The 70522-nt window shown below is 52.1% G+C and overlaps 2 protein-coding genes across 6 annotated transcripts; one reads left to right on the plus strand and one right to left on the minus strand.

Moving 5' to 3' along the window:
• Positions 1 to 8803: 8803 nt before the first annotated feature.
• Positions 8804 to 11948, plus strand: LOC144247997 (uncharacterized). Of its 4 annotated transcripts, none has more exons than XM_085564408.1 (3): positions 8804 to 9027; positions 10749 to 10822; positions 11009 to 11948. In XM_085564408.1, coding segments are annotated over exons 1-3 (747 nt in total). In that variant the 5' UTR covers positions 8804 to 9025; the 3' UTR covers positions 11680 to 11948. The 4 variants fall into 4 exon arrangements, with proteins under 4 accessions (XP_085420534.1, XP_085420533.1, XP_085420535.1 ...); XM_085564407.1 differs by having other exon boundaries at positions 8806 to 8959; positions 10750 to 10822; XM_085564409.1 differs by lacking the exon at positions 8804 to 9027 and adding an exon at positions 9665 to 9944 and having other exon boundaries at positions 10750 to 10822.
• A 3961-nt stretch (positions 11949 to 15909) lies between these two features.
• LOC144247987 (uncharacterized) lies at positions 15910 to 47779 on the minus strand. 2 transcript variants are annotated; one of them, XR_014950720.1, is made up of 2 exons: positions 40059 to 47779; positions 15910 to 16880 (listed from the first exon to the last, which is right to left on the minus strand). XR_014950720.1 is itself a non-coding variant. In XM_085564395.1 (2 exons), exon 2 carries the CDS (start codon positions 46680 to 46682, stop codon positions 43671 to 43673), a length of 3012 nt encoding a protein of 1003 aa, XP_085420521.1. In that variant the 5' UTR covers positions 46683 to 46704; positions 47160 to 47199; the 3' UTR covers positions 43512 to 43670. The 2 variants fall into 2 exon arrangements, 1 of the variants encoding a protein (XP_085420521.1); XM_085564395.1 differs by lacking the exon at positions 15910 to 16880 and having other exon boundaries at positions 43512 to 46704; positions 47160 to 47199.
• Positions 47780 to 70522: the final 22743 nt, after the last annotated feature.

The raw sequence follows: 70522 nt of genomic DNA on the forward strand, positions 1-70522 counted from the left end.
ATTCTCATCCAGAAGCGATTATTCAAATGTGGATACCACCTCCCATATTATATGTGCCCAGAGATGACTCTCATACAAAAGCTGCCAGATCAGAAAGCTTTCACTGATCTTGATAGTAAAAGGATTTTAAAATCAAGGGGATTTAGGGTTAAAAGGAAAATTAAGCTTTGTAGGCCCTGAAAAAAAAAATAAATGTCCTAGGTACATGAAGGATTTGTACCTTGCTAGAACTGCACCTGTGTAGCTAGTACATGATAAATGATATGACTGTTAGATGTGATGATTGTTTAGTAATTAAATATAATTACTGTTTAATCGTAAGAATAATCATGAGAAACTGTGGTAAGTGGCCTCAGAAAGATCATGAGAAACTCATGTCAATGTATACAATAGAACAATATAATTTTAATAATTAATATGTAGATTATATAACGATAGAATATAAAATACATTAAGCTCAAAAGCCATGTTGGAGTCAGATTTGGGTCTGTAGCCCTGATTGCCAGAGTTCTCAATAAAAGCACCTGCAGATGATCATATCCCGTGATTATGTGTGTTCCTGAATGCTAACACCCTGTCTGTCCACATTTTGTGTGGGAGCAATCCTTGGATGTTTTCAGTGCTGGAGGTGGTATCCAGGTTTCAGTGGATGAGCTCCTTAAAGATGATTGAAACACTTTTACAGGGGAAGGAAAGCCCCTAGGCCTAGGGTTCAATGTGCAGATTACATGCTGCCCAGGGAGGTAGAATTCAGTAATAATTTTCTGACCTGGCACATATTGTGTGAGAGCAATCCTTGGATATATGTCATGTTGGAAAGTTGTATCCAAAGTAAGATGGTGGACTCCTGAAGAGGAATAAAGTGATTTTCTACAGGAAGGAAAGGACATAACCCACTGTTTCTTGCGCAGATATGCTTCTCAGGGGAGGTAAAGGCCACAAAGACCTTTCTGCTCTGGATCGTCTTGTGTTAGACATCCACTGGAAGTATTTAGTATCGGCATGTGGCTCCAAATGCTGTAACTGTGCTCCTGGACATGAATGACAGTACCTTTCTTTGGGAAGGCAAACACATAGTCCTGCTGGTGGTGTTCACATGACTGCAAAGTGAAGGTAAAAGCCAGCAACAGCTTTCTGTTCTCACATGCTTTGTGTGGCAGCAATCCTTAGACATTCAATATTGGAGCTTGAATCCAAATGTCAGAACCCAGGCCCTCCAAGTGAATGACGGTACCTTTCCTAGAAAATGAAACTCCCAGTCCTAATGTTGGTGCCACAGATGATCATCTGCCTAGTAGAGAGACAAGTCAGCAAAACCTTTCTGTCCAGGAGCCTTGGTTTGACAGCAGTCCTTGGACATATTTGATATTGGAGGTGGTTTACAAAAGTTTTGACTCCTGAAATGGAATGACAGTGCTTTTACATGGGAAGGAAAGCAGCTAGCCTCAGATTATAAACTGGAGAGGGGAGGAAAATGCCAGCAAGAGTTTCCTGCCCTAGTCTGTTTGGTGTGAGAGCAATGTCTAGAGCCCTAGATGTATTCAATACTGGAACTCGGCTCCAAATGCTGCAGCTAGGTTCTTCAACGTTAATGACAGCACCTATTCTTGTGAAGGGAAACACCTTGTCCGACTGACGGTGCTGCAGATGATCATCTGCCAGGTGGAGGTGAAGGCCAGCAAAACGTTTTCATCCTAAAACACTGTGACTAGTGCTTTATTTTCCAAGGAAAAATATTGTCATTCCCTTTCAGGAGCACATATAAGGAATTTGGAAACCACCTCTACTAATGAATATGTCCAAGGATTTCTCCAACAGAATAGGTGTCTGGAGAGATAGGTCTTGTTTGCCTTTTCCTTTCCTGGGCCAACAATCATCTGCAGCACTAACAGTAAGACTAGGTGTTTCTCCTCCCAAGGAAATGTGCTTTCATTCACTTTCTGAGCCCAACCTCCTAAATTTGGTGCTAAGCTCAACATTTGGATCCATCCACGGATTGCTCCCACACAAAATGTTCCAGGACAGGAAGGTCTTTACTTCGCCCGGACAGCCTCTCATCTGCCCCTGAAACACTGGCTACCTGAGGCATCGTGGGCCCACTGAGCCAGAAATAACTCAGCCTTGTGTGGCCAGTCCAGACCCACCTGGGACACTTTAATCCTGGCAGCCCCATCCCTCTGTCCATTGCTGTGATGCTCTTCAGTGCCCGACTCCTGGGTACGTGAGCACCCACAGGAGGGACTTTTACAACCAGCTTGTCCCCTGGGCAGTGATGTCCTGCCCCAGCCCAGCAGCCCCAATGGGTTTCCCTTGTGCTGCCAATTGTCCTTTTTCCATTGTTCCAACCACCTCACAGCGCACTTGCCACCATCCATGAATCAGAGCTGAGGTAGAGTTGGCCATTTCTCTCATTCAGCCATGTCCAAAGCTAGCTAGACGGCTTTAGGCTTTAAGCTCTGTAACGTGCCTGGAGCCACCTTGTCCTTCAGTGGCTTCCATAAGTTGCCATGTAGCATGTAGCATCCCATGAACTCTCCCACCTCACTCCCAAGTCCTCAGCCTTGGCAACAGCAGTAACTGCTCACCACAGAGCCAGTCCTCCTGGGGGGAAAAGCAGTCTCGCATTTGGGCCTCTGTGTCAACTTCCCCTGTGCAACTTCCCCTGGTTTCTCCTTTCCCTGTCCCCTCACTGGATCGGTAGCCCTGGTGGCCACCCCCCTTTCCCTGGAGACCAAACCCCTCTGCCCAGCCCTTAGCTCCGTCCCCCACCCCTTCCCCTTCTCAAGCTGTCTCTTCCACGTGGTCCCCCTCTTTTATCTCGCTGAGCTCCCTTCAGCCACATGTGATATCCTCCACTGGAATAAAACCCTGCAAAAAGAGCCTTTCTTGCCTCTGTCACTGAGCCAGCTGTGGTGGGTGGTGAGTGAGGGTCTGACTGCATTGACTGAAGGTTATCTCAACTTGCTTTTCTGCAGGAGACAGATTATAGGCAGCAGCAACCACTACTCTAACACCCACATTTTCAATTGGTGCACAACTGGGCCCTGACCTTGAGGCTTCACTGAGCCTTTTGGAAGCATCTCCATTGGATCTCCTCTGGATTCCAAATCACAGTCACTGTTCCAGAGAGAAAAATCCCAATTTTCTGGGGGATTTCTCTGGGGGTGGCCGACAACCCTCGAAGCTTTGAGGACCAGTCTAATCAGCAAAACCTCCTCTGAGAGTTTTTTTCTGACACACCAAGGTGGCGAGTATAGCCTAGTGACAGTCACCTTTTTGTATTGTTTTCCCTTTCTTTTATCTCTTAGGAGGCAAAGGGGTTAATGGAGTAGGACTCCATACAGCAGCTTTCCATTTTTGATGCATCCCTACAATATGGCAGGAACCATCAGGAAAGAGAGAGTGACGCTTTTCATTTCCTGGTAGTCAGGGCCTCCCTAGCACGTGCCACCTTCACCTCTTCCCCTTCTGATGATAATCTGAAAATTTTGCCACAGGGTCAGTTTGTAATGACTTCCAAGATATCATTCCCTTTGAACATCCCGTCCCAGCACTGGCAGTCGGGTGCCAGTGGGAGCTGTGCTTCAGTGCCAGTCCCTTCTGAAACAGATGGAACCTCCTCATAAGCTGCAGAGTGCTGTATGGGTATAGCTGGCCTCAGATCCTTTGTATCCCAGATTCAAGAACCATAGGGTGGTCCTCCAACTTCCCCAGGTCCCTTCTGCTGGAGGCTCCAGGGTGGACCATTCTCCCTGGCTGCAGTGTGGAGCATTTTTTCCACACCTTGTCCTCTCCTGTCTGCTCCAACGGCTACTGTAAGGAAGAATCTCCTCTTTAATTTGTTCAAAAGCTTGTTGCTGTGAAGGACCCCACTTGAAATCAATCTTCTTCCTTGTCTGTCATATGATAGAGAGGGTTTACAATCTGACTGTAACCTGGAATATGCATTTTCCAAAATACCACAGTGCCAGGAAAGCCTGTGTTTCCTTCCTGTGGGTCAGTGGGGATATGGCTGCTATTCTGTTGACCACATCCGCTGGAATCTGACAATGTCCATCTTGCTATTTTACTTCTAAAAACTGAATTTCTTGGGCAGGTCACTTGACTTTACCCTGTTTTATGGCAAAACCAGCCTTCAGGAGGATCTGAATTATCTTATCCTCTTTCTCAAAAGCTTTCTCTGCTGTGGCACCACTTTGCTGCCTTGGACTCCAGCTCACGCTGAAGTTTCAACACGTCCAGCATGGCAGCACTCAGTGATGGTGGGACTTCATTCAGGCCATGACAGCCCGCTGTCAGTGTCCACTCTCCACGGGACTCAGGCAGGGGCCATGTGGGGCTATTGAGGGGTGAGCGAGTCTTGCTGAGCACGCCCAGCTCTCCAGCGCCCAGATCAGCTCATGGACAGCTTCCTGAAGTTCCACTTGGTGCCATGTTGCCGATGGGACACTGCTGGGCTGGCCATCAGTACCTGCTGTTCTTCAACCCTCAGCAGGCCCACAGCAGAAGGGTCCTCTGAAAGACCAAACAAGAGATTCAGCTGTCTAAAGTTCTTCTTTATCCACAGCAGCTATCCCAAAGCCCAGCGGTGTCCTTTTGGGTTTTTGAAATACCTCTCCTGAGGTGACGTATGCCAAGGATACACGGAGCCTCTAGGCCAGTAACAACTGCATTTTTCTGCCACTCATGCCCAGTCAGGAGCACTTCAGCCCCCAGTATAGTCCCTGTTGGGACCCCCCTGTCATCCCAGAAACAGAGATGGATTCTGCCCCTGCATGAGGGCATCAGGGTACATTATCCACCCATGTCAACTAAGGCCTGGTGCTCCTGTGGCTCTGCTGTGCCAGGCCATGGATCCACACAATCCAACAGACCCCATTGTCCTTTTCCCACACTTGGCTGGAACCAGGGCCCCTCCAGCTCTGATCATGGTACTTGTTGCTCGCCTCTTGTAAATATGACCTGGAGGTCCCTTCCAGAGGGTCTGAAGTAACATCAGCCCTTCAATTCTACCTGAGGACTTGCCCAGTGGAAACTGAGTGGCATTGTTCCTTAAAGAGTTTTCTGACTGCAAGAACACTTTGAGACTTCTATGAGACTGAACCTTGTGACACCCCTGTGAGACCCTCATGAGACCCCCTTGAGAGACCCTTGTGTGAGAGACCTCCAGTGTCCTCCAGGTACCCCAGGAGTCACCAGAGGGCATAAGACCCCAGGAAGGGCAGGTAGAAGTAGCGGTGCTCAAGGACAATGGTGACAGTGATGGAAATGGCACTGCACAACCAGCTGAAGGCCCTGAACTGCAGCACAATGAGCCTGTGCCCCACAGGTGACTTGTAGGGGTACATCACCTGACCAGGGTCAAAAAACTGCCTCTCCCCCCAAAGACAAACTCCACAAAGCAAACACCATCCAAATACCCCATATCCCTTCAAATGCCTCCCATATTCCCCAAATACAGCTGGGCACATGCGTCTCACCTGAACCTCAATTATAAAGCACCTCATGGTGGTCAAAGAACTGCCCCCCAAAATGTACCTCCTTGTGGGCAAAGAACTGCCCCTGCATCCCAAAATACCCCCCAAATACCCACAAACCCTCTATATACAGCAAAAATACAGGTGGGTGTAGGGGTCTCACCTGGGCCTTGTAGGCAAACAGGGTGATATGGGTGATACTGTACAGGGTGATGTTCGTGGAGAGCTGGATGGAGTTCCCCAGTCTGATGTGGTCTCTGAAAGCACCAACCCTCTGGGTGCCCCATAGAGACCCCCAAACTACCCCACAGACCCCCTGCAAATGTTCTATAGGGACCCCTGACTGCCCCATAGTGATCCACAGCTGCCCCCGTGCTCCCCAGTCACCTCCCCATACCCTCCGTGGTACCTGTGATGGAAAAGCACTTGCCCAGCAGGATGAGCACGAGGAGGAAGATGAGGAAGCTGATGGGGTGGAGGGAGCAGCCAGCATGGGGGTATGCGGAGGGCTGGGCACCCCCCTTCATCACATCCCCGACACGAGGGTCTCTGCACCCCTACACCTCCTGTACTCCCCCAAGCCCCTCATTAACTCCCATGACTTCAAAGTGCCCCTGTGCTCCCCCATACCCCCTATACTTTGCTGGGAAAGGCCCCCAAACCCACCCAGAACCCCCAGCCCCATCAAATCTCAATATGCCACTTGGACCTTGAACCTCCCAGTCTCTGAAGATCCCCCAAATCCCAATGTAACTTCCCCAGAGCCCGATGCTCTCCAGTCCCTGCAGCTGCTGCTGGACCCCACAAACCTGCCCATAGCCCCACAAGCTCCCCCTTCATGCTCCATGCTGGCAGCCACCATGAGCCTCTTCAGGTGGTGTGGAGCGGCTGCCACCCTAGACAGGTCTGGGGGGACTGGAGGGGTGAGCACAGGATCTCTCAGAGCACTGCCTCCCCCAGGCCCCCTTGAAGCTCAGATCTCCCCCAGCTGCTCGCTGATGAGTAACGTGAGGATGATGATGGGGACGAGGGTGATGTCTGTCTCCAGAACACCTGGGGAAGGTGGGGGGCAGGGTGAGAAGGGCTTCACTCCATGAAGCCCCCAATACCCACCAGGGTATCCACAGATGACCCCTGCATTGCAGCCCCACCACAATTCCCCATGTACCCCAACGTCGCAGAGGATAGATAGATATGATTGTTATCTTAGCTAGCCAAATGTCACCTCTGCCCTTAGATGAATCCTAGAGTGAAATGGACTGTTCCATCCTACCCCCCAAAAGATTGTGGCTCATCCCGCACCTCTGTACCTGCCCCTGAAGCATCAGAGTCTGTAACCCCACTGGCCCATGCCTTGTCCCAGCCCACCTAGGAGCCCCTGAAAAGGGGGCTCTGAGGGGCCATGAGGTCTCTTGGCCCTCTCCTCCTCTCTTGGCCCTCTCCTCCTCTCTTGGACTTCCTCCCCCCCTGGGGCTTTCCCTCTCCTAAACCCTCCGTTTCTCTCTGCCCTCCCCCATCCTCCTAAGCCCGGCCATGTGCTACGCCTGAGAGCACGAGGCTCGGGCATTCCTGAATCTTCCAATAAACCTCTCTCCCCAAGAGCAAGCTTCAGAGATCTCTGCCTCCCTACACCCCCACCATGCAGGAGAATAATCTTCACACACACTGGGCCTTCCACAGAAACTGGCACGGCCTCCTTGGGACACGTCCTGGCCCTTGGCCATCCCAAACCCGCGGGTGTGGCACACACAAGGAACTGTGGGCCAGGGCAGGAATGCTGCTCTGAGCCCTGGGGCCCGGGGAGCGCTGACACCAGCAGGTGAGGCAGAGTCCCTGCCCAAGCAGACCTGCCACTCCTGAGCCCTGGCAGGGTTGGTGCCGTGTCCTGCCCCAGAGACCTGTGCCCCTGGGGGCTTCTATGCCAGAGGGAGCCAAACCCATGTGCACTGGGGGCTGTGCTCCTGCCTGCAGGGGCTGTTGGCAGGAGCACCTGGAGCAACTGCTGGCAACAATTAGTAGATGGCAAAATGGTTAACCCTGCCCTGTTATAGAGATCTAAGTGGCCAATAAAGTACAGCTCTCCCCTCTTGTTCCCTGCAGCAGAATCAGGACCATGAACAGAAACAGTCACAGATATTCTTTCTGCACTCTATAAGCAAAACTATGCCAAACCACAGATGCTGCCTTCAAACTGACTCAAATTCCAGCCTAGACCTCTCACCTCCCAGACAGCTCCTTCCCCAACACACCTCCAACACCAACACCCTGCAAACACCACACAGAAGCCCTCAACATCCCGCCAGGACCCCCAGCTGTCCCCGTCTCTCTGCAGAGCTTTCCCACCCTCCAGCAGACGCCCTGTTTCCCTGCACATGCCGTGGGATGGCACTCAGGAGGATCTGCTCCAAGGCCTTCCCCGGCAGCAAGCTCAGGCTGCCAGGCCTATGGATCCTGGATCATCCTTCCCACCGAGCCTTCCCGTGCATGGCTCTTCCATTGGCACATCTGCTCTCAGCTGGGACTACTCCGCTCACCCAGGGATGCTGGGAAAGGAGAGAGAGCAGCCTGGCAAGGTCTATCTCCAGCTCCCTCTGTGCTCTTGGGGAAGGTAGAACCTTCCACAGGAAAGCAACTGGTGCCACAAGGAGTGGGTGGCATCAGGCAGCTCCGGGGAAGCCCCTCGGGAATTCAGAGGGAACACTGTTGGCCTTGACCTGTTGGCACCTGCAAAAGCTTGAAATCAGCTGCCTCAGCTTCCAGGGCCTCTCTTGGCCGGCATCCTGACATGGATGCAGGACGGCTGCCAGGCACTGCTGGGACCCAGCGGGACAGGACCGGCTGTCTCGTGTCCACACAGCAGCCCTGACACAGCCAGGGCCATCCCGAGAGCAGACAGACACTCACGGGCCAGCAGAGAGGAGCAAGGAGCCCTGGGCTCCTCTCAGGGTATCTCAGCTGGGCTCACTCCACAACACGCCCCCATTGGAAGGCCTGCTGATGCCCAGCTGCCAGAAATGCCCACCTTGTGCTGTCCAAGATGCACAGGGAGAGCCAGTGAGCAGGACACTTGGGAGGCTGTCATGGTTTGACACGGGCACAATGCCAGCGCCCCCATGAAAATGCAACCTCTCAATTGAATTCTGTGAAATGTGATCGAGAACAGAGCAAAGCAGGCCAAAGCTTAATAACAAGGGAAAAAAAAAAAAAAAACAAACAAACAAAAAACCAAACCTTTATTAAGCTACTACTATGAAAGGAAAAAGAAAGAAAATCACAGAAAATCCAAAATGAAAACCTTTCATTGAATGTTTTTATGCAGCAAAGGTGGCTTTGCTGGACATTTCCCAGCACATTCCCGGCTGCAGGCAGAGGGAGGAAAGGGAAGCGAGTCCCTGACAGAATCCCGGAAGGATCGCGGTGGGAACGGAGCCGGCCCGCGGGTTACGATCCCGGGAGGGAGAGACGCCTCTGCCCCAGCGAAGGTGCAAATGAAGCCATGGGAGCGCAGCCTGCGGATTTGACTGAACACGGACTGAACGGAACGAGAAATGGGAAGGAGAAAGGGAGAGAAAGAAATAGTAAAGGGATCTCATAGAGAGAGAAAGAAATGGGAAAAGGTCTCAGAGGGACAGAAAGAAATCGGAAAAGGCTCCGGCCCGGCCTCCGCAGCTCCCCGGGACACCCGCCGGGCGCAGCGGCCCTCACAATTCCAGCCAATCAGCGAAGGCGCTGGACAATTTCCAGCCAACCAGAGCCGTTCTCGCCGATGCGTCACCAGTTGCCGGGCGGCCCCGCAGCGCCCCGCGGCCCCGGAGCGGAGCTCGGGGCTCGGCCCGGGGGGACGGATCCGCCCCGGGGGGGTCCCCGAGCCCCCTGCCCGCCCCGGGGCCGGCCGGGGGCTCCCCCACCCAGCACCGGGGCTGCGGGGCGGCGGGCAGAGGGGGAAAGGGAGCTCCGGGCTGGAGCGGAGGGGCTGCGGCAGGAGGAGCAGGGACAGGAGGAGCGGCAGGAGCGGCAGGAGCGGGAGAATCCCGCCGCTCGCACCGCCCGCACACCGGGGCTGCAGCACCCCTGCCCCGCCAGCGTCGCCCCAGCCCCGAGCAGCAGGGGAGGGGGAGGCCGAGCTCGCCCCGGCTCTATCGAGGGGTCTCCGGGGGGATTTTTCTGGAGAGTGCTCGGAGCCGGCAGATGCCGAGCCCCGCGTCCCTCCGGGCTCCCTGAGAGGAGCTTTTCGGGGGGACAGGAGCTTTGATCGCCCCTCGGAGGGTCCCGGGGGACCACGCGGGGCTGGCCCGGTGCTGACAGGGCGGGACATTGGTTTTGGGGATCCCCTGAGAGCCGGGGCTGCGGAACGTGGGACCCCCGAGGCGGCAGAGGGGAAGGGGCGATCCCGGAGCTGGGGGACCCCCGGCAGCCCGGAGATGAGGCGGGGACGGGACCCCTGACCCTGGCAGGACCTGTCCTGGGGTGAGCTCACGATGCTCGTACCCCCATTGGTCCGTTTAGCCCCGAAATGAGTTCTGCACCTTCAGGGCTGGTTCTGAGAGCAAAGAGGGGGAGGAAGAAAAGCACAGTTTGTTTTCAGGAACTGCATCACCCCTCCACATTCCGGCTCCTGGGCTGCTGTGATGCCTTAAGGAGCTGGAACAGAGGCCAGAGGGAGCCAAGAGGAACAAAGAGGATATTTATTGAAGTGCCTTCAAAGGCCACACCCTGGCAGTACTGGAGCCACACTCGGGTCTCTGCCCGGATGGCTCCAAGATGGAAGCAAAAGAGGGCTTGGTCATGAGATCTGACATTTTTATAGGTGTTAGTCCATTTCCATACAGGATTTAACTGCCCAGTTAATAGGTTCAAATGATGAAGTTTCCTCCTCCTTCCTTGCTTGCTTGCCTGCCCTCCTCTTTTCACGTTGTTTGTGCTTTGGGCCTGAAGTTTGAAGAGATTGTCCTTGACTCTCCAGCTAGAGCAGGACTGTTTTGTCTTCACCACCCTGTGAAAAGATGCCAGTAACCCCTAATATAGAGCTAGAAGCTGCACACCAAAACAGAACAGAAAAACTTAAACCTGAGGTATCAGTTGTCTGCCAACAGACAGACAGCAGGACAGAGCTCTCCTTTGCTTTCAGTTAGTTTTTAGCTCACTGAGGCAGAGAAGTTCCCTGGGCTCTGGTTTTTCTTTTTCTTTGGAGCTGTTTACACCTGCTCTGGACTGAACACTCAGAAGAGCACCCCAGCCCAAGGCACTGACACCTTGTTTTTCCCCACATCAGGATTTCCCATTCTCAAACTTTGGCTGGATGGAGGAGGAGGCTGTGAGGAAGATGCCCTGGGACACCGAGGCAGGTGAGGAGGAAGTCAGTGCCCCTTTCCCCCTCTCTCCTGCTCCATCTCCCAGCCCAGCCTGGCCCCTGGCTGGAGGACAGCCCCGCTGCCGGTGCCCTCCTGCCAGGGACGCACTGGGGGGATCTCCTTGCCCTTCCCTGTGGCACGGAGGCAAATCCCATCCTCTCCTTGTCCTTCCTCCCCCAGAGCAGGAGCTGAGGATGGAGACAAGGGAGAACAAATCCCCACGGCAGAACCTCATGGAAGAGGCTGTTTTGAGCACCTCCATGGCACAGGAATCCAATGGGGAAGAAAATTCCTTGAGGTCCCACAGGAGGAGGGGCTGCAAACACAGATCACAGGGATCTGAGGAGGAAAGACCCACTCTGTGCCAGGAAGGTGGGCAGAGTTTCAGCCAGGGCTCAGAGCTGGTGGTCCTTGAGCAGCCTCATGACAGGGAGAGGCCCTACGAGTGCTTGGAGTGTGGGAAGAGCTTCAGGAAGAGTTTCAACCTGGTCTGCCACCAGAGGATCCACACTGGGGAACGGCCTTACGAGTGTGGGGAGTGTGGGAAGGGCTTCAGCCACAGGTCTGACCTGATTGTCCACCAGAGGTTCCACACTGGGGAGAGGCCCTATGAGTGTCCTGAGTGTGGGAAGAGGTTTCACACCAGTTCCCATCTCCTTGTGCATCAGCGGATCCACAGACAGGAGAGGCCCTTCCACTGCCCCGACTGCGGGATGGGCTTCAAGCACAACTCCACCCTCGTCACCCACCGGCGCATCCACACCGGGGAGAGGCCCTACGAGTGTCCCCGGTGTGGGAAGAGCTTCTCAGACCGCTCATTCTTTACCCGGCACCAGCGGAGGCACCGGTAAGGGAAGCCCTGTGACAACCCCGCCCGCAGGAAGAGCTTCGTGCGCTGCTCCAGCTCCATCCCCATCAGAGGACCCACCCTGGTCAGAGCCCTGGTGACCACATTCCCTGTGGCTATCACATTCCCTGTATCACATTTCCTGTGATACACAGAGGGAAGTGGCTGGTGTCTCTTTTATTTTGCCTCTTATTATATTTTATCTTCTTCCCTTCAAAACATGGAAAATTGGTGTAAAAATCAATAAATTCATCAAAGGCATCTAAAACCTCACATTTTACTTGTGTTTTTGGGGAATCTTGGATTCCAGGAGATATCTGGGAGTATATGGGGGGGGGGGTGGGTTGGGGGCTATTTGGTTAGTTGTCTTTATTTCCCAGTGTGGGAGGGGGTCCTGGGGACAGTCCACCTGGGATGCCCTGGGAGACCACTTCTGTGTAATTTCCCGCCTCCTCTGAGGCCAATAATTTGTTATCCCTGTTCATGTCCATCACTGTTTTAGCTATCCCTTTGTTCTAGAATGTTCCTTGTTCTTTGTGCCTTCATTGGTTCCCTCTTGTTAGCCACCCCTTCCCCTTGTCCCATCGGTTCTCACCCTGTCGGTCATCCCCTGCTCCTCCCCTGTACCTGTCCATTTTTGGCTGATTTGTACCCTGACCCTCCGATCCCATTGCTGTTATACACTTACCCCGCCTTGGGACGGGGCGCTCAGAGCTCGCTCCCTTCCTGAGTGGTTGTCTCCCTGCACCTCCGACTTCTCTTCCCCTCAATAAAACTCTCTGGAAGCTACAGCAGCCTGAGCGCCATCCCGCCTCGGCGGAAGCCTCGCTATCACTGTCCGGCTCCGGCAGAGCCCGCCCTCTGTGGCGTTCCCAGCAGGACCCAGGTCCTGGACACCACATCTTGGCACTCCAAATGATGAGAAGGATTGATCTGTCACCTCAAAACCACTCAATGCCACTGAAAACTACTCAATCCCACCCCAAAATAACTCAATTCCACCACTTCCCAGGGTGAAATTGGGTTGGAAGGGAATTGGGCAAAGTGGTATGCAGGTCAGGATGGGAATTGGGTGAGGTGGGATGGAGATTTGGGAGGTGTGAAATGGGGGAAGTACAGCTTGGGAAGGGGTCTTGATGTCCAGGAGGGGTGGTATGAATTGGGGTTGGGACTGGGGAGGTGGGGTGGGGTCTGGAATGAGACAGCCAAGATGATTAAATAGGGGAAATGTGGGAAGATTATTCTCCTGCACGGTGGGGGTGGAGGGAGGCAGAGATCTCTGAAGCTTGCTCTTGGGGAGAGAGGTTTATTGGGGGTGAAGGAAGGTCCGAGCCTCGTGCTCCCAGGCGTAGCACATGGCTGGGCCTCAGAGGGTGGGGGAGGGGAGAGACAAAAGGAGAAGGGTTCAGGAGAGGGGAAGCCCCAGGAGGAGAAGAGGGGAGGAAGTCCAAGAGAGGGAGGAAGTCCAAGAGAGGGGGAGAGGTACAAGAGACAGCATGGCCCCTCGGAGCCCCCTTATCAGGGGCTCCTAGGTGGGCTGGGACAAGGCATGGGCCAGTGGGGTTACAGACTCTGATGTTTTAGGGGCAGGTACAGAGGTGCGGGATGAGCCACAATCTTTTGGGGGGTGGGATGGAACAGTCCATTTCACTCCAGGATTTATCCAAGGGCAGAAGTGACATTCGGCTAGCTAAGAGAACAATCATATCTATCTATCCTCTGCAACAGGGAAACCCGTTACTTAGTGAGTTTTTGAATAGTCTACATTCATGAGGAGATGCTGGGTTATCTCACATTCCTGAGGCAGTTTTGGAGCACTCCCCAGCTCTTGGGGGGTTTCCTGAGAGCAGCTTCACGGAGCCCCATGGCCAGGGGTTTTTGCCACGGGCATGAGCTCAGAGCTGTGCCAGAGTCCATTGCCTCAGTGCTGAGAGTGGAGAAATTATGCACGGCCCCAGACATCTCCAGTGTGTGTTTGTGGAGGCCTGTGAGCTTACTGGGGAGAGGGCAACAGCAATGCCCTGGAGAAATGCGCTTTAGGTTCCGGGCATTCCTCACAGATCGGGGTGAGGACAGAAGCTTCCCCCATGGTGCTCAGCAGCACTGTGTTAATTTGTCCCAGTTCTGTCCTCCCTATTGGCCCATTGGCCTTTCCTAAACTTTTTACCCTGATATGTTCATGTTTTAGCAAGTTCTCCATTCCCTGTCCACCCTGGCATTCCCTATTAGTCCCTTTCCCTGTGTACTACCCCTAAACCCTGAGATCCCTGACGCTCTCCTCCACCGCCTCTGTTCCTGTATTTATACCCTAAACCAGCCTTTGTCTTTGTCTTTAACCCCCAGACCCCTGGAGCGTCAGACCCTGATAAACCCTCCTTTGGGCTCCTTGCCTGGATCAGGAATGGTGTGGCCAGCAGGACCAGGGCTGTGATTCTTCCCCTGTGCCTGGCACTGGTTGGGAAGCACCTCGAGTGCTGTGTCCAGTTCTGGGCCCCCCAATGTAGGAAGGACATGGAGGGGCTGGAGCGTGTTCAGAGAAGGGAAACAAGGCTGGGGAGGGGTATGGAGCACAAATCCTGTGAGGAGCAGCTGAAGGAGCTGGGGTTGTTGATCCTGGAGGAGGCTCAGAGGGCACAAGGCGGTGTCAGGGCACAGGTTGGACGTGATGATCTCCAGGGTCTTTTCCAAACTTGCTGATTCTGGGATTCCCTGAAAACCACCCTTGGAGCAGTTGCAGGAGGAGCCCTGGGCCTCCTCTTCAGAATCTCCAGAAGCCCAGGTCCCTCAGCTTCACCTCACAGCCCCAAAGCCCATCCTCTCAGTCCTGCAGAGCCTCTGCAGCTCCTCCTCACTGCCCAGAACAGGGAGCCCCACAGCCAGACACAGCAGCCCAGATGTGCCCCCCTGGCCTGGGGTGCCTCTGGCAAAGGGAGCAGCACCAGGCACTGCAGGAGCCTGCAGATAATTCCTGCAGCATTTGTGGGATGATCCTGCTCCCCAAGGGATGTTCCCGTGGTGCCAAGTCAGGAACTGCAATGGGGAGTGGGGCCAGAGAGGAAAGGGCAAACAGGCATGGGATGTGTGCAGGGGAGGGAAGAGGGGTGGGCAACAGGAAGAAATTTGTAGCAGGAAGAGTAAAGAAAGCAAAGGTGAAGCTGAGGAAATGCTCAGGGCAGTTTGGGGGTGGCTGCCAGGCAGCCCTGGCTCTGAGCAGCAGCGTCTGCAGTGGGACAGGAAACTCCCAGCTGATGGGAACAAACTTTCTGGTTGACTGCAGAGGCCAGGACAAAGCTGAGTGGTTTCCCTGGCGTCCCCCAGCCCTTCCTGGCCCCAGGGGCTGATGGCATTTGTGCTGCCTCAGGTTCATGTCCCCACAGCACCAGCATGGGGGTGCTCCTGCCTGCTGTGTGCAATGCAAATGGGCTGCTGAGCCAGTGCTGCTGTGTCTGTGCCTGCAAGGATGCGGCACCTCTGTGAGCTGGGGGAGAGGCCAGGGCTGCAGAGGGGGAATGTTGTTGGCAGCTCCATGAGGACACTCTGGGACGCTGCCCTGAGCTGTGCAGCACACTGGGGATGGATCAGCCCCTGCTCTGCTGCTCCTTCCCGTCTCCCCCAGGGCCCTAGCAGAGCACCAGCCATGCTGTTTGTCCCCAGCTTGCCCACAGCCAGCCTGGGGCTGCTCACGGGAGTTTTCTGTGCTGAGCATTGGCCTGGCCGTGTTCTTGAGAGAGCCTGGGCAAGGAGCCTGGAGCCCCCAGGCCCTGGCCTGAGGCGTCAGCGCTGCCCCAGCAGTGCCCATGGCCTGTCCATGCTGCAGCCCCGGCACTGCCACCCCCAGGACTGTGCCCGGCCCCGAGAGCACTCAGGCCCTGCAGCAACACCAGGGCCACCAGGGCAGCGGGGCAGGGCCACGGGAGCAGCACTGGCACCACCAAGTGCTGCTGCTCCTGGGCACAGCTGCTGTGCCAGCCCTGATCTGCCCCAGCTCTGCACACAGACATTGCTGCTGCAGCTCCAGAGAAGGCAACAAAAGAGCATCTCTGCAGAAAACTGTGCTGGGACATCCTTTAGTTCTTTTAAAGCCACTGAGAGTGCAGCCCCTCATTGACACAGTCTGTGGGCACAGTGAAGGTGGAAAGATTCAGAATGAGAATTGGCACCAAAAATGGCATTTCTTTGAGAATAATATTAAATGAGTGCTACAAAGAAAAAGATCCTTCCAAATGAAACCAAGAAGTATCAAAAATGACTTTTATTACAAGTGATTTGCAGAAATTGACCAGCAGTTTAGTGTTCCTGAAACATCCAGTCATCAGTCTCCTCACTGCAGCCTTGAGCTCCTGGTTCCTCCAGCTGTAGAGGAGGGGGTTCAGGGCTGGAGGCACCACCGAATACAGAACTGACAGGGCCAGATCCAGGGATGGGGAGGAGGTGGAGTGGGGCTTCTGGTAGGCAAATGCGGCAGTGCTGACAAACAGGGAGCCCATGACCAGGTGAGGGAGGCAGGTGGGAAAGGCTTTGAGCCGTCCCTGCTCACAGGGGATCCTCAGCATGGCCCTGGAGATCTGCACATTTGAAAAAACAATGAACACAAAACAGCCAAATGCTAAACAGGCACTGAACACGAGAGCTTTAGGATGTGTGGGATTTCACAGAAGAACTGGCCCAGGGCATTGCCACGGCACAGGGGCATGGAAAATGTATTGGCCGTGAGCAGCAGAGCATTGAGAAAGACACTGGCCCAGGCAGCTGCTGCCATGTGGGCACAAGCTCTGCTTCCCAGGAGGGTCCCGTAGTGCAGGGGTTTGCAGATGGACATGTAGCTCTTGTATCACATGAAAGTGAGAAGGGAAACCTCTGCTGAAATGAAAAAGACAAACAGAAGCAGCTGTGCAGCACACCCTGAGTAGGAGATGTCCCTGGTGTCCCAGAGGGAATTGTGCATGGCTTTGGGGACAGTGGTGCAGATGGAGCCCAGGTCCCTGAGGGCCAGGTTGAGCAGGAAGAAGAACATGGGCGTGTGCAGGTGGTGGCCGCAGGCTCCGGCGCTGATGGTGAGGCCGTTGCCCAGGAGGGCAGCCAGGGAGATGCCCAGGAAGAGGCAGAAGTGCAGGAGCTGCAGCTGCCGCGTGTCTGCCAGTGCCAGCAGGAGGAAGGGGCTGATGGAGCTGCTGTTGGACATTTGTGGTGCCTTCGCATGTGGATCTGTAAAAAAAAAAACAACATGGAATGGTTGGGTTGGAGAGGACTTTAAACATCTCAGCACAGCTTGGAGGGAGTTTCCCCACTGCCTGCCCAGGGCTCTGCTGCCTGGAGCTGTCCCTTCCAGCAGCTGCTTCCCTGTGTCCTGGGGGCTCAGCTCTGCTTGGCAGACCCCTCTCAGCCCCGCTGCCAACGAAGAAGACATAATTAATCTGTGCTGGTTTTCAAGGTTGTTTATTCTTGTTTATGTCTAACATGTTCTGCTGCCGTTCCGCAGGACTGTCCTGCAGGGCAGTGTGTGGGGCTCAGCAACTCAGTGGGATGTTACAAACATTATATACCAGAAACTATGTGTGCTATATTTACAATAACGTGCCAATACCTATCACCTACGTTGAACAGTGTGTCCCCAGCCTAAAGCAATAGAAAAATGCCAACACTACAGTGAAACATGGAAAGCATGATGAAGAAAAAGGACAAGACACACACAATATCTTCCATCTTGCCTCCTTTGAACCGCTTATCTAGAATACTTAAATTCTACTTTTGCACCCATGTCACACTAATTATTACTTATCTCAAACACTCAGATCTTCTCATTCATCCTGTAAGATTGAAAAGTCTTTTCCATGGACAGAGATCAGAGAGAGTGTCTCTCGGAGACCTGTATGGGGGGTTCCTGACCCCCTACCAGGATCCCAGACCTGCCAGAGCATCAATAGGGATTCCCTGAATAACCCTAGCAAACCTCATCAAGACCCATTGCTATGATCCATGGCAACCATCAGCAGCCCCTGTTGCTATGGTCAGTTTCCGTGGCAACCATCACAAGCCCTAGTTGCTATGACCAGTTTCCATGGCAACCATCACAAACCCCGGTTGCTATGGTCAGTTTCCATGGCAAAGATCAAAAACCGCCTGTTGCTATGGTCAGTTTCCACGGCAACCATCACTAGCCTCTGTTGCTACGGTCAGTTCTCATGGGGACCATCACAAGCCCCCTATTGCTATGGTCAGTTTTCCATGGCAACCAACACCAGCGCCTGTTTCTTTGGTCAGTATCCATGGCAACCATCCCAATTCCCCTGTTGCTATGGCTTTTTTCCATGGAAACCATCACGAGCCCCTGTTGCTATGATCATTATCCATGGCAACTGTCCCAAGACGCCTTTTGCTATGGTGAGTTTCCATGGCAACCATCCCCAGCTCCAGTTGCTACGGTCAGTTTCCATGGCAACCATCACCAGACCCATTTGCTATGGTCAGTTACCATGGAAACCATCCCCAGCCCCAGTTTCTATGGTCAGTTTCCATGGCAACCATCTCCAGGCCCCTGTTACTATGGTCAGTTTCCATAGCAACCATCACCAGCCGCTGTTGCTATGGCTAGCTTCCCTGGCAACCATCCCCAGCCCCGGTTGCTATGGTCAGTTCTCATAGTGAGGATCACCAGTCGCTGTTGCTATGATCAGTTTCCATGCCAACCACCACCAGCCCGGCTTCTATGGTCAGTTTCCATGGCAACCATCCCCAGCTCCAGCTGCTATGGTCAGTTTTCATGGCAACCATCACCAGACCCATTTGCTATGGTCAGTTTCCATGGCAACCATCCCCAGCCCCAGTTGCCATGGTCAGATTTCACGGAAATCATAACCAGCCCCTGTTGGCATGGTCAGTTTCCATGGCAACCGACACCAATCCCTGTTGCTATGGTCAGTTTCCATGGCAACAATCAGAAGACACAATTGCAATATTCAGTTTCCATGGCAATCACCAGCCCCTTTTGCTATGGTCAGTATCCATGGCGGCCATCACAAGCCCCCTATTGCTATGATAAGTTTCCATGACAACCATCACCAGACCCATTTGCTATGGTCAGTTTCCATGGCGGCCATCACAAGACCCCTGTTTCTGTGGTCAGTTTCTCTGGCAACCAACACCAGCGCCTGTTTCTTTGGTCAGTATCCATGGCAACCATCCCAATTCCCTTGTTGCTATGGATTTTTTCCATGGCAACCATCACGATCCCCTGTTGCTATGGTCAGTTTCCGTGCCAGCCATCACTAGCCCCATTCCTATGGTCAGTTTCCATGGCAACCATGACATGCCCCATTTACTATGGTCAATTTCCATGGCAACCATCCTCAGCCCCCGTTGCTATGGCCAGTTTTCATGGAAACCATAAACATCCCCTGTTGGCATGGTCAGTTTCCATGGCAACCGACACCAATCCTTATTGCTATGGTCAGTTTCCATAGCAAGAATCACCAGACCCATTTGCTATGGTCAGTTTCCATGGCAACCATCTCCTGCCCCGGATGCTATGGTCAGTATTCATGGCGGCCATCACAAACCCCCTGTTCCTGTGGTCACTTTCCATGGCAACCATCACCAGACAAATTTGCTATGGTCAGTTTCCATGGCAATCATGACCAGCCCCGGTTGCTATGGTCAATATACATGGCGGCCATCACAACCCCCCTGTTCCTGTGGTCGGTTTCCATGGCAACCATCAACAGCCTTGGTTCCTATGGTCAGTTTCCATGGCAACCATCCCAAGCCCCTGTTGCTATGGTCAGTTTTCATGGAAACCATAACCAGCCCCTGTTGGCATGGTCAGTTTCCATGGCAATCATCGCCAGTCCCATTTGCTATGGTTAGTATCCATGGCAACCATCCCCAGCTCCAGTTTCCATGGCAACCATGACATGCCCCTTTTGCTATGGTTAGTTTTCATGGGAAGCAACACCAATTCCTGTTGCTATGGTCAATTTCCATGGCAACAATCAGAAGACACAATTGCTATAGTCAGTTTCTATGGCAACCATTCCAATCCCCTTGTTGCCATGGTCCTTTTCCATTACAACCATCACCTGCCCATGTTGCTATGGTCAGTTTCTATGGCAGCCATCACCACCCCTTGGATCTATGGTCCTTTTCCATGGCAACCATTAGAAGAAACTGTTGCTATGGTTTTTTTCCATGGCAACCATCTCCAGCACCTCTTGCTATGGTCAGCTTCCATAGCAACCTCCCGTGGCCCGGTTATATGGTCAGTTTCCATGGCAGCCATCCCAATCCCCTTGTTGCTATGGTTAGTTTCCATGGAAAGCACCAACAGGAACTGTGCCTATGGTAAGTTTCCACAGCAAACATCACCAGACGATGTTCCTATGGTCACTTTCCATAGGAACCATCACCAGCCGCTGTTTCTATGGTCAGTTTCCATGGCAATCATCACCAGACCCGGTTGCTATGGTCAGTTTCCATGGCAACCATCAACAGCCCCAGTTGCTATGGTCAGTTCTCATGGCGGCCATCACAAACCCACTGTTGCTATGGTCAGTTTCCATGACAACCAACACCAGCCCCTGTTGCTATGGTCAGTTTCCATGGCAACCATCACCAGGCTCTGTTGCTATGGTCATTTCTCATGGGGACCATCACACGCCCCCTGTTGCTATGATCAGTATCCATGGCAATCATCACTAGCTCCAGTTGCTATGGTCATTTTCCATGGCAATCATCACCTGACCCATTTGCTATGGTCAGTATCCATGGCGGCCATCACAAACCTTGAGTTGCTATGGTCAGTTCTCATGCGGACCATCACAAGCCCCCTGTTGCTATGGTCAGTTTCCATGACAACTAACACCAGCCCCTGTTGCTATGGTTTTTTTCCATGGCAACGATCCCAACCTCCTGTTGCTATGGTCCGTTTCCATGGCAACGATCCCAAGCTCCTGTTGCTATGGTCAATTTCCATGGCAACCATCACAAGCCCCCTGTTGCTATGGTCAGTTTCCCTGGCAACCAACACCAGCGCTTGTTTCTTTGGTCAGTATCCATGGCAACCATCCCAATTCCCTTGTTGCTATGGATTTTTTCCATGGCAACCATCACGAGCCCCTGTTTCTGTGGTCAGTTTCCATGGCAACCATCTTCAACCCCTGTTGCTATGGTCAGTTTCTATGCCAACCATCATCACCCCTTGGATCTATAGTTTTTTTCCATGGCAACCATTAGAGGACACTGTTGCTATGTATTTTTTCCATGGCAACCATCTCCAGCTCCTGTTGCTATGGTCAGTTTCCATAGCAACCATCCCGTGGCCCTGTTTTATGATCAGTTTCCATGGCAACCATCCCAATCCCCTTGTTGCTATGGTTAGTTTCCATGGCAACCATCAACAGGAACTGTTCCTATGGTAAGTTTCCATAGCAACCATCACCAGGCGCTGTTCCTATGGTCAGTTTCCATGGCAACCATCACCAGACCCATTTGTTTTGGTCAGTTTCCATGGCAACCATCACCAGATCCATTTGCTATGGTCAGTTACCATGGCAACCATCCCCAGCCCCAGTTGCTATGGTCAGTTTCCATGGCAACCATCCCGTGCCTCTGTTGCTATGGTCAGTTTCCATGGCAACCATCAGCAGCCCCTGTTGCTATGGTCAGTTTCCATGGCAACCATTGTTAGCGTTCGGAAAAACAAATAATCCCGGGATATGATTATCTGCAGCTGCTTTTGTTGAGAGCTCTGGGAATCAGGGGTACAGACCCAAATCTGACTCCGACATGGCTTTCGAGCTGAACGTATTTTATATTCATCGTTACACAACTCACATATTTGTTATTAATCTTACATTGTTCTATTGTATACATTGACATAAGTTTCTTGTGATCTTTCTTAGGTCCCTGACCAGTGTTTCTCATGATCATTCTTATGATTAAACAGCAATTATATTTAATTACTAAACAATCATCACATCTAACAATTATATCAATTATCATGTACTAGCTACACGGTGCAGTTCTAGTAAGTACGAATTCTCCATGTGCTTAGAGTGTTTGTTTTTCCAGGGCCTATTAAGCTTATTTTTCCTTTTAACCCTTACTCCCTATGATTTTAAAACCATTTTACTATCAGAGGAATGGCCAATCCCAAAAAGCATCCCTCCAAAGGTTCTGAAATCTATTTTGGATCCTGTGGAAGGATAGCCTGTTTGGACACAGTACCTTCCTGTGGCTCACTTTGAACCTCCAGAACTGGACATATTTGGGTCAGCAAAAATGAAATTCTGTATTAAATTTAACCCATTGGGAGTGGCAGAAACAGATAACCACATAATAGATGTCACTCCAAACCAACTCTTTTATAGAAATGCATCATCCTGGTGTAATTACACCAAAATGATGAGCAAACCATCCCTCCAGCATCCAGCTTTTTACCAAAGGGAGTGGTTTTAATCTGCAGGGACAGAATTTGGACTGCTATCCCTGCAAAAATCAAGGGCGGCCCATGCAGCATTGGGGAACTCTCATTGATAACACCTGATTTAGAAATTTTAAGGGAGCAGACACACAGGGAAAAAAGATCCCTTGAACAATATAGTCCCAATTGTGATGATGAAGTTTATACCTGGGACAAGGCTCGGAGAATTGCAGTAGCAATTTTCTCACCCCAAACAGCATCAGGGGTGGCCTTGACACAATTGGACCACATGGCATGTTGGTGGAGTAAACACACTCGAGCCATTTCGTCTGCACTAAGCGACATGTTAACAGATATCAGCAGTGCAAGACAAGCAACACTTCAGAACAGGGCGGCAATTGATTATTTGTTGCTGTCACATGGGCATGGGTGTGAAGAATTTGAGGGGATGTGCTGCATGAACTTGTCTGATCACTCAAAATCTATCCATGAAAATATAAAGCAAATACAAAGCAGCATCAGCAAATTGAAAGAAGTTACAGGATCCTGGTGGGATGATTTCATTAACTTCTTTAATCTCTCACCATTGCGGAGGGAGCTTTTGAAAGTAGCATTTTATATTTTTATAGGGCTTCTAGTTCTTCTGCTTGTTCTGCCATGCATTTTCTGTGCATTCGTAGGGCCGTGAACAAAGTGACCAAACAGGTGTTTCTGGTTCAAACAGGAAGGAAAGATGTTGGAACTCAAAATGTCCCTCAGACGTTTTTGGAGGTTCCAGGCCCTGGTTGGAGGCATTTGAGACCTTGGCAGGCAGCTGCAAACAGCTGTGATTTTGAGTTTGAGCCATTTGGAATGATTTACCAACTTTGAAGGTGGAACAAGCAGTCACAAAAGTTTAGATATTATAGTAGAAGTAGTTACCAAGCAAAGGGAAGAATTTTCAGTATTGTACAAGGGGGTTTTAACACCTGTACAGTGGGGTTTTTACTTTGTACATGGGGGGTCAGAAGTTTTAAGATGGAGGAATGTAGGCCGGTCCTGTTCCTCCTCTTTCTTCTTCCTTACCTCCATGTTCTTGATGATGTTGGCACTTACGGATTGGTGCAGATTAGAAAAGCACCATTTAATACAGGTAGTAGGTATTGGGGAAAAACTGTAAACATGTATCATGTAATGTGTCATGTAAAAAATAGCAGCAGCCCTGAGCAGGGGAGAGAGAAGAAGAAGACAGTGGTCAGAGAGGATGTCAGAGGTGTGTGTGCCTCTGCCTGAGCTGCTGACCAAACCGCAGTAGCCAGAGAAGACAATCTTTCAGATAGCTTGCAATAAACTGCCTTGAGACCAAACAAGAGGCTGAGAGTTTTCTTTAAAAGCACGGGTTGGAGGAGAGACTTTACCACCACATGGAACCCCTGAACCAGGCCGGGGTTCTGACAGCTGTATACCAACAGCCCCTCAGTTCCATGAGGTTTGTGCTGTCAGCAATGGTCTCCTTGGTTCTTTAGGGTGAAAATAGCTGCTTGGTTCCAGAAGGTTCTCAGTGTCAGTGGTCTCCTAAGTTCCATGAGGCCCTGCAATGTCACAATGTCCCATAGTTTCCAGGAGCCTCTGTCCCATCAGCCATGTCCTTTGTTCCAATGAGACCACAGAGTGTCATAATGGCCTCTTGTTTCCATGAGGTTCCATAGCGTAACATGGTTGCCTTGATTCCAAGGGGTTCTTCTGTGTCACAACGGCCCCCTGATTCCATGAGGTTCCACAGTGTGGAGAGTTTTGTGGATGAATGGCTTCGTGAGAAAGGACATGACTACGTGCAGTTAGTGAAGCAGTAGCTGAAAATTGCAGAGTGCAGCAATAGCAGATGTAGCAACAATATCTTATGTCCTTGGGTAAGCTGGTTCCCAACAGTAGAATGGTCAGCAAAAAAGATAAGTGTAAGGGAAAACAAAGCAAGCTTAGAAAGCCCCAAAGGCAGGGTTGACCTGTTTTTGATACACCAATGATGAGCCTAAGTTTTGCAATATGCATGAGCTTCATTATAATGGGTATAACTGTACATGCGTGCTTGGAATAAACTGAGACTTGTTGACATTATAGAATGGACTTGTCTCCCGTCATTTTTTCTACACCACAGCATCACCATGGTCTCCTTGGATATGCAGTATCTCTATGGACCATTGGTTCCATGCGGCCCTGCTGTGTCACAGTGGTTCCTTGGTTCCATGAAGCCCCACTGCATAGCAATGGAATCTTGGTTCTGTGAGGTTCCGTGCGGTCACAGTGGTGTCCCTGATTCTGGAGACCCTTGGTTCCACAAGGTTCCATGATGTCACAATGGTCTCCTTGGTTCCAGACTGTAACAATGGACCCTTGGTTCCATGAGATTCCATGATGTCACAATGATCTCCTTGATCCAGACTGTAACAATGGACCCTTGGTTCCACGAGGTTCCATGATGTCACAATGATCTCCATGGTTCTGGACCGTAACAACAGACCCTTGGTTCCACGAGGTTCCCCGTTGTCACAATGGTCTCCATGGTTCTGGACTGTAACAACAGACCCTTGGTTCCATGAGTTTCCTAATGCCACAATGGTCTCCATGGCTCTGGAGTATAACAATGAACCCTTGCTTCTACAGTGTTCCACGATATCACAATTCTATTTTGTTCTGGTCTGTAACAATGGACCCTTGGTTCCACGAGGTTCCACGATGCCACAATGATCTCCTTGGTTATGGACTGTAACAACGGAACCCTGGTTCCATGAGATTCCATGATGTCACAATGATCTACTTGTGTCCACTAGGTTCTATGGTGTCACAATGGTCTCCGTGGCTCTGGATTCTAACAATGGATCCTTAGTTCCATGAGATTCCATGATGTCACAATGATCTCCTTGGTTCCATGAGGCCTTGCTTTGTCACAATGGACCCATGGTTCCATGAGCTTCCGTAGTTGTCACCATGGTCTCCTCGGATCTGCATTGTCACAATGGACAACTGGTTCCATGGGACCCTGCTGTGTCACAATAAACCCTTAGTGCCATCAGGTTTTCTAGGGTCACAATGGTCTCCCCGGTTCAACAACACCTTGCAGTGTCACAATGGCTGCTTGGTTCCCTGAGCTTCCATAGTGTCAGCCATGGTCTCCTTGTTTCTGCAGTGTCAAAATGGACCCTTGGTTCCATGAGCTTCCTAAATGTCACTGGTCTCCTTGGTTCCATGTGGCCCTGCTGTGTCACAATGGTCCCATGCGTCCATGCCCCTTGGTTCCATGAGTTTCTCTACTGTCAGCAATGGTTCCTCTCTTCCAATGCCGGCCCACTGTGTCATAATGGACCCTGGGTTCCATGAAGTTCTTCAGCATCACAATGGCCCTTTGGATCCATGAGGTTCCTTCGTGTCACCACGGCCTCCGTGGATCCACATTGTCCTAATGGACAATTCCTACCATGCAGTCCCACAGTGTCACGGTGACCCCTTGTTTCCATGAGGCCCCACTTTGTCACCATGGACCCTTGGTTCCATAGGTTTTTTCCCCTAACAATGGACTCCTTGGTTCTGTGAGTTACCCTGCATTTTACAGAGGTTTCTTTGCTTGCCACAAGGCCCGGCTGTGCCTCAATGCACCCATGGTTCCATGAAGATCTGGAGGATCACAAAGGATCCTTGGATCCACAGCATGTTGAGGAATTTCTCGTGGAACAAGGATGTGCTCTCCTTGATGCTGTTCCTTTGCAGGAGCTGGACAACCCTGGCCTGCAGATTACAGAGTTACTTTAGTTACTTTAAAGTACTTAGGACATCCTTGGAAAGACAATAGGCCTTGTACAAACACAATAGCCAATGCTGGGTGCTGAGTAGTACATGAAAACTGTCACGTACTATAACCTGATTAGATGCTTGTAGAATAACAGCCAATAAATAAGTGACAATAGCAAAGAAATATTCATTGATTAACATAATATGATTACATTTATTACATTAACAAATGAATGTTAATTTGCTATTGTATTATGTAAGGCAATAAAGGCATAAAACATGAAAAAATTAGACAATAAAGGAGGATGACATCAAGCCATATTGGTTTGGGTGTCATTACTCCAGCTGGGTCTCTGTGAGACCCTCTTCAGACTGTCAGCAACAAGGGGTCTTGATTTTCATACCTACTAAAAATGGATTAGGAGATGCTGGGGATCCATATAAACTGGGGTTTGATAATATCAATCTATAAATAGGAAAAGTAAACAGGACAAAACAATTCCCTCTGCACTGTTTTCAATATAGTGGCTTGACTTTGAATACACTCCTGCAATCTGTCTAATTAACCACTGAAGAATTGAAGACTTGAATTATTTCCATGGGCTTGTCTTGTTTGGGTGTTTGGAAGAAATATGAATGAGCCTTTGTCACTGAATTTCTACACTGAAGAGCTCAAGAAAGAAGAGGTCTCTGGAGTAGTAAAGTTCATCACCAACCTCCAAGGTGCTCAGGATCCATCCCCATCAGAGCAGCAATGAGCAGAAATGGGCTCAGCTTTGGGGCTGCCCCAGCTCTGGGATGGGCCCTGGGCCTGGAGCAGGAGCAGCTCTGGAGGGCCCCAGGGCCGGGGCTCTTGTGCTGGCCTGGGCAGATGGGATGGCAGGAGGGGCTGCAGAGCTCTCAGCACCTCAGGCAGAGGGGAGCAGCACACCCAGGGAGCTCCTTTGGCCTTGGCCAAACCCCTTCCCCCATGGTGGGGCTGAGTCCTGGCTGAGCTGCAGCTGCTGCTGTGCCCTTGGCAGGGGCTGAGGCCGTGGGGCAGTGCCCAGAGCAGCCTGGGCTGAGCAGATCTGTGGGGCCAGAACCGGCTGGGCTGTGCTGGGGAGAGGCCCTTGGTGCTGCCCAGAGCTCAGGGCAGCTGGCAGAGCTGGCAGGGAGCTGGGCTGGGCTGGGAGAGCCTGGCACAGAATCCATCAGTGTCCATCTCAGCCTGGCTGAGCGGGCAGGGGCCAAGGCCAGCAGAACATGGTCGGCAAGTTCTCTGTGTGGGAGCTGAGCTGGTGAGCCCTTGAGGCCTCCAAAGTTCTGGGGCTGCACCTCCAGCTCCAGAGATGTGACAGATGGGAGCAAAGACAAATCATTCCTGCTGCATTCTTCATTGTGTTTGCTTGTACAGGTGACCTGGATCCATATGTAGACAAGTTGTTTTGTGTCTGAAAACACTGGTAAAGTAAGAAGAATACTATTTTTTAGCTGAAAATAATATTTCATGCATAACACACAATGAGAAAGAAAAAACACATATGATCAGAAGAGCATCTGAGTTTTTCAGAGGAAGAGAGACTCATTGATGTCTCAGTGGTCAAACCTGTTCAAATTCTTTCTTCAGGGCTTCCTTGAGATAAGAGGTAACCACCAGAGGCCAAGGCCAGCCAGAGCTCTCTGTCCTGGCAACTTTTGTCTGGGAGAACCCTTGCATATAAGGAGCTTTTCAGGAGGAGTATCAATTTTGGCCATGGGCACCTGGAAAGATGGATGGTTCATTTTAGTAGGAAGGAAGGCACAGAGCTCCAGGTCTCCAGGGGCTGATGAGAGGCAGCCCTAGGCATTCCAAGATCAGCTGGACCTGTCAGGTGGTCCCTGGGAGGCCCAACCAGCCAGACCCATTCCATGTTCCCTTGGTTCCACCAGGCCCTGTAATGTCACAATGTTCTCCTTGCTTCTCAAGTGTCCCAACGGCCCTGCGCTTCCATGAGGCCCTGCAGGGTCACAATGGTTTTTTGGTTCCATGGGGCCCAAAGTGTCACAATGGTCTCCATGATTCCATGGGGCCTTGCAATGCCACAATGCTCTCCACGGATCCACAATGCCCCACAGGATCACAACAGCCCTTTGGTTCCACGAGACCCTTAAATACCTGCGATGGACTCTTGGATCCACCAAGCCCTGCTGCTTCACACTGGCCCCTTGGGACCATGTGGCCCAGCAGTGCCACAGTGATGTCCTTGGTGCCACGAGGCCCCGCAGTGTCACAGTGGTCCCTTGGATCCATAGGGTCCCCACCATGTCACAATGCTATCCCCAGGAAGAAAACCAAGGAGCCCCAGTGTTTCCGAGGCTGATGAACTGCAGCCACCAGAGGCCAAGGCCATGCCTGTCTGTCTGTCCTGGCAGCTTTGTCATACTGGCCTCGTTTCCATGTGGCACTGCAATGTCACACCGGCCCCTTGTTTCCACGGGGCCCTGCAGTGTCACAATGGTGGTGTCATATTGGATCCTTGGTTCCATGAGGCCCAGATGTGTCACACTGGCCTCTTGTTTCCATGGGGCTCCATAGTGTCACAATGGTCCCTTGCTTCCATCAGGCCTTGCAATGTCACAGGGATCTCCTTGGTGCCGCAGTATCACAATGGACCCTTGGTTCCATGGGGAGTCACAATGTCAGAAGGGTCTCCTTGGTTCCATGAGGCTCTGCAGAGCCCCTTGATTCAACAAGGCCTCAAGGTGTCACGATGGCCTCCAGGCTTCCAGTGGGACCCACAATGTCCCAATGGACCTTTGGTTCCATGGAGTCCTGCACTGTTCCATGGATCCTTAGTTCCATGAGGCCCTGGAGTGTCACAATGGAGTCCTTGGTTCCATGGTGCCACAGTGTGACAAGTGCCCCTTGGCCTGCCATGCCCCCATGGTGTCACAATGGCCCCTTGCTTCCATGAGGCCTTGTAGTGTCACAATGGCCCCTTGGTTCCATGAGGCCCAAAGTGTCACAGTGGTCTCCATGATGCCATAAGGCCCTGCAGTGTCACAACAGACCATTGGTTTCACTGAGCCCCACAGTGTCACTATGGTCCCTTTGGCTCCAAGAGGCCCTGAAGTGCCACAGTGGCCCTTTGGTTTCACAGGCCTCAAAGTGTCAAAATGGCCTCCATGGTTCCATGAGGCCCTGCTGTGTCACAAGGGACCTTTGGTTCCATGATGCCCCAGAGTGTCACAATGGCATCCTTTGTCCCGTGGAGTCAGAATGGACCCTTCATCCCATGGACCCCGACAGTGTTCACTGTAGTCCCCTTGATTCCATGAGGCCCTGCCGTGCTCTAATGGTCCCTTGGTTCCAGTGTGTCCCAAAGTGTCAGGATAGTCTCCATTGTTCCATGAGGCCTCGCAATGTCACTGTGCTCCCCTTGGTTCCACAGAGCCCCACAGTGGAACAATGGACTCTTGGTTCCATGAGGTTCCTCAGTCACAATGGTCTCCCTGGATCTGCAGTGTCACAGTGGCCCCTTGGCTCCGTGTGGCCATGCTGTGTCACAATGGCTCATGGTTCCATGAGGCCACACAGTTTAACAAAGGACCCTTGGTTCCACGAGGCCTTGCTGTGTCAGAGTGTCCCCTTGGTTCCCAGAGGTTTCTCAGTGTCACAATGATCTCCTTGGATCTGCACTATCACAATGAACCATTGGTTCAATGTGGCCCCAATGTGCCAAAGTGGATTTTGGTTCCATGGGATTCTGCGGTGTCACCATGGACCCTTTGTTCCATGAGTTTGGGCAGTGTCACAGCTGAGTCCTGGGTTCTGTGAGGCCCCGCTGTCACCAAATCTCGGAAATATCACAATGAGGCTCCTTAACACTAATTTGCTATTTCAGAGGGTATAATTTATTCAGGCCTGAGGCCTAGTGAGGGATAACTCCTGATCTGATGCAGACATGTAATTTTACCAGTGTGTGGCTTCCATAAAGTTCCTAAATGCCAATTACAATTTACCCATTTCCATTAAACCCACCCCAAGTTCCCAGATTCAGTCCTTGTTTTCTCTGTCACTGCACCCTTGAGCCAGATGTCTTATCTTCCAGCCATCCCTGCTGGGAAAGCAGCCCCTGCATGCCTTGTTCCTGTGCTGGAAGTTCACAGGCAGGGTAAAAATGGAATTAACCCTTTGGGTATCAGCCCAAGGCTTTGTGTGGCCAGGCAGGGGCAGCAGGAGGCAGAGCTGTCAGCAAAGGAAGGGGCCAGCGAGGTGGGGCAGCCGGGGGTGACAACAGCCTGCAGGGACAGAGGCGCAGGGCAGGGACACCGTGGGACAGCCTGGGCTGCAGAGGGCTCAGGGAAGTGCAGCAGCTGCAAGGCCCTGACAGAGCCAACCTGTGCAGCCCTTTGGCCGTGGCTGCTGGCCCTGGGCCTGAGGCCACGAGGGGACAAGTGACCCTTGCAGCCCTGGGGCCTCAGTGCCTCCTTGTCCCTGCTCAGCAGCCTGGCAGGGCCGCCCCATGGTCCTGCCCTTGGCATTGCACATCCCCACATGCCAGTGCCCATCCCGGGAAGAGCCCTGAGCAATGAGGGAGGGACAGGATCTGCCTTGCCAGGGGCTGGGGCTCAGGCTTGGGCCCTTTGCATTCCTGAAACACATCCAGGTTTGCTCAGCACCAGAGACACCTTTCCCTTGCCTGTCCCAGCTGTCATCACTGCCTCCAGTGTTCTGCTCTGACTGGAACCTGGGGACACTTTCTCAGTCCTGTCCCTCAATGGGATCCATTAAAACTTCAAGAAGCTCTGAAGTTTTAATTTTGAGTTCTTGAGAAGTTTTTTGAAGACACATTCAGGGACTGAGTCTAATGTAAACAACACCAAAGCCTTGAGAGGGTCATTAATATTTTCCTATTCCAGTTGTGGAGAAAGATTTCAAAGTGCTTGTAAGAAATACACATTCCTATTTTAAAGGGTGTATTTTATTACATTTCTCTTTAGATCAGAGGTGATTGCAGCATTCTGTGTTTGATATTGAGCCAGAGTCTCCCCTCAGGAGCTCTGGCCTGCTCAGAGATGCTGTGCCCTGAGCTCTGGCCCAGCGTGGACAACCTTGTTCCACATTGCCCCAGCCCATCCTGTCTGTCCTCACTCACCTGGGACCTGCTGTGCCTGCAGAGCTGGCTGCACCCAGCCTAAGAGGGGCTTTCCCTTTTTCTATGTTTGAAGGAATCTAAAACTCCTGAGTTTCCCCATGAAAACAGACACCCTCCTCAGGTGTGTGCCAGCCCAAGGTGCCACCAAAACCATCCAGACCAGCCCTGGGCCAGCTGTGAGGGTGGATCATCAGCCCCAGCTGCACTGGGCACTGCAAGGAGCTGTGGCCATGGGCACTGCACTGACCCCACTGCTGGGTTTGGCTGCTGTGGAGTTGCGTTATGTATATGTTTTATTATCCCTGTATTATGTATTGGTTTATTCCTTTGTACCCCCGTGTGCAACTTGGTTTATCCCCAGTTTTCCCGCCTTGTCCGCCCTTCCCGCCTTCCCAGTATCTATCCATCACCCTGAAAGAGGCATTTTACCCCCCCCGGGTGCCTTGTCTATCACTCGGTGCCCCTTCCCATCCATCCAGAAGCTTCTACTCAGGGCACCGGGTGATTGGGCGAGGACCTGGGGCTCCCCCCATATCCTTCCCCCATTGGACCCCACCATATCCCCCCATCCCGGAGCCACCCCCTATCCCTATCCCCATTGGTCGTTGGATACCCCTCCCTTACAGTTTATAAGCCAGTGCAAGCACCTTGTGCTTGTTCCTGTTGGCTGGCACCGTTTTAGGACATTTGGCCCCGTTGGGCTACAATAAACTCGGACTTAGCCCCCAGCAGGATCCGCTCTTCATTTACCACCGCGAAGCTTGCTAGCGCTGCCCGGAACCCACAAAGGCACTCTCCAAACCCCAGCTGGGAGCGGCGGAGGGTGCCTCAATCGCCCACTCTCGCCCCAGAGAAGAGCTAGCCGGGGCTGAGACAAAGGGAACCGGGGCGGGAGCGCGGCACCTGGCGCCCAACGTGGGGCCCCGTTTTCGCGGCGTTGGACCCTCGTTTGAGGATTTTAGGGTCGCGCAGACCTGAAGAATCGTCCTCCTGGCCGTCAGCTACCCCGGCGAGAGCAGACCCACGTTTTAGTGGGTGGCACTCTTGGGGACAGGATCGGCAGCTCTGGAACGCACCTCCGGAGTCGATTCTCTCGCGGAGAAGCCCTGCGATTGGTTTTTCTTTTCCACCCTTCCCTCTCGGACCCCTGTGGTTTGTGAGTATAGGGGCCCCTGGGGCTTTCCCGGTCCTTTTTTTTGGTTGGTTCCTTTCCCCTAGGTTTTAGGGGAAGGATCCCTTTTTGGTGGGTTTCTTTTTCCCCGGGGTTCGGGGAAAAAGTTCCTGTTTTTGGTGCTTCCCTTTCCGGGCGGGAAGCTTAAGGACCGCGACAAAGCCGGAAGTGTGGTCTTTTGTTTTTCGTTCGTGTTTTCCCAATCGTAGGCGCTGCGGCACGATTTAACATCTAACAGCCATGGGTGCAAGGCTGTCCGTGCCGCAGAAGAGCATTTATTCCCAAGTTGTGGGTATCCTTTTAGTGGGGGGAATTAAAGTTAAAAAATCTGAAGTAAAACGGTTCGTTCAGTGGTTGTCGCAAACTTTCCCTGACATTTCGCCAGCTAAATTATACCAAGCCCCTTTTTGGGAACAGGTAGCGGGGAAGATCCTGCAACAGTCAGATCTCTCTCTCTCCATATTCACCCATTTGGCTCTCCAAATTCGCGATATAATTAAATATCGCTACGAAAGTCTGCCACAGCCAGCCGCAAACAAACCGATCCCCAGTTCGGCGGGTAGTTCATATAACCCTACTCCGCTTCCCTGTCCCTCAGCCCGGTCGCTGCAGTACGATGCAGCGCTCGCCGCTGCAGCGGGGCGCAGGGCAGCTGCTGCCGCTGCTCCCGAGGCTGCGGCTGCGGCGGGCGCTGCGGGAAAACTGCGGCAAAACTCTCCCTCTCTCCCGAAGTCGGGTATTATCAGACAGGCATCCCGGCATTGCCCGCAGGCAGATTCTGGCCCCTCTGAGAATACCCTAGACACCCCGCAGGGCGGTGCAAGCACTGTCTCTGCTTCTACCCGTTCCCCTTCTTCCCCGCGCTGTACAGCCCCGTCCCGTAGAGACTCCGTTCGTTTTCAGTTATCCCAGACCCCCGAAGATCCCTCATCCCCCATCCTCCATCCCCAAACCCCACGAAATGGCTCCCCTTCTTCCCCCTTCCCCAGGACACAAGATGGAGGTGACCGCGTGGGTTTTCCCGCCACTCGTGCTCCTTCTTCCCATGATCCCTGTCCTCCCCCCTCCCATAATCCCTTCCGGCAGACCAACCCCTTCTGCTCCCCAGATTTCTCCGCCCACCTCCCTCCTCCACCCCCCGTCAACTCCCCCTCCATTGAATTATTCAACACCCCACCCCTCAGCTCCACCCCCGGGGAGGGGAGTCCCCAACATACCACTCCTCCTGCTCCAGACCACGCCTCGTCCCCTGGTTCCCACGACCCCACTTCCAGTTCCCACGCTTTCGGTTCCGGGGGGGGGGAGCGTGGGAACCCCGATCCACCCCAGTCCCTACCTGCCTTCTCGGCCGCACCTGTCACCTGTACCCCGCGGCAGGGGGGTAGGCCCCTTGCACAGTGGTCCCCCATCCCCCAGCAGACCATCAAAGAGCTCTGCAAGGCCAAGAAGGGGTTCGGGATGGAAAGCGAATACTTCCGAGGCTTATTAAAAGCAACCCTCTACTCCAAAGAATATGTCCCAGCAGACATGCGAACTCTCTTCTCCTGTTTAATTACCCACGGAGAATTCCTCATCTGGGAGTCCGAGTGGAAGCGGGAGATCAGAGAGGTGTTACCTGACCTCTGGGCCAATGCAGATAGCTCTAGGGATGAGGATGGGGCTGTAATATCGCTAGACCACTTGTGCGGGGAGGGGGATTGGAAAATGGGGACCAAGCAGGCGGAAAAAATCCCCAGAGAGGCGCTGCAAGTCAGCACTAGGGCAGCAGAAAAGGCGTTTTTTAAGTTAAGACCCAGCGGTACGGTTATTAACTTCTTGTCCCTAAAGCAGGAATCCCTAGAACCTTTTGTCGCGTTCGTGGATCGCTTGCATTACGCAATGGAGGCTCAGGTCCCGGACGAGAGGCTGCGAGAGGGGATACTTGCCACAGTTGCGAGGCAGAACGCTAACGACGCGTGCTGGCAAGCAATCCTCAGTCTGCCCCTGGACCCTGAGCCTACCCTTCAAAGCATGCTACAAGTCTGTGCGAAGAAGGTGACAGTTCCTGCTAAAGACATTCCAGAGACTCCTAAACCACCAACAAAGAGAGTAGCCTTCGTTGAAGCCGTGACACCGCCAGCCACCCCTTCTCCAGATCGCCGCCCTACAGGAGCACCCCCGAGGGGACAACAGCACCATCAGGCCTGCAATCTATGTAGGCAGAAGGGACATTGGGCTTCCCAATGCCCGCTGAGGGACGAGTTTTTTAGGTTTAAACAGCAGCGACAAGAAAAGAGTGCCCCCAACTCGGGGGGAAAACAAAAAAACTGAGTCATCAGCGCAGTCCCTCCCTGCGCGAGGACATAAATATGGTGGGTTCTATAACATCAGAGGAGGGGAGGGACAACTACCTGCAATGCCCACCTGAGGACATTTCACTGGACTTGACACACCAGATTATGGCTGACAAACCAGCCTATATGAGAGAAGATGTGGATTTCATTCCCACTGCTTGGCTGGGTCGAGGCCCGAACCAGCCCAAGCCGATACTTAACATCGTATCTGGTTTCTCCCCATATAGGTTGGCCCTGACTGAGGCTCTGCACCTAAGGGACAGCGACTGGCACTCCATCGCTGTTGACACAGAGGACCCAGGAACCTGGAGGAACCTCCACAGTAAGTACATTGTTCTTGGGGACACAAAATTCACGCCTCTCGAAGTCACTATTGCACCATCCCTGACATCTAGGAACACCGAGCGATTAGTGGTGTGGCTGCACTGCCCCCATCCTCCAGTCTTCCTTCCCAAGGGCCAAATCATCGCCCAAGCCATTCCAGCATCTGGGCCTCCGGCACACCCTGAGGATCTATGGAAGAAGTCAGCGAAGAAGAGCTACCAGGTGTGCCAGGCCCAGGTCATAGGGAAGGAAAGACCAAAGCTCTCCTGCTATATGCGGAAGGATGGGGAGTACAAACACCTAAGCGGTCTCCTAGATACAGGAGCAGACGTGACAGTCATTCCCGCACGGGATTGGCCGTCACGCTGGGAATTGCAAAACGTGGCGGGGAAAATTCAAGGTGTAGGGGGTTCTCAATTGGCAAAGCAATCAAAAAACATCGTAAAATTTGAGGGGCCGAACGGACAATCGGCCTATATACGCCCGTTCGTATTAGATTACACAGAACCCTTATGGGGGAGAGACCTGATGGCCCAGTGGGGGGTCACAATTAACATCCCGACCCCCCAGGTTTTTCGGGCAACAGTCACTGAGGAGCGTCCTACCCGGAAACTTAATTGGCTCACAGATACACCAGTGTGGGTAGAGCAGTGGCCGCTCAATAAACAGAAATTAAAAGCGCTTCGGGAGCTCGTGAAGGAGCAACTTGCCAAAGGGAATATCCAAGAAACAACATCCCCCTGGAATTCCCCTGTCTTTGTCCTGAAAAAACCTGGCAAAGACGAGTAGCGCCTCCTTCATGACCTTCGCGCCATCAACAATGTAATAGAAGACATGGGTCCTCTCCAGCCAGGGATGCCGTCCCCCACGATGTTACCAGAAAATTGGGAATTAGCTGTCATTGACATCAAAAATTGTTTTTTCCAAATTCCCCTACACCCTGATGACGCACCACGGTTCGCCTTCTCGGTTCCTTCCATCAACCGAGAAGCCCCAATGGAGAGATACCACTGGAAAGTTCTTCCCCAAGGCATGAAAGTCAGCCCAAGCATTTGCCAGTGGTACGTCTCTTCATTGCTGTCCCCTGTGCGTGCAGCCACCGAGGGCGTGATCATCCAGCACTATATGGATGATATTCTTATTTGTGCCCCCAACAGCGATCTACTTACACACGCGCTTGAACTGACAACCAGTGCGTTGGTTGCTGTAGGGTTCGAGCTGCGAGAGGATAAGATTCAAAAAATGCCACCTTGGAAGTACCTGGGTTTGGAGATAAACAAGCGGACCATTGTTCCCCAGAAATTGGCCATAAAAAATTCAATTCGGACTCTAGCCGACGTGCAGCAGCTGTGTGGGTCTTTAAACTGGGTGAGACCCTGGTTAGGTATTAACAACGAAGACCTAGCCCCTCTTTTCAATTTATTGAAAGGGGGGGAAGAGCCTAGTTCTCCCAGGGAACTCACTCCAGAGGCCAAAGCTGCTTTGCAGAAGGTTCAGGAGGCAATGTCTGCCAGGCAGGCCCACAGGTACGATCCGGGCCTGCCCTTCAGATTCATCATATTGGGCAGACTGCCACACCTCCACGGTGTCATCTTCCAATGGGCAGACACCCTAGGAAAGGGCAAGGATCAGGACAAAAGGGACCCACTCTCCATCATAGAGTGGGTATTCCTGAGTCATTCACGATCCAAAAGGTTAACACGGCCACAAGAGCTGGTGGCAGAGCTAATCCGCAAAGCGAGAACGCGGATTCGGGAGCTGGCGGGGTGTGACTTTGATCACATCCACATTCCTTTGAAATTAGAATCGGGCCAATTCACAAAGGCAATGTTAGAACACCTGCTGCAAGAGAATGAATCATTGCAGTTTGCACTGGACAGCTACACCGGAAAAATTTCTGTTTTGAGACCGGCCCACAAAATTTTCAATTCCGAAATCCAATTCACTCTGTCAACAAAACAAATTCAGAGCAAAAAACCCTTAAAGGCTCTAACAGTTTTTACAGACGCGTCCGGAGGGTCCCACAAGTCAGTAGTGACTTGGAAAGATCCTCAAACTCAGCAGTGGGAGGCAGATGTTGTTGAAGTAGAAGGATCCCCTCAAGTAGCTGAGTTGGCCGCAGTCGTTAGAGCTTTTGAGCGGTTCTCTGAACCTTTTAATTTGGTAACTGATTCGGCCTATGTAGCAGGTGTAGTGTCTAGAGCACAGGATGCAATCCTGCAAGGTGTCTCCAACGATGCCCTTAACAGGTTGCTCTCTAAGCTGATAAGGCTAGTCTCCCACCGAGAGCAACCGTTTTATGTGATGCATATCAGGTCACACACCGACCTGCCGGGGTTCTTGGCCGAGGGCAATCGCCGTGCCGATTCCCTCGCTGCCGCCCCCGCACAGCTGGCGCCGCTCCCGGACAAGTTCCAACAGGCCAAAATAAGCCACCAGCTTTACCATCAAAATGCGCCTGGTCTGGTCCGGCAGTTCCATCTAACCCGGGACCAGGCCAAGGCCATTGTGGCCACATGCCCGTCCTGTAAGTCGCTCCCACTACCATCGGTGAGCGCAGGGGCTAACCCTAGGGGTCTGAAGTCCTGTGAGGTGTGGCAGATGGACGTTACTCATATCCCCTCCTTTGGGAGGATGAAGTACGTCCATGTCTCCGTGGACACCTTCTCTGGAGCAGTTTTCGCCTCTGCCCACACAGGGGAGAAGGCCAAGGAAGTAGAAAAACACCTGATACAAGCCTTCTCCATGCTAGGCGTCCCAAAACAGATAAAAACAGACAATGCCCCCGGGTACACATCCAAGAAATTCGCAAGCTTCCTGCAGCAATGGGGAATAGAACATAAAACTGGCATCACCTATTCCCCGACAGGTCAAGCCGTGATAGAGAGGACTCATCAAAGCATCAAAAGGATGCTTAAACAACAACAGTCGTCAGCTAAAAATGAGTCCCCACAGGTTCAGTTAGCGCGGGCCCTTTTTACCATCAATTTCTTAAACTGTTCCTTCGAGTGCCTCAACCCCCCCATCGCGAGGCACTTTAATTCCTACGAGCAGAGCAAGGTCAGGGAAAAGCCGCCAGTTCTCATTAAAAACCCTGAGACCTGGCGGCAGGAAGGACCCTATGACTTAGTCACCTGGGGACGGGGGTACGCTTGCGTATCCACGCCCTCAGGCCTGAAATGGGTCCCTTCCAAATTCGTCAGACCATATGTCCCTAAGACCCAGAAGAGAAAACCGGACAGTCCTCAAGTTGGGTACGCCGCCCTCCGACGGCGGAAAAGGTCCCCCTCACCTGGTCCCCCCTCTTCCCTCCCTGGCTCCTGGGATTCTCTGTTCCCCTTTGAGTTAGACCTCCCCTACCTCGACTATTAATTTCAGTTGCTTTCTAAAGAAACAGGACTTTTGCTGCTGCTGGGACTCATTGTGTTTATTACAAGCTTTAACATAGTGATGAACTGAAACCCTTGAACAAAGAAGGGTTTCAAAAAGAAGAATTTCCAGAAAAAGGAAACATCTAGTTTCAAAATGAGCCCAGTGACTGTGAAGCCCCCGTTTAAAGACTTACTTCATCCTCTTCACCTTTCTTTCTTTTTAAACAAAAAAAGGAGGAGATGTGGAGTTGTGTTATGTATATGTTTTATTATCCCTGTATTATGTATTGGTTTATTCCTTTGTACCCCCGTGTGCAACTTGGTTTATCCCCAGTTTTCCCGCCTTGTCCGCCCTTCCCGCCTTCCCAGTATCTATCCATCACCCTGAAAGAGGCATTTTACCCCCCCCGGGTGCCTTGTCTATCACTCGGTGCCCCTTCCCATCCATCCAGAAGCTTCTACTCAGGGCACCGGGTGATTGGGCGAGGACCTGGGGCTCCCCCCATATCCTTCCCCCATTGGACCCCACCATATCCCCCCATCCCGGAGCCACCCCCTATCCCTATCCCCATTGGTCGTTGGATACCCCTCCCTTACAGTTTATAAGCCAGTGCAAGCACCTTGTGCTTGTTCCTGTTGGCTGGCACCGTTTTAGGACATTTGGCCCCGTTGGGCTACAATAAACTCGGACTTAGCCCCCAGCAGGATCCGCTCTTCATTTACCACCGCGAAGCTTGCTAGCGCTGCCCGGAACCCACAAAGGCACTCTCCAAACCCCAGCTGGGAGCGGCGGAGGGTGCCTCAATCGCCCACTCTCGCCCCAGAGAAGAGCTAGCCGGGGCTGAGACAAAGGGAACCGGGGCGGGAGCGCGGCAGGCTGCCACAGCAATCCAGAGAAATTAAACTGTCCTTGGAAACACTGGGGAGGACTGGGACATACTGGGGAAGACTGGGAATGCTGTGGGAGACACTGGGACATACTGGGAGTGATACTGTGGGGATCTGGGACAGCCTGGGAACATGAGGAATGCTGAGGGGGAATCTGGGTGGACTGGGATGGACTGCGGGGGTACACTGGGACACACTGGGACATACTGGGTGTGAAACTGGGAGTGAAACTGGGGGATACTGGGACAAACAGGGAACATTGTGGGGAAGACTGGGCAACACTGGGGCATATTGTGGATGACATGGGAGGAACTGGGAGGGCCTGGAAATGAACTCAGGTGTATTGGGAGGGACTGGGCTGTGCTGGGAGGGACTGGAGGGGCACTGGTGCTGTACTGGGCTGTACTGGGGATGAACTGGGCTGTACTGGGAGGGACTGGAGGGGCACTGGGACTGTACTGGGCTGTACTGGGAGGGACTGGAGGGGTTCAAGGGGCTGTTCCCGTCCCCTCCCATTGGCCGAGGCTCCCGCCCATCACAAGCATCCAACCAATCAGCGCCAGGGATCCTGGTTTTGGGGGCGGTGCCTACAGTCAGCGCCATCTTTCCTTTTGCCTACATCTCCCATCATGCCCAGCAAGCCAATAGAGCCTCATTGGGGCCGGGACTACAACGCCCGTCATGCCCCGCGCTCCACAGAACCCCGGTACCGCCCCCATTTGTCCCGAAAGTGCCCCCCAGACCCTCCGGGATCACCAAGTGCCCCTCAGCGCCCATTCGGGACCCCCCAAAAGCGTCCTAGGATCCCCTGAGTGCTCCCAGCCCCACAGATGCCCGGTACAGCCACTTCTGGGAATTCCTCTCCTCTCATCCCCCGCGGCCCCAGAGCCCCTCAGAACACAGTTCCGCGCCTAAAATTCCTGCTGCGCCCTGCGCTCTAAGGAACCCGGTTAAATCTCCCCAAGCTCCCCCCGAGTGCTCCAGAGCCCCCGAGGACCTCACGTCGTGGCTCGGACGCAAAAGTGTCCCCCGAATGCATTCCCGGTCCGCAAACACCACGTCCGAGGCACTTCCGGGACTACAGCTCCCATCATGCTCCGCGGCGCACGCCCAGCGCTGTTCCAGCCGTGACTTCATCTCCCGTCATGCCCCGCGCCCCAGCGAGAGCCGCTGTCACCGAGCCTGGAACTCCCGTGATGCTCCGCGGTCCCGTTACACTCCATTGTACCCGCGCCTACAACTCCCGTCAGCCCCCGCGCCCAGCGAGCCCCGCCCGAGCCCCCCTGGTCTCCCCCGGACCCCGAAGGGCCCCAAATTCCCCTCCCTGACCTCCAGGGCCCCCCTGGACCCCCGAGTGCTCCCCCGGACCCCGAACTGCCCCTCAGAATCCCTGAGTGCCCCTCCAAGCGCCCGCCGGGCTCCCCCAGGTGTCCTCCAGACCCTCAAGTTCTCTCTGAATTCCCTCCCCAGACACAAAACTGCCCCAAATGTGCCCCAGAAATGTCTCCATGGACCCCAAAGTGGCCCCTTTTACCCTGTCTGAGAAAATAATACAAAAAACGACAAAAAGCTTAAAAACAGGAGTTATAGCGCAGAGGGCAAAATCAATAGCTGAAAGGGGTCAATGAATTAATGAAGGGAATTGTGATACTTAGAACCCATGACCAAAAAATTTTTTGTTTCCTAAAACATATACATTTTTTGTATAAATTTTAAAAATTACGTGTTAAAGATACAGAATAATATTATTAGACATAAGAAAAAATAATTATAACTGTATTTATTAATTAACCTTTATTTATAAAGAAAAATGCACAATTTTTTAATGCTTTGGGCTGTCAGTCTTAAGCAGGCCCTGTCAGACATGGTGAGGCTGGGGGTGAGGAGCAGCTTGTCCAAACAGGGTCAGCCCTCAAGGAGCTCATTCTTCTCCATGCCCAGCCCTGCTAAGGAGCCATTGAGCATCAAGATCACCTGGGAAATGATTCTGTCAACTCTTCTCTGAACAGAAAAAGAAAAGAATATTCATGTGATGAAAAAATAAAAATCAGGAGGTGGACTTTGAAGTTTCCCTCCTGAACAGAACAGCAAACTGCACAATCCCTGGAGACTTGAAGACAATGGAAGGAAGACAAAGAGCTCCTGAGGGCTTTCTGTATTTTAAGGATCCCCAGGGTGGATGTGGGGCTGGGTCCAGGAGCCTCAGGCACTGAGAGAAGGCTGAAGAAGCTGCTGAAGGAGTCAGAAGCAAAACTCCAAGTTGCTCGGAGAATCCCTGGTCCCCAGTGAGGGCAGGGACTGCCAAAGGCTCCCCAGGCACTGGAGAGAGCAGATCCTGGAGGCCAGGACTGCAGGGAGCCCAAGGCTCAGAGCAGGGAACTGCAATGCTGAGCAAGGCCTGGGCTGGCTGGGGGAAGCAGAAAGGCCAAGCCCTGAGCCCAGCCTGGCACAGCAGGGCCCGTCCCTGACGGGTGGCTCGGGGCTGTTTGTGGGGCAGGGGGATGTGAGGGGCAGCAAGGACAAATGCCATAAACCTGCAGCCCCTGCCAGCCTCCTCAGGGAGGGCGAGGGAGAATGTGAAAAATGCCAATCACTTGGTTTTTAAAATTTTATAAGTTTTATACTAATAAAATGGTTATAAAAATAATAATAATACAATTACAGTAATAAAGTTTAGAGTTAGGACAATTACAAGACAATAAAAAGCAAAGAATTATGGATGTCCGTGTGCTCTCAGACACTAAGTGGCAAAAAGCATGCCTTGTGAACAAAGGAATAATGTTACAAGCAACAGCCTGTTGCATATTCATATATCTCATCCATGATGCATAAATTCCTTGCTAATTAAGAACATTTCTGCTTTTTGTCAACTTCTTCTCCTTAATCCTGTTGGTTCCACAAAGATGGAGAGAAGGCAGAAGAGTGTTTGTCTTTTCTGATAAGGAGGCTGTGACTTTTTATGGGCCCCCTTCGCTGACATCTCTGTGTGAGGAGTTTCTTGATTATCTCATCTTCCTGCTTGAGCTTTTAACAAATCCTATATCACAGAGTTTCTATTTTAACATTATGTTGTAACCTAAAGCTACATTTAACTCACTATGTAAGAAATTAATACAGCATAACTTTCTAACATGACACATATAATATTCATTGTAACATTTGCAAAAAGCCAATCATAAAATATGCATTTTTCACAGAGAAGCAAAGTGCAGCCCCTCACAGGGAAGTTCCTTCTGTGGGGCTCCCGAGGCGCTGCCCGAGCCCAGGGACAAAGGCCTGGGTGCCTCTGGCCCTGCCAGCCCTGCCCAGCCCTGCCCATCTGTCCTGGGGCTGTGCCCCCTGTGCACGCTGCTCCTGTGCCCTGGCCGGCTGCACTCGCCCATCTCGCTGTGCCCCAGCATTTCTCACCCAGCGTTTCTGTGCCCTCCCTGGGCTGCCTGCACCCAGCACTGCCGGCTCCTGGCACACAGAGCCAGCCCATGACCCAGCCCCATGCTGGGACACCTCCAGCACCAAAATTCTACCCTGGCAGGGACTTTTCTTCCTCCTCAGCTCCAGGCTGAACCTTCCAAGCTGTGCTTTGGGCAGGTTTCCTTCTCTTCCCACTGCCAAGGAAAGCTCTGTCTCCTGCTGGTCACAGACAGGGAAGGGCTGGTGGGAGATGTGGTGGTCAGAGACTGTTTGGGGCACAGGGGCCATGAAATTACTGAGTTTTTAAATAGTCTGTGAAAGGAGGGCCATCAATAAATCTTCTACCCTGGAGTTACAGAGAGCAGACTTTGGCCTATTCAGGATTGATTTGGGGAGTACCAAATCAGGTACTGATGTTTTAAAAGGAAACAGCCCTTAAAAACCAAGGATTCCAGGAAGGATGGACACAGTTCAAGAAAGAAATGTTGAAGGAGCAGCAACAGCCTGTCCCTCTGTGCCAAAAAGTGAGCTAGCAAGGAAAAAAAATGGCCTGGCAGGTCATGGAGCTTTTTCCAGGAACTCAGGGGAAAAATTAGGGTGCATCACCTTGGGAGGGAGGACCAGGAAACTCAGGACATGCTTAAGAATGTTATTAGGTCATGCAGAAAGCAAAATAGAGAGGTAAAAGCTCAATTACAACTTAGCCAGGCCACTTATGTGAAGGAGAATAAAAATGTTTTTATAAATACATTAATGGCAAAAGGAGCGGTAAAGACAACCTCCATTTGGTGGGTCAAAAAAAAGGTTCCATGAGGCCTCTGGGTGCCACAATGAATTCCTTGGTGCTGCAGTGTCATGATGGAGCCCTGGTGACACAAGATCCTGCAGTGTCACCAGGGACCCTTGGCTCCATGGGCACCACAGTGTGACAATTGTTCCCTCAATTCCCAGAGTCCTTGCAGTGGAGCAATGGCCCCTTGATTCCATTGTCCCCAGGCTCTCCTGCTGGGAAAAGCAACTAAGTGATGAAGCATTTGCTGCATCTGAACACTGAGATCCATCTTGCCCCCTCTTTTCCTTATTGCCATTGTTCCAACTGCACATTTCTCAGAGGATAACCAGGGATTTTGGGACAAAACCACATTTTTTTGATTGTGAATGTCCCTGGGGATCCCCATTACACCAGGGTGAGGTCACTCTAGAGCAGCTTCTTTCTCTCCTGGCAACCTTTTTCCTCCTCCCCAACCTCCTCCTCCTCTGCCTCCTCCTCCTTCTTGTTACCTTCATCCCCACTGTTCAGAGCATAATTCCAAGAGAAAAGCCAGTGATTTTGGGGCAGAAAACTGCTTTTCTGAGGGGGAACCTCCACAGTGGTTCTGGTCCTGTCAGGGCACCCTTCCTCCCTGTCCTCCTCCTCCTGCCCCGCACTGAGGGCACACCTGAGCTTTGCCCAGAAGAGGGGCCGCGCAGGGAGCTCGGAGGGCCAGCGCAGGTGTGTGCGCCGCAGCAGCACACGGCGCATGCGGTGGAAGGCCGAGAGCTCGGCCTCGGGGATGTCCTCGAGGAAGACGAGGACAAGGACATCGCGCAGCTCATCAAAGAGGCGATAGCTGGCCATCTGGATCTCCAGTGAGCACCACTCGCTGCGCAGGTACCCGCGGCTCACCACGCACACCGTGTGCCGGCTGTTGTACACAGCGTCCACGATGTTGTCCACTATGGCGCGGCCGGGGCGAAAGTCACGGTGGTGCAGGCAGAGCCGCAGGGCTCCGCGCTCCAGCTCAGGCACCAACTCCTCCAGCACCCACCGCTCATCCCCAGAGTTGTAGGACACAAAGGTGTCGTAGGCGTAGCGCCGCTGCTCCCGCCGCCAGTGCCCACGTGCCCACGCGTGCAGCAGGAAGAGCTGGTAGCGCAACCGCCAGTACCCACGGTGGTACAGCAGTGGCAGCACTAGCAGCAGCAGCACGGCTGGTGCTGTCCCTGCAAACAGGTACCGCCCCATGTCCAGGTAGCACACGCGTGTGTCAAAGGAGTGCAGGTACGTGGAGGCCCCACCCGTCTCACCGCAGGTGTAGTTATACAGGTAGACCAGCTGCACGGGCCCACCTTCCAGCCAGGCAGGCAGCCAGGCATTGGCACAGCTGCAACTCAGCGGGCACTTGCGCAGGTCCAGATAGCACAGGGCGGGGAGGCGGGTGGCCAGAGTCACATCCAATGTACGCAGCTCGTTCTTGGCCAGGTGCAGCTCCTGCAGTCGTGTTAGGTTTCCGAAGACCTCGGGGCCAAGGCTGCGCAGTCCTGCACTCTCCAGGTTCAGGCTGCGCAGCTGGCTCAGGATCTTGAAGATGCCGGCAGGCAGGTGGCCCATCCCGCCGTTGCTGTCAGCCAGCGTCAGGTTCCGCAGCTGTGCCAGGTCATCGAAGGCATCGTCAGGGATGGCCGAGAGTGAGTTCTGTGCCAGAGAGAGTGAGCGCAAGGCACCGAGGCCCTGGAAGAAACGTTGTGGGACTACACGCATCCCATATGGCTGCTGTGCCTGCAGATTCAGGTCATAGAGGTTATGCAGGTAGCGGAAAGGCGGCAGCTGCTGCAGATGTCGGCTCAGGTAGTGCAGCGCGTTGGCACGCAGGTCCAGCACACCCAGCGTCAGCTGCACTGGCTGGAACGCGGCCGCTCTCACCTCCAGCAGCCGGTTGCGGTCCAGGTAAAGTCGGCAAAGCCGCGGGAGGCCCTGGAATGCCTTGGCTGCCAAGTGCTGCAGGTTGTTCCCACCCAGGTCAAGCGTCTGCAGCTGGTCAAGCCCCTTGAAGGCGCCAGGGAAGAGCACGGCCACGCGGTTGTTGCGCAGGTTGAGGTCTCCCAGCTGGTGCAGGTCAGCAAAGGAGCCGGGCAGGAGGTCAGTGAGCAGGTTGTTGTCAAGGCGTAGGTGCCGCAGGTCGTGGAGTCCACGCAGCGCTGCGCGGTCCAGCCGTGCCAGCCCATTCACATCCAGCCGCAGCTGCCGCAGTGCCGGTGCATTGTCAAAAGCACCCGCACCAGCCACCAGGATGCGGTTGAAGCGCAGGGACACGTTGTGCAGCTGCCGCAGAACTGGGGACCCGTTGCACGATGGCAGCCGCTGCAGCAAGTTGTGCTCAGCCACCAGCTCGCTCAGCTCTACGCGCTGTGCCTGGTTCAGCAGCCGCCCTACGCAGCCCAGGTGCCGCAGCCGGTTGCCAGATAAATCCAGGGCACCCAGCACCGGACACTCCGCCAGAGCCCCATCGGGCATTGCTGTGAGCCCCATGCGCTGCAGCTGCAGCCTCTGCAGCTGCTGTCCTCTCAGCTGCTGGCACAGGTATTCCAGGCCGCTCGTGCCTACCTGTAGCCCTGACACGTCCACCTGGTGCGGGGAGATTCCAGGCACACGCAGCAGCTGCACTACGTCCAGCGGGTTCCCAGCCAGGTGCAGGTATGTCAGGTTGCTCAGGCACAGGTGAGCGAGTGGTGCAGGGTCTGAAATGTTGTTGTAGGACAGGTCAAGCTCACGCAGCCCTGAGGGCATCACCCCAGGGGTGGCCCCTGAAAGAGCTCCCAGGGAGTTGTTGCAGAGGTGCAAGACCCTCAGCGTGGGTGGCAGCCCCGGGCCCAGTGTCGACAGCATGTTTACACACAGGTCGAGCAGGTCTAGGTGCGTCAGATTCCCCACAGCCATGGCCACGGGCTCCAGTGCTTGGAGCCGGCCATCCCGCAGCCAGAGCGTGGTGAGTGCGGCCAGTGGCTGGAAAGCTCCGGGGGCCACTTTCTGTAGCGGATTGTGGTCCAGCCGCAGCGTGCTCAGATTTCCCAGCCCAGAGAACACACCCGTGGCCAGCACTGACACCTTGTTGTGGGCCAGGTCTAGGTGCACCAGTGCTGACAGCCCCCAGAAAGCCCCTGGGGCCAGGCGTTCCAGCTGGTTGTGGGTCAGATCAAGGATGTAGAGCTGCGGCAGGTGGGCAAAGGCACCAGGGGGCACCTGGCGCAAGATATTGACAGAGAGGTTGAGGAATGTGGCAGTGGAGGGGAGGTCGCCCACTGCAGCCCCCACGGTGCTCAGGAAGCGCTGGATGCAGCGGAACAGACCAGGGTCCCGCGGTGCCTGGATGCAGTTGCGGAAGCCATAGGGAGAGACCCCTGCAGGCACCACCACCAGTGTCACCAGTGTCACCAGCAGCGGGGTGCACATCCTGACTCACCCTGCAGAGATCCTGGATGCAGTGGGAGAGAGAGGAGGAGGAAGCATGTCCTTGGTACCACAGAGACCACGCTCAAGGCCCAGAGACCACACTTGGGGACTCAGGGATCCCCACCACCCTAGGGATCCCCTTGTGAACCAGAGACCCCACCAGCATCCTAAAGACCCAACTCAGGGCCCAGTGACCCCCCATCCACACCCCAGAGACCCAAACAGAACACCGGGACTCCCACTCTGTGTCCAAGGACTCCTCATCCCCACCCCAGGGAATCACATACATACTCCAGGGACTCCCGTCAGGGCCCAGAGGACCCCCCCACCCCCATCCACAGCCAAGGCAGACACACTCCAGGGACCCCCACCAGAGCCCAGGGACCTCCCCTAGGGCCAAAGAACCTCCACACACCCCAAGGACCCCTTGCCCCCCACGGATTTTGGGCACCCCCCTGCTCCCCGTCAAGTTCCCACCGTGCCACTGCCTCTGCTTTGGGTGATTTTGGGGTTAGAAATGGGAAGTTTGGGGTATCGCTTTTTGTCACCACTGCCCCAACCACCTCCCAGTGACGTTGGTGGGGGAGGCCCCTGCCCAGACGGATTTAGGGGTCCCCAAGGGGCTGGCAGGGCTACGAGTCTACACAGCTGGGTCACCCCGCCTCGGTGCAGACTCCCGGAGTCTGGGGGGCCCCTGGGACACCCAAGCCTCTTCGCCCAGGCCGCGCCGTCCCCCTGCTGCCACGTGCTGCTCTTGGTTCCTCTTCCCCTTCCTCAGACTGAACCAGATGGTTTTGGTTCCTTCGGGGAAAATACTGGGCTGTACTGGGTTATACTTTCTTATACTGGGCTATACTGTACTATATTGGTCTACAGTGGGCTGTGCCAGTTGTACTGAGTTATCCTGGACTCTAAAGGCTGCTAGTGGGCAGTACTGGCCTGTACTGGGCTGTATGGGTCTGTACTGGGCTGTACTGGTCTGTACTGGTCTGTACTGAGCTCTAATGGGCTCTACTGGTCTGTATTGGTCTTTACTGGGTTGTACTGGTCTGTACTGGTCTGTACTGGTCTATACTGCTCTGTACTGGTCTAGACTGGTCTTTACTGGTCTGTACTGGTCTGTACTGCTCTGTACTGTTCTGTGTTATAAGTTGAGGCAAATAATTTGATTCAGCCTGTTAAGATCAATTAATAATTTTATTAATTACAGCAAGCGATAGCAAGCAAAACAGCGCTGGGTTCAGCTGTGAGCCTGGCTCCGCCAAAAGCTGACAACCTTTCCTTCTCTTCAGTCCCTTTTTATCTTGCATGAGTGGGGGTGATGAGTCTCGTTCCACCGTGGTTATCAGTCCCAGGAACAATGGGTTTCACAAGTGGGGTGGTGTGTCTCCTTCCACTGCGGTTTATCAGTTTCAGCAACAATGGGTTTCCACTGCGGTTATCAGTTCCAGCCAGTCCTGCAAACAATCTTTGTTTGTGGTTACCAGTCAAGCCTGCAAATTCCATGTCCCGACTTCCCCCCCTTTTATCCTAATTTCATACTTTTGATGAACAAACAAGTCAATGCAGTTTCTCACAGTCCCCCATTCCATATTTTATCATTTTGTTCATCAAATAGTTTTATTTCTTGGTGGGCTAGAATCAAAGTCTCTTCTACTTCAGGATCTCTAGGGATAGTTTCATATTTGGCTTTGATTAGCATCAGGTGTGCTGCTTCCGATCTTCTTTTTACTATTTCAATTACCTTGTTGAATATACATGGGCTAAATGTTAATCCTAACACTAATAATATTAAAGGACCCGCAATTGTAGATAGCAAGGTAGTTAACCAAGGGGAGTGATTAAACCAGGTCTCATACCAGCTCTGCTGGGCCTCCCTTTCCCTTTTCCTTTTCTCAAGTCCTGCTTTCAGTTTTGTCATAGTGTCTCCTACCACCCCAGTGTGATCTGCATACACACAACATTCTTCCCGGAGGGCCACACACAGTCCTCCCTGTTGTAAGAATAGAAGATCTAGTCCTCTTCTATTCTGCAGAACTACTTCCGATAAGGACCTTACTGACTTTTCCAATGCTGATATTGATTGTTCTATACGTTCCAAATCTTCGTCTACAGCAATCCTCAGGGAATTAAACTCCTTTGTTTGTTTTACTAGGGAGGCTACTCCCGTACCGATACCTGCTCCCCCTGCAAGCATTAAAAGTGCGACTGTAAGTGTGGTCAAAGGCTCTCGTTTTTGTATGTGGTGTTCTGGGATGTTTTGTACATTATACATATATTCGTTGGGGTGATAGATAATTTTGGGAATCACAGCCACCTGTATACAATAGTCAGAGGTTTCGTCAAATATTTCTAAGGAAATACAGGGGGTGAATCCTCCTTTTGAGCAGATCCACTTGGTGTTTTTAGCGGGAACTAGCCATTTAGCTGGAGTATCTTCCCGTTTAGCTTTAGTAACAGTCTCACATAAATATTCCAGGTGTGTGGGTACTCTGCCAATACATCGTCCCCTCCCCGTTATTGAAGCCAAAGTCATTCCTTTACCCCGGGAATCTTTCCAATTACATTGCGGGGGATTGCTACCATTAAGACATCTCGCCTTTTCAGATATCCTTACAGCTTCGTAAAATGGAGGCCTAACATCAAAGCAGAGCCAACAGCGTTCTGTTAATTCTGGCTGAGTAGCATTTAAGACTTTATATACTCCCTCCATTAATTTCCAGAGAGTGTTAAACCGGGAATCCCCACTTGGCGGTGTTGTAGGAGTTGTAGTTTGGTTATCCGTTATCAGGTTCCTAGCTGTTAAATCCCCAACTATTACAGGATTAGGGCCCACTGCCTGTGTGTCTGCTGGTACAGGCCCTTTCTTTATGGTAAATACGCTCCCTCTGTCTTTTCCAGGTTCCCAATACCGAAAGCCCCATGATCTTCCTACCATCCATCCTGGGTCTGTGGGCTCAGTTATGTTTAAATGCACAAATTGGCAACTCCCTTTCCACCCGCCCAAGAAGGCGCCACTAGAATCCTTTTGTGGAGGGGTACACCCATAGGGTCCCCATGATACTTTAAGAAATTTATCTCCTGCTGCTTGCCAGTCTGAGGCTATTGTTTCACACCCCCAGTACCCACAGAAATATTCTCCAGGGTAATTGCAATACCCCTTTCCTGGGTTCGATGCTGGACACATGTAAAATCCTGCGGTATTAAAACAGGGCTCTACAGGGGCTAGTTCACATAACTGTGGGATAAAACTAGGGGGTCCGGATGTTATCTGACTCCGAATTACCCTGCCATCTATTCCGGTTAGCGTCCACTTAAAGGGCTGGTGCAGAGCCGGGGAACCCTCCCCTTTATGTATGATACAAAGCATTAAAATACTTATAATCTGCCAATAAGGGTGGGGTCCTGACCTTGTTTTTACTGCATAATATCCTGTTTTCCCTTTTTGGGTTTGTTACCTTTTTGGTGCTTCAGAGGTAATCAGACGGGTCGTCCAGGGGAACCTAGTACTCGGTTGGCAATAGTTGGAGCATTTCAGCATTATTCCATTGCGGGGGGACCTGGCTTTTTCCCCTCTGCCTCACTCGCCGACCCAGTTGCTTCGAGCCGCGAGGTGAACCATCTTCTCGGCAGCAGTGGTACTCGCCTGGGCGTCCCTTCCCCTGTTCCTGCCTAACCTTGTACTGATCCCAATTTTTATCCTTGACCGGGGGTGGGTTGCACGGGACCCCCTTTAGTTCCCTCCGACAACACCCTTTTATAATTTGGGCAACAAATGGAGTGGGTTCGTTAGTATGGAAACAAAAGTTTCCTGGATGCACTCGTTTTGTGTATATTTTCCACCAATCCTCAGACTCGAAACGAACCCACTGATTTTCCAATTCCCCTAATTTTAACACAATTTTGGTTAACTTTCGTTCAGCCTTATAGCATTCTGTACAGACCCCAGTTGGCGGCCTCCCCTTTTGGCAATGGACCCACCACCGTTCTTGGCAAACTTTACATGCAAAGCACACAAAAGGATAACAATCACAATCTACCTTATTACAAATTATCAAATAATCACTAACAAGCAGGTAATCATATCCCTTTTGTTCCCCTTTGTGATCAACTTGAATGGTACACACAGAGTTCATCGGTTTTTCTTAATGGTAACCTTCAATTCCCCAGGCAGGCTGGTCACTTTCCACTGGTCATCTGTGGTGATCGGACCTTTAACTCGACTGGCATGTGTCCACCCCTTCTCGGCTGTCCGTATCGCAGTTCCTGTGGTAAGCAGAACAACAAAGGGGCCTTCCCAACGTGGGGTTAAAGAATTTTCTTTCCAGGATTTAATAAGCACATTGTCCCCTGGTTTGATTTTATGTATTGTAATGTCTAAAGGTGGCCTCTGTGTCAACATCCATTTTTCCCTCAATTCCTGTCTTCGGCTCATAATTTGTATGATATAATGCTTAATCTGGGAATCCTTCAAGCATGGATGGTCTGTAGGGGCTTCCATATCATAAGGCATTCCAAATAGCATTTCAAATGGGGAGATTCCTACATCAGTTCGGGGTTGAGTTCGAATATTTAATAAAGCCAGAGGCAAACATTTTACCCATGACATCTTGGTTTCTAACATCAACTTCGTCAGTTGTTTTTTTATTTCCCCGTTCATCCTTTCCACTCTCCCCAAGCTCTGTGGATGCCAAGGAGTGTGATATTTCCACTGGGTTCCTAAGGTCGTTAAAACATCTTTTGCGATTTTAGAAGTGAAATGAGGTCCCCTATCTGAGTCTAAATATTCAATTAATCCATATCGGGGAATAATTTGTTCTAGTAACACTTTTACTACGGTATTTGAGGTGGCTCGGGCAGTAGGATAGGCTTCCACGTAATGGGTCAAATGGTCTACCAGTACCAATAAATATTTATACCTCCCCACTTTTGGTAATTCTGTAAAATCTACTTGTATGTGTGAGAAGGGTCTTTGTGCTAGCTCCCTGCCGCCCATTGGTCTTTCTCTCAGTTGTTGTTTATTCACTTTTTGACAAGTTAAACACTGTTGAGTTACCTGTTTTGCAAGGTTATAGACTCCTATACACATATATTTTATAGCAAATTGATCAACCAAGGCTTGTGTACCCCAGTGGGTTTTCTCATGGATTGCTTGTAGGACCCTCATTGCCATCCCTTTTGGGAGTACTTCCCGCCCGTCGGGCAATACCCATTTGCCTTCCTCTTTTTCTCTTATCCCCATCTGGCCTAATTTCTCCTTTTCTTGCACAGTGAAGTCTAGTATGTAATCAATAGGTCCATGAAACCAGCAATGTTTCTTTCGAGGGGTATCACAGGCACATTTTATTGAGTCTATCCCATAGTATTTCCAGCAAACCCAACACGGTGGATCTTCTAAGTCAGCTCCACAAGTGGAGCAATCCTCTCTCCTTGTGACAAGCCCTGTCCATGGCTTTAAATTCATCAGGGCCGCTCGTTTCGCTTCCTGGTCCGCCAAATTGTTTTCTCGTATTGAATTTCCAATCCCTGCTTGATGTCCTTTTACATGGACAATGGCTATTTTCTCTGGCCCTCTCAAAGCTTGTAATACCTGCCGAATCAATTCTTTATGTACCAGCCCCTTTCCCGGTGAGTTCATAAGTCCCCTTTCTTCCCAGATTTTTCCAAAAGTATGAACTACTCCATAGGCATATTTAGAATCAGTGAAAATAGTCCCACTTTTTCCTTCCAATAATTTTAGAGCCTTAAGCACCGCATATAATTCGCATGCTTGGGCTGACCAGCTGGGGCTAAGGAGACCCGATTCTGCTGTCTTAAATGTTTTCCCATCTATTATAGCATACCCGGATTTCCTTTTCCCTTCCAGAACTCGAGAGGACCCATCTACATACAATCGAGTCCCTTCTTCTAGCTCTTCTTCCTCAAGATCCGGCCTTATTTTTGTTTGTTCCTCTATTTGTTGAAGGCAATCATGTGTTAGTTCTGTAATTGGTTCTCCATATAAAAACTGGGCCGGTTTTTGCAGGCTCGTTGTTTCTATACTTAACTTAGGAGAAGAGACTAGGATGCCTTCATACCTTAGAAATCTGGCATCCATTATCCATTTATCAGCCTTCTGTTACAAAACTCCACGAATGTTATGGGGAGATATGACTTTTAGCTCACTTCCAAAGGTTATCTTCCCAGCTTCCTCTACCAGGAGAGCAGCAGCCACTATAGCCTGTAAGCATGTGGGCCACCCCCGGCTAACGGGATCCAGGAGTTTGGAGAGGTATGCTACTGGTTTCTTTTTCCCAGCCCAATCCTGAGCTAATACACCATATGCTACTCCCTCATTTGCACAAATAAATAAGTAAAATGATCTCTTCAAATCTGGAATGCTAAGGACTGGAGCATTGACTAGTTCAGTTTTTAATGCTTCTAATTGATCTTCATCATTGGTGCTCCATTTCAATAACCCATCATTAGTTAATTTTTCATATAAAAATTTGACTTTTCCACTAAAATTTTCGATCCATTGTCGGCAATACCCGAAGAGTCCCAGTAACTGTCGGACTTGTCTTTTGTTCTGTGGGGCCTGTAGGGAAAGTATTCCTTGGATTCTATCAGTGTCCAATTTCTTGGTTCCCCTTGTTAACCAGTGCCCAAGATATTTGACCTCTTCTTCTACAAACTGCAATTTTGGCTTAGAGACTTTAAGTCCCTTAAGGCTTAAATAATTTAGGAGGAGTTTTATACTTTCTTCCCTTACCTTTTTTTCCTCTTTCCCTGCAATTAATAAATCATCCACATATTGTAGTAACACCATCCCTTCCCCTAAAGAATAACCTTCCAGTACTTGTTCCAAAGCTTGTCCAAACAGATTTGGGGATTCTGTAAATCCCTGGGGAAGGACTGTCCACCTCAATTGTTGTTTTCTATGTGTATCTGGATCCTCCCATTCAAAAGCAAAATAATCTCTAGAAGTTTCCTTAAGGGGACAAGCCCAGAAGGCATCTTTGAGATCTATTACACTATACCACTGGTTTTCTGGGCCAAGTTGACTTAATAAAAGGGTATGTGGGTTAGCTACCACGGGGAACCTTTCAACGGTTCTTTTGTTAATTTCCCGTAAATCATGTACTAACCTATAACTACCATTGGGTTTCTTTACTGGTAAAATGGGGGTATTAAAAGGGGACATACATGGTTCTAAAAGTCCCTTTTCTAAAAGCCTTTCTATTTCCAGTTTCAGTCCTTGCCTCCCCTCCTTAGATATAGGATATTGCCTAATTCTGACAGGTATCTCTGGGTTCCTAATAGTTACTTCAAAGGGTTCAATATTCATTTTTCCTACACTATCAGGGGTGTACCACACCTCTGGATTAATCGTTTTCTCATCCTCAGCCCGGAGAGGACACAATTTTACTGTCAGTTCTCCCTCACTAATCTCTATCCCTATCCCCAATTCAATCATCAAATCCCTTCCCAGTAAATTATAATCTGCTTCTGGTACTAATAAAAATGACCCAATTCCTAATTTGGAGTTACTTTCTAAGAGTACATCCTTGATTATAGGTACTCCAAAGGGTTCCCCTTTTGCTCCAATCACCTGTATGATTTCAGATGAAATCTTACACCCTAGGGGAAGGGTCTGGACGGTCGATCTTTCTGCCCCTGAGTCCACAAGGAACTCATATTCTTGCTGCTGGGGACCTATTTTTAATTTTACCAGGGGCTCTGTTCTTTCTCTTGTCCCCAGCAGATAGAGCCCCTGACACCCCTAATCTTCCTTAAACTGCTTTTCATCAGCCATCCTTTGTCGACATTCCCGTTTCATATGTCCCTTTTTCCCACAGTAAAAACAAACAATCCTATCTCCTCCACCTTGTCTTCCTTCATGCACCTGTTGACCTGCTCCCTTCAAACCTCCTGGGTGACCACCACCCCTCCTTTGGGGAGATTGCCTCTGTCCTTCCCTTACAGCTGCTAACATAATCTTAGACTGCTTCTTGTAGTTCTCATCCTCCCTCCTAACATAAACCTTTTGAGCCTCCCGCAGTAACTCATCCAGCCCCCTTGCTTGCCACCCTTCTAACTTTTCCAACTTCTTTTGAATATCCACCCACGAATTTACCACAAAATGAACTTTCAACAATGTCTCTCCTTCAGGAGTGTTAGGGTCCACCCCTGAATATAACTGAAAGGCTTTTCTCAGCCTCTCCAACCACTCAGTTGGATCTTCATCCTTCTTTTGTTGTTCCTTGAATGCCTTTTGTACATTCTGTCCACGAGGGACAGCTTTCCTTGTTCCCTGTATTATTATATTTCGCAAATCGCCCATATGGGTACGGTGTAACGCGTCTTGATTATTCCACTGGGGATTATGTAGGGGCCATTTAATATCTGCTAATGGTCCCTGTTGATGTTCATCATCCCAGATTCTCATGCCCATTTCTCTAATCATTCTTCTTTCTTCTGCAGAAAACAAAATCCCTAACATGGATTGCATCTCCTCCCAAGTATAAATATTAGGTCCCAAAAATTGATCCAACCGCTCTGCCACCCCTAAAGGATCTTCTAACAGATGTCCCATTTCCTTTTTAAATTCCCTAACATTCCCTGAGTTTAATGGAACAGATATATATACTATTCCCAGAATCTGGGCAGGCTGTCCTGGTTGCGCAGCATTCGGGTTAGGCACCATTCCCATTCCATGCTCTCTAAGGGGAAATATACCCAATTCTTGCTTTCCCTTTTGTCGGGTCTGGCTTCGGGTTACTCGCCGAGAACCCTCAGGGATATTTTCCTCCAACCTTTCACCTTCCGGTCCCTCATCCTCCGATAATTCTTGGGTGGGTGCCGAGGGACCCGGGTGGTCGATTAGCGAAGGTTCCAGGTGGGGGGGTATAAAAGTTGTGGCGGTGGAGGTGGCAATGGAAGAGGTGGGGGTGGTGGCGGTATGTATGGAGGGGGAATGCCTGGAGGTAATACAATTTCTTTTGACCTCTTTTTCTTCCTCTCGGTATTGAGAGCAAATAATTTTGCCCTTGTCTCTCCTCTTCTCCAGAGGGCTGCATATTCACTTTCTTCTAGATTAAAGGGTTCTTTTGAATTAACGTAAATATTTAAGGCCTGACAGATCCAATCCTCAGAAGACCCAAATACTGGCCAATATAACTGATCCCCTCTTATTTGTTTCCCCCCCACAAATTTCCATGCAGTAATGAGCCATTTTCACTTTATCTTTTCCCTTCCTAGAAGGAAAGGCATTCCAATATTTAATCATTAAGCCTAATGGACTATCCTCTGAAATATGGGGAAGTTTTACAGGGATTCCCCCACCCATGGGTTCAGCAGGCTTGCTTTTCCTCTGACCCATCTTCTGGAGTGCCTTCTCTCACACACACACTTGCTTCCCCCAATTCGTGGCCCAGTCCGTCGCCAGATATGGGAACCGCACTACTATGAGGTCCGCACTTGCTTGGGGAGTCCGAGCTGCCGGCCCCCCTCTCATACACCACACTCGTCACACTCCAGGATCTCCAACCCCCGACCAGGCGGTCCCATTCTCCCAGAACAGGCCTCCTCCGGACACCAGGTCCTTCGCAAAATACTTACACCATCCGGTGTCTTCGCCTGGGGCTTCGTGCACAAAGATTAAGGGGGTAGCCGGCAGTTCCTTGCTTGCTATCGGATTTTAGGTTCGTTGGTCAGAGTCCGTGGAGGAGTGTCCCCGTAAGGCCACTGTTAAAGCAAAGGCAGTGGGGCGCCTCCTTAGGACACCTCCTCTCCAGGTGTTCCGATCCGAGTCACGGCACCAAATTTGTTATAAGTTGAGCGAATAATTTGATTCAGCCTGTTAAGATCAATTAATAATTTTATTAATTACAGCAAGCGATAGCAAGCAAAACAGCACTGGGTTCAGCTGGGAGCCTGGCTCTGCCAAAAGCTGACAACCTTTCCTTCTCTTCAGTCCCTTTTTATCTTGCATAAGTGGGGGTGATGAGTCTCATTCCACCGTGGTTATCAGTCCCAGGAACAATGGGTTTCACAAGTAGGGTGGTGTGTCTCCTTCCACTGCGGTTTATAAGTTTCAGCAACAATGGGTTTCCACTGTGGTTATCAGTTCCAGCCAGTCCTGCAAAATCTTTCACAATCTTTGTTTGTGGTTACCAGTCAAGCCTGCAAATTCCATGTCCCGACTTCCCCCCCTTTTATCCTAATTTCATACTTTTGATGAACAAACAAGTCAATGCAGTTTCTCACACTCTGTACCAGTCTATACTGGTCTATACTGCTCTGTACTGATCTATACTGCTCTGTACTGGCCTACACTGGTCTGTACTGGTCCGTACTGGTCTGTACTGCTCTGTACTGGTCTGTACTGGTCTGTACTGGTCTGCACTGGTCTGTACTAGTCTGCACTGGTCTGTACTGGTCTGTACTGGTCTATACTGGTGTGCACTGATCTGTACTGGTCTGTACTGGTCTGTACTGGTCTGTACTGGTCCATACTGCTCTGTACTGGTCTGTACTGGTCTGTACTGGGACAGAGTCGCGGCCCCGCTGCGGCGCAGGGGGCGTGGCCTGATCTGGGGGCGTGGCCTGCCCAATGACGTCACCCGGGCGGGGCCTGCAGGGGCGGGGCCCGCGCAGCAGCGGGGCTGGGCGGGGCCTGCGGGAGGGGCGGGGCCGAGGCTGAGGGCGGGGCCCTGTCGGGAACGGGGGCGCCGGGAGAGTGGGGGTCCGTCAGAACGGGGGGCGCATTTCGGCCAGGGGGTTACGGGCGGGCTCGGGGGACTGGGGGGCTGCAGGGACCGGGGTGCACGGGGCAATGATGGGGGGCGGGCGGGCGGGGCTGCAGGGACTGCGCTGTGCCGGGGCTGCAGCTTCCGCCCCGACCCGAGCGCTGGTGGTGCGGAGTCCTCAGCGAACGCGGGGCGAGCACCCCACATCTGAGCCCAGGAAGGCCTCGGCCCCCCGGGCCATGGGCTGGAGCTGGAGTACGAGATGGTGCCGAGCACCGGGGATTCCTGCCGGGCGCGGCACCTCTCGGCTGATGAGTTCGGTGCGGCCGCGGCCGGGGAAAGGCCGTGCAAGGGGGACTGGTGTACATCGAGATCGGGGGGTATATTGGGGGTTATGGGGGTCTGAGGAGGCTTATTGGGCTCTGGAGGGGATGAGGGATTGGTGTACATCAGGGTCTGGGGCTACATGGGGAGTTATGGTGGTCTGGGGGGCTGCAGGGATTGGGGCACTTTGAGATGGCGATGTATATGAGGGTCTGGAGGACTGTTTAGGGGTTTGGGGGTTTGTAAGGATTGGGGTGCATCAGTATGGGGGATATATTTGAGGTTATTGAGGTGAGAGGAAGCTGAAGGGCTTGGGGTACATGGGGAATTGTGGTGGGGCTGCAATGCAGGGGTCATCTGTGGATACCCTGGTGGGTATTGGGGGCTTCATGGAGTGAAGCCCTTCTCACCCTGCCCCCCACCTTCCCCAGGTGTTCTGGAGACAGACATCACCCTCATCCCCATCATCATCCTCACGTTACTCATCAGTGAGCAGCTGGGGGAGATCTGAGCTTCAAGGGGTCTGGGGGAGGCAGTGCTCTGAGAGATCCTGTGCTCACCCCTCCAGTCCCCCCAGACCTGTCTAGGGTGGCAGCCGCTCCACACCACCTGGAGAGGCTCATGGTGGCTGCCAGCATGGAGCATGAAGGGGGAGCTTGTGGGGCTATGGGCAGGTTTGTGGGGTCCAGCAGCAGCTGCAGGGACTGGAGAGCATCGGGCTCTGGGGAAATTACATTGGGATTTGGGGGATCTTCAGAGACTGGGAGATTCAAGGTCCAAGTGGCATATTGATATTTGATGGGGCTGGGGGTTCTGGGTGGGTTTGGGGGCCTTTCCCAGCAAAGTATAGGGGGTATGGGGGAGCACAGGGGCACTTTGAAGTCATGGGAGGTAATGAGGGGCTTGGGGGAGTACAGGAGGTGTAGGGGTGCACAGACCCTCATGTCGGGGATATGATGAAGGGAGGTGCCCAGCCCTCCCCATACCCCCATGCTGGCTGCTTCCTCCACCCCATCAGCTTCCTCATCTTCCTCCTCGTGCTCATCCTGCTGGGCAAGTGCTTTTCCATCACAGGTACCACGGAGGGTATGGGGAGGTGACTGGTGAGCACGGGGGCAGCTGTGGGTCACTATGGGGCAGTCAGGGGTCCCTATAGAACATTTGTGGGGGGTCTCTGGGGTAGTTTGGGGGTCTCTATGGGGCACCCAGAGGGTTGGTGCTTTCAGTGACCTCATTAGACTGGGGAACTCCATCCAGCTCTCCATGAACGTCACCCTGTACAGTGTCACCCATATCACCCTGTTTGCCTACAAGGCCCAGATGAGACCCCTACACCCACCTGTATTTTTGCTGTATATAGAGGGTTTGTGGGTATTTGGGGGGTATTTTGGGATGCAGGGGCAGTTCTTTGCCCACAAGGAGGTACATTTTGGGGGGCAGTTCTTTGACCACCATGAGGTGCTTTATAATTGAGGTTCAGGTGAGACCCATGTGCCCAGCTGTATTTGGGGAATATGGGAGGCATTTGAAGGGATATGGGGTATTTGGGTGGTGTTTGCTTTGTGGAGTTTGTCTTTGGAGGGAGAGGCAGTTTTTTGACCCTGGTCAGGTGATGTACCCCTACAAGTCACCTGTGGGGCACAGGCTCATTGTGCTGCAGTTCAGGGCCTTCAGCTGGTTGTGCAGTGCCATTTCCATCACTGTCACCATTGTCCTTGAGCACCGCTACTTCTACCTGCCCTTCCTGGGGGCTTATGCCCTCTGGTGCCTCCTGGGGTACCTGGAGGACACCTGAGGTCTCTCACACAAGGGTCTCTCAAGGGGGTCTCATGAGGGTCTCACAGGGGTGTTACAAGGTTCAGTCTCATAGAAGTCTCAAAGTGGTCTTGCAGTCAGAAAACTCTTTAAGGAAAAATGCCACTCAGTTTCCACTTGGCAAGTCCTCAGGTAGAATTGAAGGGCTGATGTTACTTCAGACCCTCTGGAAGGGACCTCCAGGTCATATTTACAAGAGGCGAGCAACAAGTACCATGATCAGAGCTGGAGGGGCCCTGGCTCCAGCCAGGTGTGGGAAAAGGACAATGGGGTCTGTTGGATTGTGTGGATCCATGGCCTGGCACAGCAGAGCCACAGGAGCACAAGGCCTTAGTTGACATGGGTGGATAATGTACCCTGATGCCATCATGCAGGGGCAGAATCCATCTCTGTTTCTGGGATGACAGGGGGTCCCAACAGGGACTATACTGGGGGCTGAAGTGCTCCTGACTGGGCATGAGTGGCAGAAAAATGCAGTTGTTACTGGCATAGAGGCTCCATGTATCCTTGGCATACGTCACCTCAGGAGAGGTATTTCAAATACCCAAAAGGACACCGCCGGGCTTTGGGAGAGCTGCTGTGGATAAAGAAGAACTTTAGACAGCTGAATCTCTTGTTTGGTCTTTCAGAGGACCCTTCTGCTGTGGGACTGCTGAGGGTTGAAGAACAGCAGGTACTGATGGCCAGCCCAGCAGTGTCCCATCGGCAACATGGCACCAAGTGCAACTTCAGGAGGCTGTCCATGAGCTGATCCGGGCGCTGGAGAGCTGGGCGTGCTCAGCAAGACTCGCTCACCCCTCAGTAGCCCCACATGGCCCCTGCCTGAGTCCCGTGGAGAGTGGACACTGGCAGCGGACTGTCACGGCCTGAATGAAGTCCCACCATCACTGAGTGCTGCCATGCTGGACGTGTTGGAACTTCAGCGTGAGCTGGAGACCAAGGCAGCAAAGTGGTGCCACAGCAGAGAAAGCTTTTGAGAAAGAGGATAAGATAATTCAGATCGTCCTGAAGGCTGGTTTTGCCATAAAACAGGGTAAAGTCAAGTGACCTGCCCAAGAAATTCAGTTTTTAGAAGTAAAATAGCAAGATGGACATTGTCAGATTCCAGCGGATGTGGTCAACAAAATAGCAGCCATATCCCCACTGACCCATAGGAAGGAAACACAGGCTTTCCTGGCACTGTGGTATTTTGGAAAATGCATATTCCAGGTTACAGTCAGATTGTAAACCCTCTCTATCATATGACAGACACCGAAGAAGATTGATTTCAAGTGGGGTCCTACACAGCAACAAGCTTTTGAACAAATTAAAGAGGAGATTCTTCCTTACAGTTGCCGTTGGAGCAGTCAGGAGAGGACAAGGTGTGGAAAAAATGCTCCACACTGCAGCCAGGGAGAATGGTCCACCCTGGAGCCTCCAGCAGAAGGGACCTGGGGAAGTTGGAGGACCACCCTATGGTTCTTGAGTCTGGGATACAAAGGATCTGAGGCCAGCTATACCCATACAGCACTCTGCAGCTTATGAGGAGGTTCCATCTGTTTCAGAAGGGACTGGCACTGAAGCACAGTTCCCACTGGCACCCGACTGCCAGTGCTGGGACGGGATGTTCAAAGGGAATGGTATCTTGGAAGTCATTACAAACTGGCCCTGTGGCAAAAATTTCAGATTATCATCAGAAGGGGAAGAGGTGAAGGTGGCACATGCTAGGGAGGCCCTGACTACCAGGAAATGAAAAGCGTCACTCTCTCTTTCCTGATGGTTCCTGCCATATTGTAGGGATGCATCAAAAATGGAAAGCTGCTGTGTGGAGTCCTACTCCATTAACCCCTTTGCCTCCTAAGAGATAAAAAAAAGGGAAAACAATACAAAAAGGTGACTGTCACTAGGCTATACTCGCCACCTTGGTGTGTCAGAAAAAACTCTTCAGAGGAGGTTTCGCTGATTAGACTGGTCCTCAAAGCTTCGAGGGTTGTCGGCCACCCCCAGAGAAATCCCCCAGAAAATTGGGGTTTTTCTCTCTGATAGTGATTTAGAATCCAGAGGAGATCCAATGGAGACACTTCCAAAAGGCTCAGTAAAGCCTCAAGGTCAGGGCCTAGTTGTGCATCAATTGAAAATGTGGGTGTTAGAGTAGTGGTTGCTGCTGCCTATAATCTGTCTCCTGCGGAAAAGCAAGTTGAGATAACCTTCAGTCAATGCAGTCAGACCCTCACTTAGCACCCACCACAGCTGGCTCAGTGACAGAGGCAAGAAAGGCTCATTTTGCTCTTTTTGCAGGGTTTTATTCCAGTGGAGGATATCACATGTGGCTGAAGGGAGCTCAGCGAGATAAAAGAGGGGGACCACGTGGAAGAGACAGCTTGAGAAGGGGAAGGGGTGGGGGACAGGGCTAAGGGCTGGGCAGAGGGGTTTGGTCTCCAGGGAAAGGGGGGTGGCCACCAGGGCTACCGATCCTGTGAGGGGACAGGGAAAGGAGAAACCAGGGGAAGTTGACACAGAGGCCCAAATGCGAGACTGCTTTTCCCCCCAGGAGGACTGGCTCTGTGGTGAGCAGTTACTGCTGTTGCCAAGGCTGAGGACTTGGGAGTGAGGTGGGAGAGTTCGTGGGATGCTACATGCTACATGGCAACTTACGGAAGCCACTGAAGGACAAGGTGGCTCCAGGCACGTTACAGAGCTTAAAGCCTAAAGCCGTCTAGCTAGCTTTGGACATGGCTGAATGAGAGAAATGGCCAACTCTGCCTAGGCACTGACTCATGGATGGTGGCAAGTGCTCTGTGGGGTGGTTGGAATGATGGAAAAAGGACAATTGGCAGCACAAGGGAAACCCATTGGAGCTGCTGGGCTGGGGCCGGACATCACTGCCCAGGGGACAAGCTGGTTGTGAAAGTCCCTCCTGTGGGTGCTCACGTACCCAGGAGTCGGGCACTGAAGAGCATCATAGCAATGGACAGAGGGATGGGGCTGCCAGGATTAAAGTGTCCCAGGTGAGTCTGGACTGGCCACACTTGGCTGAGTTATTTCTGGCTCAGTGGGCCCACGATGCCTCAGGTAGCCAGTGTTTCAGGGGCAGATGAGAGGCTGTCCGGGCGAAGTAAAGACCTTCCTGTCCTGGAACATTTTGTGTGGGAGCAATCCGTGGATGGATCCAAATTTTGAGCTTAGCACCAAATTTAGGAGGTTGGGCTCAGAAAGTGAATGAAAGCACATTTCCTTGGGAGGAGAAACACCTAGTCTTACTGTTAGTGCTGCAGATGATTGTTGGCCCAGGAAAGGAAAAGGCAAACAAGACCTATCTCTCAAGACACCTATTCTGTTGGAGAAATCCTTGGACATATTCGTTAGTAGAGATGGTTTCCAAATTCCTCATATGTGCTCCTGAAAGGGAATGACAATATTTTTCCTTGGAAAATAAAGCACTAGTCACAGTGTTTTAGGATGAAAACGTTTTGCTGGCCTTCACCTCCACCTGGCAGATGATCATCTGCAGCACCGTCAGTCTGACAAGGTGTTTCCCTTCACAAGAATAGGTGCTGTCATTCACGTTGAAGAACCTAGCTGCAGCATTTGGAGCTGAGTTCCAGTATTGCATAAATCTAGGGCTCTAGACATTGCTCTCACACCAAACAGACTAGGGCAGGAAACTCTCACTGGCATTTTTCTCCCCTCTCCAGTTTATAATCTGAGGCTAACTGCTTTCCTTCCCATGTAAAAGCACTGTCATTCCATTTCAGGAGTCAAAACTTTTGTAAACCACCTCCAATATCAAATATGTCCAAGGATTGCTGCCAAACAAAGACTCCAGGACAGAAAGGTTTTGCTGACTTGTCTCTCTACTAGGCAATGATCATCTGTGGCACCAACATTAGGACTGGGAGTTTCATTTTCTAGGAAAGGTACTGTCATTCACTTGGAGGGCCTGGGTTCTGACATTTGGATTCAAGCTCCAATATTGAATGTCTAAGGATTGCTGCCACACAAAGCATGTGAGAACAGAAAGCTGTTGCTGGCTTTTACCTTTACTTTGCAGTCATGTGAACACCACCAGCAGGACTATGTGTTTGCCTTCCCAAAGAAAGGTACTGTCATTCATGTCCAGGAGCACAGTTACAGCATTTGGAGCCACATGCCAATACTATATACTTCCAGTGGATGTCTAACAGAAGAGGATCCAGAGCAGAAAGGTCTTTGTGCCTTTACCTCCCCTGAGAAGCATATCTGCGCTAGAAACAGTGGGTTAGGTCCTTTCCTTCCCATAGAAAATCACTTTATTCCTCTTCAGGAGTCCACCATCTTACTTTGGATACAACTTTCCAACATGACATATATCCAAGGATTGCTCTCACACAATATGTGCCAGGTCAGAAAATTATTACTGAATTCTACCTCCCTGGGCAGCATGTAATCTGCACATTGAACCCTAGGCCTAGGGGCTTTCCTTCCCCTGTAAAAGTGCTTCAATCATCTTTAAGGAGCTCATCCACTGAAATCTGGATACCACCTCCAGCACTGAAAACATCCAAGGATTGCTCCCACACAAAATGTGGACAGACAGGGTGTTAGCATTCAGGAACACACATAATCACGGGATATGATCATCTGCAGGTGCTTTTATTGAGAACTCTGGCAATCAGGGGTACAGACCCAAATCTGACTCAGACATAGATTTCGAGCTGAATGTATTTTATATTCTATCGTTATATAACCTACATATTAATTATTAAACTTATATTGTTCCACTGTATACATTGAAATGAGTTTCTTGTGATCTTTCTGAGGCCCCTGACCACGGTTTCTCATGATTATTCTTACGATTAAACAGTAATTATATTTAATTACTAAACAATCATCACATCTAACAGTCATATCATTTATCATGTACTAGCTACACAGGTGCGGTTCTAGCAAGGTACAAGGCTTTCATGTACCTATTTATTTTTTTTTCAGGGCCCACTAAGCTTAATTTTCCTTTTAACCCTAAATCCCCATGATTTTAAAACCCTTTTACTATCAAGATCAGTGAAAGCTTTCTGATCTGGCAGTTTTTGTATGAGAGTCATCTCTGGGCACATATAATATGGGAGGTGGTATCCACATTTGAATAATCGCTTCTGGATGAGAATGAGAGTTCTTTTCTGTAGGAAGGAAAGCACGTGGCCCCAGTGTTTGTGGTGCTGATGAGAGGCTGCACAGGGGAGCCAGGGAACGCCAGCCAAGACCTCTCTATCGTGGCACCTTTTTGGTGGGATCCATCCTTGGACATAATAATGGAAGTGTTACCTAATTTGGGTAATGGGTAAAATCCCTGGTCATACTCAATTAATTGCACTTACAACTGACAAGCATGTGTGGTGTAGAATGCATGTACTAAGTTACCTTACTTCCTAGCTTAAATAAAGAAGTAATTCTACCCTGTGGGTTGAACGTGTTAATTTAAACTTGTTAAATTTGTTTCCTGCTGGCAGGGATTGCTCCTGCAATAAGGATAAGCTGTCCTTCGATGGTTAACTTGATCTTCAGTGGGGATGTGCTGGAATTGTTACCGATACCATTCCTGGTTAGAAACAGTATGTGTCTCCTGGACAGGTTACCCCTTAGTGGCTCAAGTTGTTTAATCACTCAGAATAATGACAAAAGTCCTTTTCCCAACTCAGAATCCCCCTGTTCCATCTCTTTAAATGCAGTTGAGTTGAATGCTGAATATTTCTTTGGTCTTTGTCCTGGTTTGTAAGATAAGCTTGTATTCTATCTGCCATCTGTTGGAGGTTGGGCAGGTTTGTTATCTCTTCCAAGAAGGATGGTTTGCTCCGAAGAGGTATTGGTTTGTTAATGGGCCATTGACTGACTCACTGCAGGGCTGGTAACGTAACATCATCCCATTGTGAGATGCTCCACCCAGAGGGGGAAGCCAAGCACTCTTTTATTGTATAAAGGGGTACCTTTTGGGGAGACAGAGCAGCTCTCTTTTTGCGGGATTTCCCAGAGAAGCAGCTCCTTCGGCAGGACTCCTGAGAGAAGCGGCCGGAGCGCAGTGAGGCGGCGGCGGCGGAGCTCAGAGGCATCCCCGGCGCACAGGAAGACCGGCCCCACTGCCACCAGATCTTCAGAGAAAACTATACCCTTCTAAAGATCACCACTTCAGCTGCAATTCATCAGCCACTGCAAGGGGAGCAGCTATCATTTCAACCAGACTGCTACCAACACCCCGAATCCTCAGGTTGTGGACTTTTTCACTAGTTTTGTTTGTACCAATTGCATTTGCCTTTTTTTTAAATTGTTATCTAGTTTTCTCCTAGTAAAGAATTGTTACTCTCATTCCCACATCTTTGCCTGAGAGCCTTTTAATTTAAAAATCCTGGTAATTTGGAGGGAGGGGGTTTACCTTCTCCATTGCACAGGAGGCTTTTGCCCTCCTTCACAGACTCCTGTCTTGTCAAACCAAGACAGTCTTTCATGGTGCTAGGCCTTGATATCCTTCAGGAGGAATCTCAACCTCTATTTTATGAATTGCTTGTCCACTGCTGTTGCTGCTTCCAGTGTTTTCAGCGGGGTCTTCTGCAATGGCAATGTCAACAGCAAACACTGGCTAAACACTGGCAAGTTCTATGAGACTGGAGTGTGTTAAAATGATCACTGTGCACTGTCTCAGACAGGAGAGATAGAAGTGGGACTGAGTGATAGTTCCTTTCTTCTCTTAACCTGTCACCACCCCATCAATGCCCAGGCACTTGGGTGCCATAATGTAGTTATAAAAACATTTTTATTCTCCTTCACAGAAGTGGCCTGGTTAAGTCCTAATTGACCTTTCACCGCTCTAATTTGCTTTCTGCATGACCTAATAACATCCTTAAACACGTCCTGAGTTTCCTGGTCCTCCCTCCCAAAGTGATGCATCCTAATTTTTCCCCTGAGTTCCTGGAAAAAGCCCCAAGCTCTGCCAATGCTGGTGCCTGTCACCTGCCACAGAGACTTGTGGCCCCGGGGGACTTGTGTGCCAGAGGACAGCCAAAGCCAACGTACTTTGGTGTCTATGTGATCCTTTCTGCAGGTGGCTGCAGGCAGGAGCACCTGGAGCAGCACTTGGTAGCCGCACTTGGTATCTGTCAAAAGCTGTTGCTCCTTCCTAGAATGATTTTTGCTTGGAAGTGATAATCTGCAACACAAAAACACCATCCACTGTTGACTTCCAGAGGACAATGACATTCTTACAGAGATACTGTCAAGTTTCCTTGTGTCCTTCTGTTTTTTCTTGCTTTCTGGGAAAGAACAACAGCCCAGCATCTGATGCCCAATGCTCCGGTTGCTGCCTGTCTGGCTGTGGCCAGCAGCTCATGTCCAAAGACAAGCGGGTGCTGCCTTCTGAGCAAGGGAATGGACAGGCATGAGCAGAGAATTTCCCTGCTGAAGCTGGGAGGAACCTGGGGAAGTGCAGAAGATTGGGATAACGCTGGCATGAGAGAAGCCATTCCGTGTCTCTGATGATGGTGCCAGCAGTGTGAGGGAAGAGCCAAGAGAAGCGCTGGAAGCAGACACATCCTGCTGCTTTCTGCTGTTCCATGGACACAGAACACACTTGTTCCCATAGTTCCCGAAGGCTTGATGCAGGAAGAAAAACATTCAACAGGAGCACCAAAGGCCAGGGGGTTATTGGCCACTTTCCCTTGCCCACCGCACGCTTGGGAACTAGCCAAGTGCAAGCGCCCTTTTTCCCTTCCTCCCCATTGGCCTGAAGAATCTGGGCACCAAGAGAAAGCTCCTGGACCTCTGGGTATGACAACAACAATTTATTAATGCTACTCTGGGGTGAAAGGAAGTGCTTGCAGAGGGCAGTTGTTCCTCACAGGCTCAGGTGGCCCCAGCAGACGCAGCCTGGCAGATCAGTTCTCCACAGCGCTGCAGCAGGACAGCCAGCCACGGCGGCACGGGAAAGGCCGTGACTTCCAGAGCCGGCGGAGTTGATCCTGCACATTCTGGAGTCGGGAGGAGGGAATGGCTTGTACAGCTAAATTGATGTACAGGGTTTGAAGGGCCAGGCATGAGATGGCAGGGCTGGCGTCATCCGCCAGGTCCTGAAGGGCTGCGAGAGAGAGGAACAGAGCCACCGTCAGAGCCTGTGTCTGCAGAAACGTGGGGAGACCCTCCTGCCACGTCCATGCCAGGCAGCTCTTGCCATGGCCTGGAGGAAGCAGGAGACAAGAAGGGCGAGCTGGAAGGTGCTGGCCACGAATGTGCCACAGGCCCCCAAAAGGTCTGTGTGCTGTGCCCACGCTGCCCTTGGTGCGTGCCGGGCCAGGGAAGGCAGCTGCCAGCGGCAGCCCCCGCTGAGAGCCCGCTGGCCTCACTCACCCCTGCAGAGGATGCGGAACTCTTGCTGCTGTCCTCTGAGGCAGCGCCCGGCCATCCCTTGGGAACAGAGAGCGTGAGCTGGCTTCAGAGCCACAGCTGCCGCCCGCGGGCGCTGCCCGGCCCGAGGCCACACGGGCTCCTGGCCCGGCAGGGCTCAGCCCGGGCCCCTGGCGCATCCTGCCGCCCCAGGGCACGGCTGCCAGAGGGCGGCGGCAGCGCCGAGGCCAGGCGGGGCTCCAGATGGCCGCGCGCGGATGCTGCTGCCGGGGCAGCAGGCAGGGGCTGGGGCCGAGCTGCGGCGGGGCGGGGAAGGAGCCGGGCTCGTGGCTCACCCATGAACCTGACGGCCGCCTCTCGCAGGGGCTCCTGTGGGCTCTGCACGTAGGGCAGGGCCCGGCGCAGGTGCTCGGCCGCTCGGCTCCTGTCCTCTGCCAGCTGCAGAGAGCGGCGGGGCACAAAGGGAAGGGTTGGTGCGGGCCCTGCCCCTCGGCCGGGCGCTCCCTCCGCCCGGCGCCGCTCCCCCTGCCCACACAGCGCCGAGGCCCGGCCAGCAGCCGCCGGCGCCGGGCTCTGCAGGGAGCAGAGGGCCCGGCGAGCCGCGGTGCCGCCCCGCGGCAGAGCCCGGCTGCCTCGGGGCTCCCTCAGCACCGGCCTTGGGGCCAGAGGAGCCTGGAGCAGAGCCCGCGCGGCCCAGGGAAGGCAGCGGCGTGTGGGGCGCCGGCCGGTGCCCCTGTGGGCAGCACTGGGCAGGGGCCACAGCTGCCAGGGCACAGACTGGGCACCGTGGGCAGGCGGCTTCTCCAGGCCGGGGCTGGGGCTTCCAGGCTGTGCTTACCAAGCGCTCGGCAAAGCTCCACATCTGATCCATTTTCACCAGCTGCTGAAGATCCCTTCTCTTCAGGAACCTTACTGCAGAAAGCAGCGTTTCCCGAGAGGCCTGCAGAGCGGCAGAGAGACGGAGATGGCACCGCAGCCCAGGGCACAGGAGCCACGTCCCCGTGCCAAGGCCAGGAGGGAGCTGGAGCCCATGAGGAGGAGCCAGGCTGTGGGGAGACAGCTGAGCCCCCTGCCATGGGGACCCCGGCGCCCAGGAGCCCTCACCTGTGCCACATGCCAGTTCTCATCGTGGCAGTTGAAGAAGAGTGGGAGCAGGCTCTGGCTCACAGGTTTCTTCAGGGGCTTTTTTCCCTTGGCCACCACCAAGTTCATCACCTCTTGGAAGAGGCGAACGGAGAGCAGCTTCACAAGGCTGTTGTCCTGTTGGAAAGGAAGCAAAACCCCTCCACACCAGCTGCTTCAGGCCCCCCTGTGCACAGGCACAAGGCACCGGGCTTCCAGGCGGCGCCCGGTGCCCGTGGCTGGGGGCACAGAGCCTTACATTGTCAAAGAGTTGCCAGAGCGCCTCAGCCAGCTGCAGAGCGATGGGGCTGGCTATTGCAAGGTCTTTGTTGCAAAGCACAGAGCTGAGAACAACGATGGTCATCTCAACAATGTCTTCATCCACGGCCCGCAGGAGGTTGCCAAGACTTTCAGTCAGGCTGTACATTCTTTCGTTCTGTGTGGAAAACAAGGCTGTACAACCCCACGCTGCTGCTGCTGCTGCAGGGCTCAGAGGCTGAAGGCCTGTCCCAGAGTGCTCAGGCAGCTGAACAGCCACCCTGGAGAGCTGAGAGCAGCTGCCACAGCTCCAAAAGTCCAGCCAAGCCCAAGGGGCTGCTTTCCCCAGCCCCACGCTGCCAGCACAGCTTCAGCTGCTGCCTCCTTCTCACCATCGAGGGGTCCTGGCTGAGCACCACGAGGCCTCTGAGCGCCACGCGACGCATCTCCCTGGACTTGCTCTGCAGGTGCCTTGTCATGATCTGCAGGACATTTTCAGCGCATTCACTCAAGTCCAGGCAGTCCAGGACCTGAAAGGCACAGAGCAGTGACAGGAGTGCCCAGCTGGCAGGAGCTCAGAACTGCACAGGGCTGAGCCAAGGCAGCAGCACAGGGCACCATCCCAGGCAGCTGCGGCTACCAGAGGGCAGAGGTGTGGGAGGCAGCTGAGCGAGGCAGCGCTGGCCATCGGGCTCACCTCCACCAGGAAGGCCAGAGCGGGCAGTTCCCAGTCTGAATTGTCTTGGCTGAGTAAGTCAAAGAGGCAGGATGCCATGCTGCAACACCAGATGATGGAGACACGGCGCATCTCCCTGGGAGGGAGAAAAAGGGACCATTGCTCCTGAGCTAAGTGGCCAAACCTCTCCCAGGGCTGACTCACAGAAGTCTGGTCTTCTCCCGAGCACTCCCCAGCACGGGTGCTTTGGGAGGCAGCTGCTCCAGGGCACCCTCCTCTCCCAGCCCATTCCAGTCTGCTCATCCCTCCCTTGAGGACAAGGCCCTGCCACCCATGAGCACAGGGACTGCATGGGGTGATCTGGGCACAAAGGAGAGGGGCAGTGGGGAACATGAGGTCTCACCTGGCCAGCAGACCCACTGCATAGTGGTGGGTGTTGGCACAGAGCAGTGTGTCCCAGGCACACCTGCGTTCCATTGCTAGCACCACGTCCTCGTACTGCATTTGGCAGAGCAGGGCCTTCAGGGTCTGCAGTGCAAAGCTGTGTGCAGAGCAAAGCCCAGGTCACGCTG

Source organism: Lonchura striata, chromosome 33, assembly GCF_050655825.1.
Source record: "Lonchura striata isolate lonStrDom1 chromosome 33, ASM5065582v1, whole genome shotgun sequence".
In the NCBI taxonomy this organism is placed as follows: Eukaryota; Metazoa; Chordata; class Aves; order Passeriformes; family Estrildidae; genus Lonchura; species Lonchura striata.

Coding starts and splice junctions, on each gene's coding strand:
- LOC144247997 (XM_085564408.1), top strand. Junction 10,823..11,008: donor GCCCTGGGACACCGAGGCAG/GTGAGGAGGAAG, acceptor TTCCTCCCCCAG/AGCAGGAGCTGAGGATGGAG.
- LOC144247987 (XM_085564395.1), bottom strand. CDS start 46,682: ATGTGCACCCCGCTGCTGGTGACACTGGTGACACTGGTGGTGGTGCCT.